This window comes from Myxine glutinosa, chromosome 7 (assembly GCF_964187855.1).
Source record: "Myxine glutinosa chromosome 7, kmMyxGlut1.1, whole genome shotgun sequence".
NCBI lineage: Eukaryota > Metazoa > Chordata > Myxini > Myxiniformes > Myxinidae > Myxine > Myxine glutinosa.
Window position 1 is genome coordinate 120,657,286 of NC_136267.1, and position 72,089 is coordinate 120,729,374.

At 49.5% G+C, this 72,089-nt stretch overlaps 2 protein-coding genes across 2 annotated transcripts; one reads left to right on the top strand and one right to left on the bottom strand.

Annotated features, from left to right (window-relative positions):
• The first annotated feature begins 7,996 nt into the window (after positions 1-7,996).
• Positions 7,997-37,415, top strand: LOC137431500 (KRR1 small subunit processome component homolog). The gene is given in 11 exon segments (XM_078782225.1): positions 7,997-8,261; positions 8,366-8,535; positions 10,286-10,329; positions 10,331-10,418; positions 11,641-11,766; positions 13,500-13,583; positions 14,468-14,524; positions 14,838-15,014; positions 15,143-15,220; positions 15,314-15,404; positions 36,785-37,415. Coding segments are annotated over 11 exon segments (1,110 nt in total). The 5' UTR covers positions 7,997-8,215; the 3' UTR covers positions 36,934-37,415.
• An 8,624-nt stretch (positions 37,416-46,039) lies between these two features.
• On the bottom strand, positions 46,040-51,955 carry LOC137430812 (uncharacterized). Its single transcript, XM_078782730.1, has 7 exons — positions 51,906-51,955; positions 50,702-51,657; positions 50,075-50,572; positions 49,835-49,954; positions 47,984-48,547; positions 46,753-47,289; positions 46,040-46,397 (listed from the first exon to the last, which is right to left on the bottom strand). The coding sequence occupies exons 1-7, from the start codon at positions 51,953-51,955 to the stop codon at positions 46,174-46,176; spliced, it is 2,949 nt and encodes a 982-aa protein (XP_078638856.1). The 3' UTR covers positions 46,040-46,173.
• Between the last annotated feature and the right edge of the window lie 20,134 nt (positions 51,956-72,089).

The following is a 72,089-nucleotide window of genomic DNA, read 5'->3' on the forward strand; positions in this document are numbered from 1 at the left end:
AGAGGTATTAGTGAGTCGACTGGGTGATGAGGTTAGTGTTTTGGCCCCAAAATTAGAGAAAAACAAAATTTGATGATTGGCCAAGGATTGGCAGTAGTGATTGGCAGATGATGGGCAGTGATTGGGCAAATTTTTAATTTGTTGAAATTTGATGTGCAAAATTGGTAGTGAGAGACCCCCGATGTGGTGGGATGGCAAATCCACCATCCCTCACAAGGGGGGCAAAGGAGCAATAGTTTATGGGGTGTATGGCAGTGAAAACTAGCCCGGGTGGGTTAGGATATGGTGTGTAGGGATCTAGCGAAGATGACATTAGGTAACGTTAAGTTTAGTTAGTGACTGATACCTGTAGTGGGGACGCAGGTAGATTAGTATGGATGATAATGACGTGGGAGCGCAATAGTTTAACGGGACGACTGGGAAGCGCAAAGTTCAGAAGGGAGTAGTTAGCTGAGATGATGCCGTGTGTGTGTGAGAATTGAACAGGTGTGATTGCACAGGTGTGCAACGGGACAGGTGTGTGGAGCAGTGTATGAGTAGTGAGTGTGTGGATCAGCGCGAATGCGCTTGGGGAGAGAAGGGTGCAGGTGGCACCAGGTGTGAGAGCACAGGTGTGCAGGTACAGGTGTGTGGAGAGAGTTGGAGTGAGTGGTACGGAGTGGTGTGCATGGTGCGAAGGTGTGGATGGGGGAAGAGTGGACCCCTTTCACGAGCACCCGGGGCGGGTAGTGTAAGTGTTAGGTAGAGGGTGCAGGTAAATTGTGGATGGATATTGGCATTTGTGGTGCGGTTGCAGAATGGTGTTGTGAATGGGTGCATTAGTGTTGTGGAAATGGCTGGGCGTGTAGCCTGTTAGTGTGTGTAGTTGGTTGGGCACTCCACCACTGTGAGGATGTCGGCCAGGTGAGGCCGCAGGTGGGCTCTGGGAGCCGGTAGAGTTGTGGATGGGGCCCGAGGATCCGGAGGACGGACCCGGGTAGCCCAGTGCCAGAGAGGGCACCGAGTGGGGAGAGTGCCAGAGGGCCTGCCCCAGTTAGTTAGGTTAGGGTAAGGAGCAGGTAAGCTCGGAGGCAACTGCAGTGGTGGAGGTGTGCAGGTGGGTAGACCCACTGGGAGAGGTACACGCCGCAGCCCAGAAATTGTGCGAGGGCACCGGGAGATGAATCGGGGGAGTGAGACCCCAAATTGAAAAGCACCACAGTTTGGCCAATGGGAATTGGTTTTTAGAACCCATAGTGTAAGAGGGCCAATGGTTTGGCCGGAGAAAGACCCCGGGTAGTGTAAAGTTGTTAAAGTCATTTAGGAAATAGTTAGGATTGAAGAACCTGTCGCACCATACGCAGCCACTTACCTGTGGTGATGATGATGACTCCACACCTGTGTTTTCTTTGTTTTGTGCAGGAAATGAGAATTGCTGTTGGATTTGTGAGACGCATCACGACGTGGATGAGACATTGGGGTGATTCCATCTCTCCCTCCCTAGGAGGGACTGATGATGAATTGGTGATGGCAAATTTTGATGTTGAGTTGGAGATGGCAAATTTTGATGAGAGTTGAAAATGGCAAATTTGATTGGTTAGGAGGGAGAGAAGACGAATTTGGTATATGGGAGGAACGGGGAAGACAGTAGGGATGTTTGTTGATTTGTAAAGTAGATGTTTATGGGTAGTGTTGTGTTGTGTGGATACAGTAAGGGGTAAGGGAGGGGCCATGTAGGTTACCTGGTGGGGGGGGGGGCGTACGATAGGAACGTACCTGTCTCACCTGGTTCCCATGTGCCCCCAGTGTGCATCACCTTACATTGCGTGCACTTTTGCGCCCTTACCACCTTACTCACTTGTTTCTTCTTTTGTCTCCCACCTCCGAGGATCTGGCTTTGGGGTAGAGAGAGAGGAGAGAGAGGTGCTGGCTACGCAGTTGTGGGCCTGCACTTTCGCTGCTTGCTGCTTGGATCGATACACCATATGGACCGCAATGTTTGTGGCCACCCACCATGGACCGCAGCTCTTTTGCGGCCAAGCACCACCCGGGGATGGACCTATGGGTCAACGTGGCACCTATGCCATACAGGTGAACCACTTTTAATTAACACCACTGAAGGCCACACGAAGAGCAAGAGACACCTGCAGGGTTAGGGGTTGTCGAATTTATTTTTATTCCAATGAACAATGGTGACTGCACCGATTGGTGGTGGGGTGGTGCTTTTGATGCTCGGGAAGGGTGCTCTGCACGTTATTAAAGGCCGTCGGCCACAGAGCACTCGTGGGTTGGTGTATCGATGTTGGCAAGCGCGCTCTCTCTATGCATAACATCTGCATGTGTTCCTCCAAAGACAGGTCCTGGATCGTAGTGTAAATATCAGCGTAGTCTTGTAAATAATGCTCCCTACCGGCTGTATGTTTAGTTTGAGGATTCTTTCCGGATTCGGTTATCCTGTGGGTGTGTTTCTGTGAGGAGAAGGGTGCAACGTCGCAGGGGGACATATTTACTCATTTGTGAATATCTGTAAAACTGTCGCACTCAGGGTAGAGTTAATAGTAGAGGGAACTACATTGCGTGCCACACTAAAGTAGGTAAAAATTTATCGGGTCGGGACGCCCCGAGGGTAGAGAAGGGTGCAATGTTGCGAATATGGAATTTGGCCTCCATATCCGCTTGTAAATATTCCCCTATCTTCTCCGATACTCCCCAACTCTCCCCTTACCCCATTCCCCAGTCCCATTGTCTGTAAACAACACCCATTAGAGCCGATCTTCCCCTTCATTCCCCCATTAAATGTCGTGCCCAGGTCCCCCGCACCACACGTAGACAATTATAGGACATCTTGCTAGTTATTCTTAATCTATGTCAGTTAAGGACTTGTTTCCATTAATTCTGACTCTTCGTTGCACCAGAATGTGATGATATGGCACCAGTAGGAGTTTAGGACCTTCCCATACCTCCCCGCATCTCTTCCCATCATCTCAAGCTCCAACAACAACCACAACAACAGCGGCTTTGCGTCCTCACTCCGGCTCGGTTGGCCGCCATTGAACATGTGCTCGACGGGGTTACCCAGAAGGGGGCTCCCTGTCGGCCCCTCGTCAAGGGCGGAGCCGGTAACCCCCGCACCCAATGAGAAGCCATGGGCCGATGCCATATGGGGCGGAGCTAACGAGCGAGGGCGTGACTCCCCGCCGGATATACGCGGCCCCGCGCCGGACGTGACGTCAGATGCGCCCCGAGCTTGGAAGGAAAAGACGCCACCCTCCCGAGCGCTGAGCGACCTCCCCAGCTTGAGACCAAAGTCGCGACCCACAAGCGCTGTGATACCTTCACGCATCTCTGGACACCACCGTACGTGATTCTGTCCCTGAGCCAGGTGCACCTGAGCCATCGACTGCCGCTTTCCTTGCCATCAAATCCCGTGTGAGTCAGCGTTGTCCCGTTTATCTGTGGTCTGTCTAGGGTTAATATAAGAGTGTGTCTAAGTGCCTGTCTTCCTATGATGTCCCTCTCGTCCCTGTAATCTAACCTTTTTCCGTACGAATATACTTGAAAATCGAAACCCTGGTGTCGTATTGTGTCATTATAGCCCAGCCGGGTGTCTTCTCTTTCCTATTGAGCCAGCGTAGCGCGATTAGTCAACATTCGGGCACAATCGGGTAACTTGTACGGATACGGCGGCCATCCCGCTCGGCCCACCATACCATCAAAGTCGTATCTGTAACAACTACATATCACTACCCCACCGACATAACTATATATATATATATATATATATATATATATATATATATATATACACAGCGTCTTTGGTGTTTCGTTTGAGTACATGCTCAAGATCAGCGGCCATCGGTTCGTATATCATATTGTGTTGATATGTTAAATAAAAATAAAAATCAGTTGCTGTCCATATTAATGTAAAGGTATGCAGGTTTGTCTTAAAACATTTTGGATTGTACCTCATTATTTTTTAATCATTTGTTCCTTTTCTCCTTCAATGATTGCCATATTTTTATATAATTGTATCACAAGAACCATTCTGTCAACAATTCCTGTTTGCCCCTCTCTTTATTATGACCAACCAATGTTTTGTCAAAGACAAGCATTGCTATCAGAATTCCAAGCCCTGTAGGCCATCCTCCACAAATCGCCGGTACGTGGCCATGAAGCGTGCGACTAAAGCTTCAATATACACAATGGCCTTGCTGCCTTGACCAAGGCAGTGTTCAGCATGGGCAGCTGCAGTCACCACCTCCTCATGCAGTTCCACATCGCACAATTGTATTAGTTCTGCTACCAAACCCTGCAGGCAAGCACATGGGGAAAACAGGAAACATGACATTCAGAAAAAATTCTTGGGAATTTCTGCCAATAAACGAAAATAGCAGCTTTGCAGTCACGTGAAATCATTGGATCAAAATCAACCCAAGACCAGTTGGTCAGCGATAATTGAGCAGTGAGTTGACCAGTGCGCTAAGGCAACATGAAAACAACTTTGGTTGCAATCACTGTGACAGAACCATTTATAATAACGACCGACTCATAACTGTCTAGCAAATTATAATTCCACAAGTTGGCCATCTTAGCTTGATTCTCAATAAAATAGGATTATTAAAGAGTCAGCAGCACACGTCCCAAAAAAACATTGCTTTTTAAAAAGGAATTTCTTTTTTCGTATGCAAGATCGAGGCTTGTGTAAGAGCTAACACTAATGACAAAAACACAAACGGACATGTAAGACATAATAAAGGGAGCGGGAGACAAGATGGGGAAGCACACAAGTACAACATTTGAGAGCAGGGACATCGGGAGATCTGTGGGAGGGAGAGGGATTGGGGGGAGGAGGCATGGGAAGGCGGAGGAGAGGGGGGAGGGGTGGGAGAGGTATAAAACACATGGACACTGCTAGAACTTCCAGGATTTGAAGTAACGGGGGTAGAAGAGATCAACGTTTTCGATGGGGGAAGATAAGAGATGGTGGTGAACAGCTGTTTTAAAGACCAGGAGGGAGGAGTGGGATTGAAGAGAGTGAGGGAGTTTGTTCCAGAGGCAGGAGAAAAGAGGAATGAAAGAGTGATGGTGAGCAGAGAGTCTTGATTTTGGCAGTTTCACCAGAAGAGGGTTGCTGGCAGATCTTGTGCGACCTGTAGGAATATTTGGGGGACAGAGCACAGAGAGAGCTGGGGGAGCAAGGCCGGAGAGGAGTCGGTAGAAGACAGAAAGATCACCAACCTGCCTGCAGTGAGTAAGTGAAAGGCCCTCGGCGTGAGCTTCATCGCGGGAGATTCCAATGATTCTGAAAGCTTTGGTTTATACAGCGTGAAGCCGAGCTAGGTGAGGCAGGAGCACCAGCCCATAGGGGAGAACAGTATTTCATTGAGCTGTGGATGAAAGCCTTGTATGTGGTGAGGAGCTCAGGTGTGCCAAGGAAAGTCTTCGCACGATGGAGGATGCCTAGTCGGTGACTGTCTTTGGAGGCCAGCTTGGAAATGTGGTTTTCCCAGGAAAGATCATGGCAGATTGTGAGACCCAAGAGCTTGAGTGACAGAACTTCTTGGAGAGGATAGTTGAGAAAGTAGATGGGAGGGTTTTCCAGTCGGTCTTTTCGGAGAAACATTGTGAGAGTGTGAGATTTGTCAGGATTGAAAGACATGTTCCACTTGTTTGACCAGTCTGTGCTTTTGTCCAGGTCTGCAGAGAGTGAGGAGGCTGCAGACTGCTGATCTGAGGGATGAGGAATGGAGCGGCAGAGAGTGGAGTCATCATCAAGGAGATAGAGAGAATTTTCCAGAGTCGGAGAGATCATTGATGAAGACCAGAAAAAGCACAGGGCCCAGAACACTACATTGGGAAACTCCAGCCTGAACAGGAAGGGGAGATAAGAGAAAACCATTCAGGGCCACACGTTGACTACGACCAGAGAGGAAGTCCGCAAGCCATGCATGGAGATTTCCATGGATACCATAGGAGGAGAGTTTGGTGAGCAGAACGGGGTGCCAGACTGTATCGAAGGCACGTGGTATGTCAAGGGAGACAGCTCTAATTTCCTGTTTGACATTGAGGACCTCCATCCATTATTGAGACAGCAGAAGCAGCATGCCCAGAGTAGAATGACCTGGTCTGAATCCAAATTGATGATCAGAGGTCAAGCCATTGGAGAAGACGAAGGATTTGATATCCGAAGCAATGATGGATTCCATGACCTTGCTGATTATTGGGAGCAGGCTGATTCGGCTGTAGCTGCAAGGATCTGTTTTTGCACCTTTTATGTGTAAAGCGGTAATGTTGGCTGATTTCCAAGCTGATGGCAGATGACCTTTAGCAAAAGAGAGGGTGAGATAGAGCGGCAGAGCAGGATTTTAGGACCCGTGGACTGATGCCGTCTGGTCCAGTTGCAGAATCAGAGTCGACGATTGACAGAAACTTCTCCACCTTGTCAGGAGAGAATCACACAGTGTCCAGGAGCAGCTGGGTACGGTGGGTACAGAGAGAGACGGGTTTGGGACACAAGATTTTGAGGCAAACACAGAGTTGAGGCATTCAGCTTTTTCACGTGTGGAGTCGGCTGTCTCGCCGTTTGAGGTAAGGGAGGGGATGGAGGGGGAACAAACACCAGAAACAGATTTAACAAGACGCCACCAGGATTTGGAAGAGGGAGACAGGTTTGAGAGTGGAGAGATATTGTTTCCTGGCTCTCCTGAGGATGGACACAAACTTGAAAGATTTGGATGTAATTGCTTTTCCATTATATTTGCCATCATTTCAAATATATTAATGTTTCTTTTTCTTTTGAGCAACGCCGGGTACTCCAGCTATAAACGCTTTTGTACTTCACTCGGGGTACAGCTACAAATACAACTTTGTCTGGGGGGTAACATATGCTATGTGGCTGCAGCCTCATGCGGGGGTGCTGGGAACGAGGAGAGGGACATCAACTCTCTATGTAAATGTGGAACATGTAGCGCGGCCTGGTGATGGTGGCAGAGGGTATTACAAGTTTCTTTTTTACCTCTGCAACCCTGAGGTTATGAAGCACTCTTTGCACGGGAAAATTTTGCCTCCTTCCCCTCCCCCCTTCCCCCAAAACGGAGGGGCCTGTCAAAGCCACCCCCACCCCCCCAAAGATGTAAAAGAGTATATCTTTCCCCTCCTTCTCCCCCCTCTCCCTCCTATTTCTCCTCCCCTTTCCCTCCTCCCTCCTCCCATTCCCCTCCCCCTCCCCCTCCCATTTTCTCCTTCCCTACCCCCTCCCAATTCCCCTCCCCCTCCTCCTCCCATTTACCCTCCCCCTTCCATTTCCCCATTCCCTTCCTCACACCTCCCTCTCCGCTTCTTCCTCCCTTCCCTGGCAACCCTGGGTACTCCTGCTCGTTTAGTATAATAAAATAGATCAGTGGTCTCTCCACCCCTGGTGGTTGGGGATCGACAGCATTATTCTGCCCACACCCACATTCTTTTGAATTGACAGTGAAAGGAAAATTTCCATGTTTTTACGTGGACCACAATAAAGAATATTAATATGAAATCACTTGGCAAGCGCTCTCTCTCTACAAGCTCATTGCTGATGGAACACACCCAGATATCAACAAGTATTAGCGTCTGCACATTTTCAGTTCATAATCAAGAAAATAATGGCACACTAATAGATCAAACGTTCTTCCACATCCTCCAAACTGTGCATTCGTGTCGTTTATTGCTGGACAAGATGGCATTTGCCTTTCATTTAAAAATTAACACTTTAGCCAACTCTCGCGAGACTTCACACGCGTTTGAAGGGAGGATGAGAGTGGTAAGATGGTGGTCGCGTGGCATCAAACTGTGACCCGGAAAAGCTATTCAAATTATTTAAATTTAAACGGTGTCGTAGAGATCAGTGATTTCAATACCTAAATTTGTTGTCATAGCTAAATTAATTAGCTATTGATATTTCGGAAAATATTATTGAAAAGAGAAAATAATGTGGGAGCAAGTACCAAAATGGAAAAAAAAACCCCAGGTATATCTCGCGATAGTTGTGCACGCTTCGTGACTTCGTAGTTCGTCTTGTCTTTCGTTTGTGCGTGGTTTTATTTGAAACAAAAGATACAATTCAAAACAAATGATTTACAACCGAGTTTGAAAAATAACAACATTGTGAACGCACCTTCGTGACAACCTTTTTTGAAGTGGAGAGTTGAAGACAAGACGATATTTTGGTGAGACGTGTCTGGGCCTAGCTGTAGCTGACTGGATGGCGAAGGCAGGGACAAGCCTCGCTGAGGGAAAGCAAAATGACGGTGCGTTCATGTACAAACGTCTCCGGTTTACTTTCCCACCTCGGAGACATTCCCATACAATTACAAGGCTTTTGTTGTTTTTTTGATTGGTGTGTTCTTTCTAGAGCCAGAACTGCAGACTGTACCCGATGGCTGGAAAGAGCCGGCATTTACTCGAGAGGACAATCCTTGCGGCCTGCTGGAGAGAAGTTCTTTCGCTACACTTTTCCCAAAGTACCGAGAGCCATATCTGAAGGAATGCTGGCCCCTCGTACAGAAGGCTCTGATGGACCATGTACGTGCTTTTCTCAATGGCCGGCATGAATGGAATCTGCACCGGTTTTGTGTACAGCTTTTGACATGTCGCTCCAATCACCGTCTTCCCTCAAGTCGCCACACCCTCCGTTAACCCCTCCCCATTCCCTCCAGTCACCCCCTTCCCGCCAGTCACCCCCTTCCCTCCAGTCACCCCCTTCCCGCCAGTCACCCCATTCCCTCCGATCACCCCATTCCCTCCGGTCACACATTTCCTCCATTCCCTCCGGTCACCCCATTCCCTCCAGTTACACATTCCCTCCAGTCACCCCCTTCCCTCCAGTCACCCCCTTCCCGCCAGTCACCCCTTCCCGCCAGTCACCCCCTTCCCGCCAGTCACCCCCTTCCCGCCAGTCACCCCCTTCCCGCCAGTCACCCCCTTCCCGCCAGTCACCCCATTCCCGCCAGTCACCCCCTTCCCGCCAGTCACCCCCTTCCCGCCCGTCACACATTCCCTCCCGTCACCTCATTCCCTCCGGTCACCTCATTCCCTCCGATCACCCCATTCCCTCCGATCACCCCATTCCCTCCGATCACCCCATTCCCTCCGATCACCCCATTCCCTCCGGTCACACATTCCCTCCGGTCACCCCATTCCCTCCGGTCACCCCATTCCCTCCAGTTACACATTCCCTCCAGTCACCCCCTTCCCGCCAGTCACCCCCTTCCCGCCAGTCACCCCCTTCCCGCCAGTCACCCCTTCCCGCCAGTCACTCCCTTCCCGCCAGTCACCCCCTTCCCGCCAGTCACCCCCTTCCCGCCAGTCACCCCCTTCCCGCCAGTCACCCCCTTCCCGCCAGTCACACCCTTCCCGCCAGTCACCCCCTTCCCGCCAGTCACCCCCTTCCCGCCAGTCACCCCCTTCCCGCCAGTCACACATTCCTTCCAGTCACCCCCTTCCCGCCAGTCACCACATTCCCTCCAGTCACCCCCTTCCCTCCAGTCACCCCCTTCCCTCCAGTCACCCCCTTCCCTCCAGTCACCCCCTTCCCTCCAGTCTCCCCCTTCCCTCCAGTCCCCCCTCTTCCCTCCAGACCCCCCCCCCTTCCCTCCAGTCCCCCCTCTTCCCTCCAGTCCCCCCCCCTTCCCTCCAGTTACACATTCCCTCCAGTCACCCCCTTCCCTCCAGTCACCCCCTTCCCTCCAGTCACCCCCTTCCCTCCAGTCACCCCCTTCCCTCCAGTCTCCCCCTTCCCTCCAGTCTCCCCCTTCCCTCCAGTCTCCCCCTTCCCTCCAGTCTCCCCCTTCCCTCCAGTCTCCACATTCCCTCCAGTCTCCCCCTTCCCTCCAGTCACACATTCCCTCCAGTCACCCCCTTCCCTCCAGTCTCCCCCTTCCCTCCAGTCACCCCCTTCCCTCCAGTCACCCCCTTCCCTCCAGTCTCCCCCTTCCCTCCAGTCTCCCCCTTCCCTCCAGTCTCCACATTCCCTCCAGTCACCCCTTCCCTCCAGTCTCCCCCTTCCCTCCAGTCACCCATTCCCTCCAGTCTCCCCCTTCCCTCCAGTCTCCCCCTTCCCTCCAGTCTCCCCCTTCCCTCCAGTCTACCCCTTCCCTCCAGTCACCCCCTTCCCTTCAGTCACCCCCAACCCCCTGATGCTGTGGAGGAGTGTTTGTCACATAACAGAAAACTGACTGGATATCCTATCTTGGAAAATCGTAGTGAATTATAAAGGAGGTTCCGACTGTTGTTGCAAGTAGTCAGTTGTAGTTGCTTGCTGTCGGTCATTCAGTGTGTGAAGGCGGAGCTGGACCGCATTGAAGGCAGTATGACTATCGACCACGCGGAAAACCTACGACCCTTACATTATCATCAAGGCGCGAGACCTCATTAAACTACTGGCAAGGAGCATTCCCTTCGAACAGGTATGGTATTAATTTTAAAAAACCCCACCTTTCAGAGGCCATTCTTCCCCGCAAAGCGGGGGTTGCCCTTTTTCGGGGACCGTGGTTGTTGTTGTTTTTTGGTCCCCTTTTTGAAGCAATGAATAAAAACCACCGTTTAGAGGCCATTTTCCCCCGCAAAGCGGGGGTTGGCCTTTTCGGGGACCGTGGTTGTTGTTGTTTTTTGGTCCCCTTTTTGAAGCAATGTTTTACGGCCGGATGCCCTTCCTGCCGCCAACCCTGTTTGTCGCCTTTTATGACGCACAGGGAATTACCAGTGAACTGGTACTCAATTAGCCGACCTCGGAAGGATGACAGGCTGAGTCAACCCCCCTGGCGTTAATTCAGCGATCGACCGGGATTCGAACCCAGGATCCTTGGATCCTAAGCCGGCACCCTAGCCGCTAGCCCAACACCAGGGTTTTGAAGCAATGAATGAAGTAACTTAATCAAAGTGATTGTATTGGTAGAAAAAAGTGACAAAATGAGCCCTTGAAAGGTAAACGGGGGCTATCCCCCATCCAGAGCCAAATTTAATGACGTGTACCAAAGTTACTCTTTCAAGGTCAGTACACCTTTTGGCAGGTGAATGTGATTCAATATGGGAACCTGAGCTTTTATCACGTTGGATAGCCCAGTTTACTTCTCAGTGGCTCATTTGATTTCGTTCTTGTCACGTACACACGTTGTCATATTTGGGTTGTTAATTTGGCATCACCAACCTTCAGGATCGTTGGTGTAACGATAAAGGATGAACCGTGTATTGCTCAGATCATTGCATTTGCTCTACGTTGTCCTCAGTTTTGTTCATTTTACTTCAGTTGCTGATAAAACTTTATTGACGAATCTACACTCTCGCACAAATCTTTAGACTCATTTCCCTCGCGTGTTCATCAGTTCACCAAGATTTCCTCTTGCAAGACAGAATGCCCTTTTATTTAGAGCTGAATGTCAACATGCCCAGAATAATTGACTGACAAGCTGTTACATGTGTCAGTCATTTACTCTTTATAAATAAATAAATAAGGCTTCATCAGCAAAGTGAATGATTGAAGCAAGAGAATGAAAATGCAATTTTCCCCAGAAGTTTATCTCATGCAGCCTGTGATGTTCACTTGTGTACAAAGCACAAGATGTACAACAGGCCCAATACATTAGCTAACCTGGACACATGCCTGCATTTGTTGTGGCTGCTGTGGCAAAGGCCATACGGATTCTTGAAGATGATGTGGCTTGTGATATCATCAAGATTGGAGGCCTCTTGGGAAAACGTGAGCGCTTTGTGAACCGTCGCCAGCGCCTGGTTGGACCGAAAGGCTCCACACTTAAGGTCAGTGTACTTTACTCCATTCACACACACAGGAGGGTTGGTGCGGACACTGACCTGACGGTGGTTTTCTTGCCCTCGGTAACGCTAAACTATGCCTTAGTAGGGCCGAGGCCATGTGAATCCGGCCTGACTGAGTGTATTCCACTTGAGGGGGCGGGGGGGGGGGGGCATCCATGGCATTAAGGTCGAACATTGTTGCATTATTTTTGCTTCTTTGAGAAGACAGATTTGTACATTTATGGTGAAAGGTAACTTATTGGCATGGTGAAGAGGCCAAAGCCAAGAATATGGACATGTATGCAACTGGAGCCATTCGTGAAAAACGAGAAAATTTACACTGAAATTGCTGGATAGTTGGGGTTTGGGAAGGTGAATGCATGGTTGTGCTGGGATAATATAGCGATGTATGAAATAAATTTGTGCTAAACGTGGATTAATTCTCCAAAAAGCACAAAAACAAACGTATTTAGACATTGTAGGATATTGACGTTGGTGCAGTGCAAATTATTAATTTTGTCTTTCAACTTGAGGTGTGAGTTTGTGTTGTTGTTATAGATTTGTCCTCTCCCACATGTCCATCACACTTGGCATTGGCTAGGTATGAAAATGCTGGGCGCACACCACATGGAGGTAGTGAGGGGAGATAGGGAGAGATTGAGAGAGAGGGAGAGATTGAGAGAGAGAGGGGAGAGATTGTGAGGGGGAGAGATTGAGAGGGGGAGAGATTGAGAGGGGGAGAGATTGAGAGGGGGAGAGATTGAGAGGGGGAGAGATTGAGAGGGGGAGAGATTGAGAGGGGGAGAGATTGAGAGGGCGAGAGATTGAGAGGTGGGGAGAGATTGAGAGGGCGAGAGATTGAGAGGTGGGGAGAGATTGAGAGGGCGAGAGATTGAGAGGTGGGGAGAGATTGAGAGGGCGAGAGATTGAGAGGGCGGGAGATTGAGAGGGGGAGAGATTGAGAGGGGGAGAGATTGAGAGGGCGAGAGATTGAGAGGGCGAGAGATTGAGAGGGCGAGAGATTGAGAGGGCGAGAGATTGAGAGGGCGAGAGATTGAGAGGGCGAGAGATTGAGAGGGCGAGAGATTGAGAGGGCGAGAGATTGAGAGGGCGAGAGATTGAGAGGGCGAGAGATTGAGAGGGCGAGAGATTGAGAGGGCGGGAGATTGAGAGGGCGGGAGATTGAGAGGGCGAGAGATTGAGAGGTGGGAGAGATTGAGAGGTGGGAGAGATTGAGAGGTGGGAGAGATTGAGAGGGGGAGAGATTGAGAGAGGGAGAGATTGAGAGGGGGGGGAGATTTAGAAAGGGTGAGAGATTTAGAAAGGGGGAGAGATTGAGAGAGATTGTGAGATTGAAGCAGAAAGAGGCAGTGAGAGACATACAGAAACACAGATGAGGGGGAGAGACATACAGAAACACAGATGCCCTTTGGGATGGAACTACTTTTAGGTGTGAACGAGGTATTATATGGGGTCAGAGAGGAACAATGATTATGGTAATACATTGATGGGAGCTGGCTGTTTGGTCGAGTGGTCAAATACTTTTCTTTCTCCACCGGCAAATGTGGGTTAGATTCCCACCTAGCAAGCGTGGCGTATGCTCAAACACCCCTCAATGCAGTTGATTGAAGCCCTTGTCTTGTAGTGACCTGCAATTGGCTGGTGTACAGTAAGATAGAGGGAAAGAGCATCAAGACTATGGAATTTTGACAAGAACCATCATGTTTCTTTTCCAGGCATTGGAGCTGCTTACAAAATGCTACATCTTGGTGCAGGGAAACACGGTGTCTGCACTCGGGCCCCATTCTGGCCTTCAAGAGGTTTGTCGACGGATTTCCCCCTCATATTCCTCAGTTTTTTGTCCCCCGTCGCACCGCGGAGCGAAAGTGGGACTATGGTTTTCCCGTCCGTGCGTACGTGCGTGCGTGCGTAAGCGAAGGACCACATTCGAATTTGGTGTGTGGGTGCAACCCACGTCAAAATCCAAGATGGCCGCCACCATATATATGTCTGAACCTTGTGAGTGAAATATCTTGAAAAATAAACGAACTACTAACTTCTAATCTGGTGTGTGGGTGTATCTACGCATAAGGGAGAACGCTATTGACAATTGGGTCGCCACGTCAAAATCCAAGATGGCCGCCTTGCGTCTTCCACTGTCAACTCAGATCACTTCACCGACGGGGGACCGAGGCGTAACGCTTGTTTCCTCCAGCCCCTCTCCCATCCCCCTCTTCTGTCTGTGCAATTTATTTGAACTTTTAATACTGGCTTCCACCAGGTGATGTTGTACGATCTGTATTTACGTAGAGATAACTGGGTATTCTCCCCACCAGCCCCAAGACTATGAACTTTTATGCCTTCACAAATGAAGGCCCGGAGGCATTATGCTTTTGGGTTGTCCCTCTGACAATCTGTGTCCGTCCGTCGTTTGTTTTTGTTACGACGATAACTTGTGAGCGATTGAAGGGATTCACATCAAATTCTATTTTCTAGTTTATACCCCCTAAACACACACTTTTTGAACTATATAAAGTGTTATTAACCAAATGTTCTGTCCTTGTTATTGACCTGCCTTCTCATCCATATTGCAAAGCTGCTTTTTGGTTTACGTGTGCACGTGTCGTACTCTTGCTTACACCTGTGCAGCAATTCTGCACTTACCAAAATACCCTCTTGTATTGATTTTATTTTATCTCTGAAGGTACGAAAGGTGGTTTTGGACACAATGAAAAATATACATCCCATTTACAACATCAAGGTGAGCGGCATGGTCCTTATGCAATTTCATTTGTGTCGTTTTTTGATTTTGCTTTCCTTCTTTGATCTGCAAGTCAAAGCTCATTGAACTGTTAGAGTGAGTTTTGCAAAGAGGTGATTGTTGGAAGCTGAGAAATGCATCATTAGCCAGATTGTTCATAATTGTGATTGTGAAAGGTTTTTATTATTTTTACTTTTTTTTCTACATCTTAATTTCTCTGCTTATTGCTGTTTTACCCATCATGTGCACGTGCCTTCGGAATTTAAAAAAAAAAGTTTATCATATTGATTCGTTCAAGTTGCGTGGCGCGCAGTCGTTGATGATCAAGCAGGAACTCGCCCGTAACCCAGAACTCCGCAATGAGGACTGGGATCGGTTCCTGCCCAAGTTCAAGCATAAGAACCTGACACGGCAGAAGAAGATTGTGAAGAAGACGAAGAAGCCCAAGAAGGAATACACTCCGTTCCCTCCTCCACAGCTGGAGAGAAAGGTGTGCCAAACGGCCTTGCAATTTACTCTCCAAATCGTGGTTTAAATGGATTGAAAAGTGTTCTTTTTAAGTTTTGGTTTCTATACGTTAGATTGTTGCTCAACAAAGAACCTATTTGTGTGTTCCAGGTGGATAAGCAGCTTGCTTCTGGGGAATACTTCTTGGATCAACGGCAGAGATGGAGGAAAGTGATGCAGGAGAGAAGGGTATGCTGACCTGGACGCAAACGTTTGTGTAGTTGCATTGCTTGATCTTTGTACCCCGCAATCCAATGGCTGAAAATTTGCTGCTGTGCACAGGAACGACAAGCAGAAATGTGTGTGAAACGAGAAGAGGAGAGAAATAAACTTTTCATTCCTCCTGTGGAGAAACCCAAAAAGGCTGTGAAAGGTGAGGCCTCCGTTGTGATTGCATTTTATCTTTGTAAAACGACATTTGGGGTGCGTATTATCCACGAGAACAAAGTGAAAGCTGTATTTTTTCAGCTTTATCGCACAGACATAAGACCGACATTTGTTACTGGGTGCAGTCATCTTAAAAAATGCTGTGCATTGTGGGATACCTCATACAACATTTAACGCATCTTTTTTGTTCTGAATAACAACTATTTTGATTGAAGAATTAAAATTGTTCGGTTATAACACATTACTTTGCTTTTAAAACCTTTTATCGAAACTTTAAAAAAATGTACATCACCATAGCAACAAAATAAGCTTGAGGATTAACATGTGAATTACAGTACAATAGACTGCTTTGGAATTACTATAGGCAATGGCTCGTTGGAAGAGGAGAGTTATAGACTTCAGAGTTACTAACGAGCTCTTATTGTGCTAATCTGATAAATGTCACATATCACTCAGTAACAGTTGTTTGGTACATTCAATATGCCACATTATTAATCATATTGTGTTTTGTACAAGTTCGAAGTCATCCATTATACTGAATTAAACACGATCTAAAATGGCTCCCTCCATAGATTGGCAAAACACTGATTTTACTAAATTTCCATTCCTGCGCTCGAGTTAATTTTTGTGGTGCAGGTTTTACATTTAAACGGGTATTTTCCTGAAAATAATATCTGAAAAGTGCCCTGCATATCAAGGGAGGCGAAAAGCACCCCTCCCTTTATATGGGACAGTTTCTCTGTATGCAACTTTAACATAGGGACTGAAAATACGTTTCTCGGCTTCTACTGGACAAAATCGGCTGCAAATCTCAGAAGAAAATGCTTCGTACGTCGAGGTAATATGTTCGAAATTTCAGCAACGTCTTTTTCCGCATTCTTGAATTTTATGACGAAAACCCTCAAATCCATGTTGGTGTCTGTCTGTCAGTCCGTCCACCCACCCACCCACCCACCCAAAATGTGTTGGCTCTCATATCTCAAAGGCTATACATTGAAACTAGCTGAAACTTGGAATACACATCGGACAAAAAGTCTAATCAATGGCTTTCAAAACAAATTCCACCTAAGTGCCATTGTTTTTGCTTAAAATTAAATATATACATAATCTTCCAATATACATGAAAAGTTTTTGTTTGTTTGTTTGTTTGTCTGCACACGCTAATCTCCTGAACGGTGAAAGATAGGAGGAAACCTCTGAAACAAAAAATGTCGGGACGGGCCCCGGGAAGGTTATCGGCGAGGTGGCAAGGCCGGTGGAGGCCGCCTCGGCCGGGCTGGGCCCATTTCGCAATTAAAAGCTGAGCTGAATTATAGTAGTCAATCTTCTACGGCCGCGAGTAAAAGCTGAATTCTGGTAGTAAATTCATTCAAAAACAACCCGGGCAACGCCGGGTGCATTCGGTTTTCTTTTTGTTTTTTTTGTATACAGGATCGAGGCTCGTGAAAGAGCAAACATTTATCGCACAAAAAATCAAACAGACACACAAAGTATATAATAAGGGGAGCGGTAGACAAGATGGTGGAGAGAAGGGGAAGCACACAAACACAACATTTGAGAGCAGGGACATCGGGAGATATGTGGGAGGGAGAGGGCTTGTGGGGAGGAGGTGTGGGAAGGGGGGGGGGGAGGGGTGGGAGAAGTATAAAACACAAGCACACTGCAAGGACTTCCAGAAAGGAAGGTGGTATTTGAAAAAAGTGAATCTGGGGTGAAATTAGCAGGGGTATTGAAGATCTAGGTTTTGGATGGGGGGAGATAAGAGATGGTGGTGAACAGTTGTTTTAAAGACCAGGAGGGAGGAGTGGGATTGAAGAGAGTGAGGGAGTTTGTTAGGATCAACAGATCCTTGCAACGACAGACCAATCAGCCTGCTCCAAATTATCAGCAAAGTCATGGAATCCATCATTGCTTCGGATATCAAATCCTTCCTCTTCTCCAATGGCTTGATCTCCGATCATCAATTTGGATTCAGACCGTTTGATTTGGATTTGTTTTTGCACCTTTTTTGTGTGAAGCGGTAATGTTTGCTGATTTCCAGGATGCTGGCAGATGACCTTGAGCAAAAGAGAGGGTGAAAAGAACAGAGAGAGCGTGAGATAGAGCGGCAGAGCAGAAATTTAGGACCCGTGGGCTGATGCCGTCTGGTCCAGTTGCAGAATCAGAGTCGAGGTTTGACAAAAACTCCTCCACCTTGTCAGGAGAGAAGGACACAGAGTCCAGGAGCAGTTGCGTTCGACTGGGTAAGGTGGGAACAGAGAGAGATGGGTTTGGGACACAAGATTGTGAGGCAAACACAGAGTTGAGGCATTCGGCTTTGTCACGTGCGGTGTCAACTGTGTCGCCATTTGAGGTAAGGGAGGGGGTGGACGGGGAACAAACACCAGAAACGGATTTGACCAGACGCCACCAGGATTTGGAGGAAGGAGACAGGTTTGAGAGTTCATTCTTGAGTGTGGAGAGATAGTGCTTCCTGGCACTCCTGAGGGTAGACACACACTTGTTCCGAGCTTGTTGGAAGGAACTGAGATTGCCTTCAGTTGGATTAGCCTTCCAAGAGGCAAAGGCAAGTTGTTTCAGGGCAACTGCCTCACCACAATATTCAGTGTACCATGGACGGGAGGAAGGGGAAGACAACTGAAGACGAGATGGGATAAATCTGTGCATGGGAGAGAGCAGTTTGCTTTGGAAGAATTCCCAGGAAGAATTGATGTCAGAGGCGGTAGAGATGGGAGACCAGTCCAGATGATTGATGGCTGCTTGAAGATCGTGCCAGTTGGCCTGAGTGAAATGCCAGATTCGTCGACGCTGAGGAGGCTCTCTAAGAATGGTCAGAGAGATGTCCACTTTAACAAGCACATGACAAGATGAGCCAATTGGAGCAGAAGAAGAGCAGCAGACATTTGCAGGGAAATTAGTCATAATCAAGTCTAGAAGAGAAGATGCTCTGTTGACTGAGATCCGGGTCGGGAAAATGACAGATTGTGTCAGTCCCAGTGAGTCGCAGAAGTCCTTTGTTGAGGAGCCATGGCTGGTGGGAGAGGTACCCGCACCCAGCCAACTGGCATGGTGACAATTGAAATCACCACATATGAGGAAGAGAGAGTTGGGATGAGTAGATAGAAGTTGGTCCATGTTATCAGACAGCGAGATGTGGATGGAGTCATCACTCTTTGGTGGACGGTACAACACACATATGAACAAAAGGTGGGAGTGAAGGGGAAGCCGTAGCCAGAGGTACTCCTGGGGGTGAGGTGGAGAGAGGGCAGTGCAGGGCGAGTGAGGAAGAGTTTTTGATAAAGATAGCAACCCCACCTCCAGGACGAGGCTCAGGTCTGTCATACAGGAGGAGGGAGTAACCCGGGAGAGATATTAAGGAATCAGAGACGTCATGAAGGAGGAAAGTTTCTGTTGAGCAGATCAAGTCTGCTTTGTCAGAAGCAACCTGTATGGAGAGATCATTCAAGTTTGAGCAAAGGCCCTGGATGTTTGAGGTCCAGCTCGTCTACTATGCAAGAGAGCTGTTGGTCTGTCTGCCTGTCTGTCACCATTTCTCTCAGAGATGGCTGAACGGATCTTAGTCAAACTTTCAGAGGTTCATCAATGAGTGCCCGTCAGTGTTTTAAGCAAAAAAAAAAAAAACATTTTTGAAGAAAAAAAAGTTCGCTTTTGTGGATTAAAAAAAATTGCTCTATAGTGTCTAAGCCTCTTTGATGAATGACAGTTATATACAAGTACACATTCGCATAAATAAATACAAAACAATCATCAGACATTTTAACACAAGTAGATCTCGCGAGATCTTGATCGGGGCGGTCACGAATTTTCGAAGCTGTTCCACGATCTTCACGCACGCTCGAAGCTAAGTCATTGTCACATTTGTATTCTTGTCTAAACTGTTTATCTTACGTGTGTGTACCTTTTAAGTGTCCCTCGGAAGTTTTATCGGGGTTAATCTTTCATACCTGTAAAAAATAGTCGAGTATCTCGTGCCGCGCGCGGCCACGCGGCCTAGTTGTTGAAGCTTCCGACCTGGAGGCTTGGTTTCTCTCCGGGCATCCAAAGTGGTTATTTTTTCATTCGTGTGTTTGTCAAATTTCAACTCGTTACTTTATCGTCCATGCTTTATTGTTTGTTTATAGTTAGTTTTGGTTTGAATTTCCTGTAACTCGTAATTAATTAATCCTGATCTGCGCCTCGTGTGCGGCCTTGTACCCCTGTCGGTGTTTGTTAACTTAAGTCCCCTACATCGTGTTTTGCTTGGCTCTCAGTTTTTCCCTTCTACACCGAACGTAATACTCTCTGTCTGACGTTTTAAATCCCCACCCCACCCCACCGCCCCCCCCCCCCCAAAAAAAAAAAAACATTTATTTTTCCTTTCTCCACGTGTGCCGTTGTCTCATCCTGTACTTTCTGTCCAGGTGTATTGCGGTGCTTTTCGCCCCGCCCCCATTATCTCCTTGCCATCCACCTTTTGCCCTGTTCACGTGACTCGTGGTGGTCCCTCTCGGCCCTCCCCCCGTTGGTATTTTGTGCATATAAGATTGTTCACAGTTCTGTTTAAATATTATTTAAAATATGTTTAACCTTTCCCCTTCAGTGGTTTATTCAGTGGTATATTACAACACGCTGTTTTTCTTCCTATTTAAAAGGCTTTTCTCAATTTCCTCTCCAACTCATTCCACGTCAAAAAAAAGAAATTCAATATCTTATACGTCTCCCTCACTACATGGTCTAAATTCACATTCATTCCATCCCTCCTCCATCGTTCTGAATCGGATTGCTAACTTGAAAATCACAACAAACCCAATTTGTTATCAATGTTCGTCTTTCATTAATCATCGACTTTCTAAACTCCCCTCTTGCCCCTCCCCTCCAAATCCCCCCCTTGCACCTACACTCCTAAACTCCCCCCTTTCCCCTCCACTCTTAAACTCCCCCCATGCCCCTCCACTCCTGAACTCCCCCCCTGCCCTTCCCCTCCTAAAGTCCCCCCTTGCCCCTCCCCTCCAAATCCCCCCCCCTTGCCCCTCCACTCCTGAACTCCCCCCTTGCCCTTCCCCTCATAAACTCCTCCCTTGCCCCTCCCCTCCAAATCCCCCCCCCTTGCCCCTACACTCCTAAACTCCCCCCTTGCCCCTCCACTACTAGACTCCCCCATTGCCCCTCCCCTCCTAAACTCCCCCATTGCCCCTCCCCTCCTAAACTCCCCCCTTGCCCCTCCCCTCCTAAACTCCCCCCTTGCCCCTCCCCTCCTAAACTCCCGCCTCACTCCCCTTCAAAACTCCCCCCCAACTCCTCCCATTCAAATCTCCCCCCATACCATTCCTCTCAAATTCTCCCTCCCCCCTCCTCAAAGTTGCCTCCTCCCCACCTCGTCTCCCTTCTATCTCATGCCTCCACCCCCCCCAACCTTCGACTGTCCCATGCCCCCCCTCAAACAACCCCTCACTCTGCCTCATCCCTTCACCACCAAACCTTTCATCCTCCTCATCCTTCCCTTTCTTGGAACTCTTCTGTAATCTCTGACACACTATCAACTGCTCTCCCTACCTCCCCCTCTCATCCTTCATCTTACCCTACTCCTCCTGTACCCGATGCTCCCCCTCTCTCTTCTTTAACGGTATGGACCTCAAACATCCGGGGCCTTCGCTCAAACCTGACTGATCTCTCCATACAGGTTGCTTCTGACAATCCAGACTTGATCTGCTTAACAGAGGCTTTCCTCCTTCAAGATGTCTCTGATTCCTCAATATCTCTTCCTGGTTACTCCCTCTTCCGGTATGATAGACCGGAGCCTCGTCCTGGTGGTGGGGTGCTATCTTTATCAAAAACTCTCTTCCTCATTCTTCTTGCACTGCCCTCTCTCCTCCTCACCCCCAGGAGTACCTCTGGCTACGGCTTCCTCTCCGCTCCCACCTTTTGTTCATATGTGTTCTGTACCGTCCCCCAAACAGTGATGACTCAATTTACATTTCACTCTCCGACAACATGGACCAACTTCTATCCACTCATCCCAACTCTCTCTTCCTCATATGTGGTGACTTCAACTGTCATCATGCCACCTGGTTGGGTGTGGGTTCCTCTCTCACCAGTCATGGCACCTCAGCAAAGGACTTCTGTGACTCACTGGGATTGACACAATCTGTCAATTTCCCGACCCGGATCTCAGCCAATGGAGTTTCTTCTCTTCTAGACTTGGTTATGACAAACTTCCCTGCTAATGTCTGCTGCTCTTCTGCTCCAATCGGTTCTTCTGATCATGTGCTTGTCAAAGTGGACATCTCTCTGGCCATTCTCAGAGAGCCTCCTCAGCGTCGAAGAGTCTGGCATTTCACTCAGGCCGACTGGGACGGGCTTCAAGCAGCCATCAATCGTCTGGATTGGTCTCCCATCTCCACTGCCTCTGACATCAATTCTTCCTGGGAATTCTTCCAAAGCAAAATGATCTCTCTCATGCACAGATTTATCCCATCTCGTCTTCAGTTGTCTTACCCTTCCTCCCGTCCATGGTACACCGAATCTTGTGGTGAGGCAGTTGCCCTGAAACAACTTGCCTTTGCCTCTTGGAAGGCTAATCCAACTGAAGGCAATCTCAGTTCCTTCCACCAAGCTCGGAACAAGTGTGTGTCTACCCTCAGGAGTGCCAGGAAGCACTATCTCTCCTCACTCAAGAACGAACTCTCAAACCAGTCTCCTTCCTCCAAATCCTGGTGGTGTCTGGTCAAATCCGTTTCTGGTGTTTGTTCCCCCTCCATCCCCTCCCTTACCTCAAATGGCCACACAGTTGACATCGCACGTGACAAAGCCGAATGCCTCAACTCTGTGTTTGCCTCAAAATCTTTAGTCCCAAACCCATCTCTCTCTGTTCCCACCTTTCCCAGTCGAACCCAACTGCTCCTGGACTCTGTGTCCTTCTCTCCTGACAAGGTGGAGGAGTTTTTGTCTAACCTCGACTCTGATTCTGCAACTGGACCAGACGGCATCAGCCCACGGGTCCTAAAATCCTGCTCTGCCGCTCTATCTCACCCTCTCTCTGTACTTTTCACCCTATCTTTTGCTCAAGGTCATCTGCCAGCATCCTGGAAATCAGCAAACATTACCGCTTTACACAAAAAAGGTGCAAAAACAGATCCTTTTAACTACAGACCAATCAGCCTGCTCCCAATTATCAGCAAAGTCATGGAATCCATCATTGCTTCGGATATGAAATCTTTCCTCTTCTCCAATGGCTTGATCTCTGATCATCAATTTGGATTCAGACCAGGTCACTCTACTCTGGCCATGCTGCTTCTCCTGTCTCAACAATGGATGGAGGTCCTCAATGCCAAACAGGAAATCAGAGCTGTCTCCCTCGACATATCACGTGCCTTCGATACGGTCTGGCACCCAGCTCTGCTCACCAAACTCTACTCCTATGGTATCCATGTAAATCTCCATGCATGGCTTGCGGACTTCCTCTCTGGTCGTAGTCAACGTGTGGCCCTGAATGGATTTCTCTCATCTCCCCTTCCTGTTCAGGCTGGAGTTCCCCAAGGCAGTGTGCTGGGCCCTGTGCTTTTTCTGGTCTTTATCAATGATCTCTCCGACTCTCTGGAAAATCCTCTCTATCTCTTTGCTGATGACTCTACTCTCTGCCGCTCCATTCCTCTTCCCTCAGATCGGCAGTCTGCAGCCTCCTCACTCTCTGAAGACCTGGACAAAATCACAGACTGGTCAAACAAGTGGAACATGTCTTTCAATCCTGACAAATCTCACACTCTTACTATGTCTCTCCGAAAAGATCGACTGGACAACCCTCCCATCTACTTTCTCAACAATCCTCTCCAAGAAGTTCTGTCGCTCAAGCTTTTGGGTCTCACCATCTGCCATGATCTTTCTTGGGAAAACCACATTTCCAAGCTGGCCTCCAAAGCCAGTCGCCGACTGGGCATCCTCCGTCGTGTGAAGTCCTTCCTAGGCACACCTGAGCTCCTCACCACATACAAGGCTTTCATCCGCAGCTCAATGGAATACTGTTCTCCCCTATGGGCTGGTGCTCCTGCCTCACACCTGGCTCGGCTTCACGCTGTTGAATCCAAAGCTTTCAGAATCATTGGAATCTCCCGCGATGAAGCTATCTCTGAGGGCCTTTCACTCACTCACCGCAGGCAGGTAGGTGGTCTTTCTGTCTTCTACCGACTCCTCTCCGGCCTTGCTCCCCCAGCTCTCTCTGTGCTCTGTCCCCCAAATATTCCTACAGGTCGCACAAGATCTGCCAGCCACCCTCTGATGGTTAAACTGCCGAAATCTCGGCTCTCTGCTCACCTTCACTCTTTCATTCCTCTTTTCTCTCGCCTCTGGAACAAACTCCCACACTCACTTCAATCACACTCCTCCCTCCAGGTCTTCAAAACAGCTGTTCACCACCATCTCTTATCTTCCCCCATCCAAAACCTTGATCTTTTCTACCCCCACTAATTCACCCCAGATCCACCTTGTTTGAAATTCCAACTTCTTTCCTGGAAGTCTTGGCAGTGTCCATATGTTTTATACCTCTCCCACCCCCCCCCCCCTTCCCATGCCTCCCCCCCAAAGCCCTCTCCCTCCCACAGTTCTCTCGATGTCTCCATGTCTCTCGGTCCCTGCTCTCAAATGTTGTGTTTGTGTCCTTCCCCCTCTCTCCCCATCTTGTCTACCGCTCCCGATGTTATTTGTTTTGTGTGTCTGTTTGTCTTTCTGTGTGATTAATGTTCGCTCTTTCACGAGCCTCGATCTTGTATACAAAAAAAAAAAAAAAAAAAAAAATCCTCTCCAAGAAGTTCTGTCGCTCAAGCTTTTGGGTCTCACTATCTGCCATGATCTTTCTTGGGAAAACCACATTTCCAAGCTGGCCTGCAAAGCCAGTCGCCGACTGGGCATCCTCCGTCGTGCGAGGTCATTTCTAGGCACACCTGAGCTCCTCACCACATACAAGGCTTTCATCCGCAGCTCAATGGAATACTGTTCTCCCCTATGGGCTGGTGCTCCTGCCTCACACCTCGCTCAGCTTCACGCTGTTGAAACCAAAGCTTTGAGAATCATTGGAATCTCCCGCGATGAAGCTATCTCTGAGGGCCTTTCACTCACTCACCGCAGGCAGGTAGGTGGTCTTTCTGTCTTCTACCGACTCCTCTCCGGCCTTGCTCCCCCAGCTCTCTCTCTGTGCTCTGTCCCCCAAATATTCCTACAGGTCGCACAAGATCTGCCAGCAAGCCTCTGATGGTTAAACTGCCAAAATCTCGGCTCTCTGCTCACCTTCACTCCTTCATTCCTCTTTTCTCCCGCCTCTGGAACAAACTCCCACACTCCCTTCAATCCCACTTCTCCCTCCAGGTCTTTAAAACAGCTGTTCACCACCATCTCATATGTTCCCCCATCCAAAACCTTGATCTTTTCTACCCCCACTAATTCACCCCAGATCCACCTTGTTTGGAATTCCAACTTCTTTCCTGGTAGTCCTGGCAGTGTCCATATGTTTTATGCCTCTCCCACCCCCTTTCCCATGCCTCCCTCCCACAGATCTCTCGATGTCTCCATGTCTCTCGGTTCCTGCTCTCAAATGTTGTGTTTGTGTCCTTCCCCCTCTCTCCCCATCTTGTCTACCGCTCCCGATGCTTTTTGTTTTATGTGTTGGTTATGTGTCGGTTTGTCGGTTTGTCTTTCTGTGTGATAAATGTTCGCTCCTTCACGAGCCTCGATCTTGTATACAAAAAAAAGAAAAGAAAAAAAGTAATAAAACAATTCCGGAAGCGGTCGAAGTTGGTGGAAAGGCTTCTTCTTCTTCCTGAACGTCATCATACTTAACTCAGAAACGTGATCAACGTCAGATTCACCAGCAGATATTCAACAAAAAGGTAAAACGATGATTTGACATTTGTGATGGATTCTGATTTGGATGTAATTGCTTCTCCATTATATTTGCCCTCATTTCAAATATGTTAATGTTTCTTTTTCGCTTGAGCAATGCCGGGTACTCCAGCTATAAATGCTTTTGGACTTTACTCGGGATACAAATACAACTTTGTCTGGGAGGGTAACATAGGCTATGTGGCCGTGGCCTCATTCGAGGGTGTGGGGGACCGGGACAGGGGCGTAAATTCTCCATGTAAATGTGTACCGTGTCGCGCCACCTGTTGATTGTGGCAGAGGATATTACAATTTCCTTTTTTTCCTGTGCAACTCCTGCAACCACAAAAAAAGGTTATGAAGCACTCTTTGCATGGGAAAAATTTTGTTGAAGCTGTTGAAGTTGAACTTCAAAATGTGCAGGACATAGCAAGGTCATAGGTCAACTGTAATGGTCACAATCACAAGTATAGCAGTGGAGAATAAATAATCAATTCCAAACATTTATGCAAGCCAAATATGTGAAATTACAAACTCTGTGGGCAACCCCTAAATTTAGTCGAAATGGCTTCAAATTTCACCACAAGGGTTTTTTCATACATACAAAAACATTTGTTCTTGTTAGGAGCATGACTTTTCTAACTTTTATTTTTAAGAACCAGCATTACATATATATATACTGTTACGCAACCGTGATTAACACCACAGTTACGGATGACCGATTTGCGAGACTTTAACTCCCGAGGCGAAAACTCAATGGCGGATTCAAGTTCAACACAAAGTTAAACGCGCGGAATGGCGCACGCAGCAAAGCTCCGCCCGCCGCCTTATCTACTAAAATCAAACACCCAGGAAAACTGCGTTCAGATATATATACAGAAAATAATATAAGGATTTATTATCGAATAGTAATACAGTGAAAAAGCCGCGCCGGTAAATCTAATAACTCTAAATCGGGACGTCCCCACACGACTGACAGCAAACACGATACGAGGGAGATTATGAATACAAAAATAACACGTCACGTCGTTCAAATGTACGCGGATGCGGCTTATCTGTCTTTTGGTTGTCTTGGTGGCGGCCGTCCACCCCGCTCCTTTTGGCCCGATCGCACACCACCAGGTCCTTCGCTCCAAGCTCCACGAGGCCCCGCTCCAAGCACCACGCGTCCGACGCGTGGCCAGCAGCTTCACACGAGGACGATCTCCACAAGGCCCGTGCACCAATGGTTCAACGGAGGGCTCGACTTGCAACGAACTGCTGCGAACTGCCGCGTGCTCTGTGGGCTTGGTGTGCTCGGTGTGTGAACGAACTCTCCACCAACTGCCTTCGGGGAGCTTTTCCACCAACTGCCTTCGGGGAGCTTTTCCACCAACTGTGTCTCTGCGTCGACTGTGTGCTCCAACGAACTCCCTGTGTACTCTCTGGACTGCCACGAACTCAACTAAAATGGCGTCCGACCGTCGCATATATTGGCGGCCGATGACGTCACATTGGCGCACTCCTCAGCCAATCATAGCCTCCCAACTCGCCCAGGTCACGCCCTCTGCGGCATGCGACTCCTGACATCTCCCGTCCGCGACCCCCCCGCGGTCGTTTTGTAACACGTGCCAGCGAGGTTGGTAGGCCTTTGAGGTGCGAACGGCGGCGGCCAACCGTGGCGGTGTTTTTGGCCTGGTTTCCTGTCTATTTATTACGAAGTCAATGTCAGGGAAAGGGAATTATTTAATGTTGCGCTAAGGACCTAACTAATGTTTATGTGGTTTGCAGTGCCATAATGGACAGAGGTTTGACTACCAGGTGAGACTCACAGGGGCGTTACCTTTAATCCCTCACTATTTAACACTCGGACCTCCAGGTAGATCCACAATCATACATCTTACCCCGACAACCGCCTAAACATCAAGAACTTATTACATGTAGAGTCCCTGTCACGACAGCCGAATACCTACCTATTCAGATCTACCTAGCTCTAGATATTGCTCTACCAAATTCATAACACAGCCCCCCCCCTGGAACCGTAGCTCCTGCAAGGTTCACCGCAGGCGCTACCATTCCAGCCTTAACACTTACTGTCACACACTTAATTAACCTATGAAACAAATCAGGAAGGGCTGTGGGAAGTGAGTCGGACTACCTACCTACACTTCCTTAACATGCTGAACCCCTTAACCATCATGCAAGTATGTACATTTTCTTCGTTGTTCCTGTGGAGGGAGGAAACAACAACACACAACACTAACTTAACCACAAAACTTAACCATCTTTCCAAAACTCAAAACTCTAACCTTTGTACATACCCCGGTCTACAGACCGCGTCCCCCGGTGGATGCCACAAGACACAACCTTACCTGCGGGGCCATCCCCAATGCATCCCCCTAAATTTTCCACGGCCCTGTCCAGATGTTACAGGTGAGTGACACGGCTCGGTGCATTTCGCCCACATTCATGCAACACAGACCCCTTAACCACTCATTCTCATTCCATAGGTCATCAAGGCATTTCAAAAATCAACAAAGCACTTATTTCAATACACCCCCTGCAGGACCATGGCATTGATGTCATTCACGTGGGTGTGCATTCCTCAACTAGGCAGCGGGGAGGTACCGCACAAAAAGATGGTGGGGGCGCATCAGGCTGTGGTGCCCGCAGTCCCAAAAACAAGTCAACCGACTTACAAGTTCATTGCCCCCCCCCCCCCCCCTTTACCTCTTGGCCCCGTGACAGCCCAACAGCCCCTTTCCGCCGTTACCTCGCCGGTGAGGGTCTCCACACACACCAGGCTCCTTTGCCTCCTGCTTTCGCGCAGCAACACGGGTCACCGGGGGACTTCCTCCCCCCCCGCGGCGCCCAACCAGACCCTCCACCGACGAGCTCCAATTTCCAGTTACCACCGGCTGCCAGGGGTAATTGCCGCAGAGGGGGGCCCGCAGGCATCGCTCCTCAGAGCTTGCTCTGTACCTGCAGACACACACACCTTCCCCACCCACAAGACCCCAAAACACACTTCCTCCCCCGCTGCCATTCAATTCTCCACACAACTCAGCACAATTCAGTACAATTCATAGATGGTGTAAAAGGTGTTACAAGGCTTGCCATGGCCTGCCAATGTGAAATCCCATTCACAGTTCGAATCATTGAATCCTTACACATTTCCATTAGCACATTTCCAAAAAGCACAATTATCGCCCCTCATTATCTCCAATAATCATCACTCACTCTCCAGGTTCCACTCTCACGACCACATCAAAACACCTAACCACAACACAAAACATACGCCACCCACAAGACACTGTGGCTCCCATTCCATCCCCTCACCGGCCATGTCATCACTCTCACCCGCCTCCCAACTCCAAATTACATGTCCCCAATTTCCCAAAGCAAATCCTGAAGCCTGGGACAGTACTCCTTAAAACACTCACCTCAAGTGCAGGTAGTTGCAGGTTGGTCAAGTCCAAAGGTGCCATCCACCCATACAATTCCCAAAATTTCACATTGGGCCTACCAAATACTTCCAAATTTCTCTTTTGTCCCCACTACACTGGCAGGTATGTGGATCCGCATCCAACGGTGATCATCGCTACACAACTACCTGTGGCCACGACAGCTCTGCACCTCTACCGTGCAAGGGTCACCGGGAGAAGGTGAGCAGTCAAAACGCCAACATGGCCCATGAGTGTCCATAAGGGTGCGACCCACCATCCATCCTTCGGCCCCCCCTGCGAGGAACACAGCTGCAGCAGCCCCAGCTGGCCAATGTGGTGAGCACTTGCTGCCACAACACACACTACCGCACACACCTCGGCCCTGGGGGGCACGGTCGCAGTGCGTGGCATCCCTACAGCCACGTCCCCTGCACCTCCCCATCATCCCCCAGTCCAACTACAGAACTGCAGTCCCCCAGTGCTCACCCACATTTGACCACACCAAGGTCCAGTCAACAGCCATGCTCCACCAGGAGACCCACCCAGAAGACATGGTCCACACACCTCGGACACGCACAGCACCACGTTGACCCTCAGGCTACACAACTACATCCCCATCATCCCGCGTCCCAAATATCAGCACAGTTGCCCCCGCAACCAGTTGAAAGCTGTGTCTTACCACCCTATTAATTTCATCACAGCCTCCAACACTTTGGTCTACACACCTGGATCAATAATGGCGTCACTGTACAGTGTCCACCATGGCATTTCAAACTCCACCCTTAAATTTCCATCTAACCCATAGATTACCCATGCCAACCATTTGTCACATTTCACTAACCTCACCAAAGAAGGATGCTTTGCCATACACATGCCAGCCGAGCATGGCCCATATGCTCGGCTCGTTACACATCTCCCGATTCACATCCCCATGGCTCTCTTCCCAACCCGAGAGTCCATAAATCATAACGGAGCATCTGTGGAAGGTCACTCACACCATCACGTTCCACAGATGCCCCAATGGTTGTCCGGCAGGCTATCTCCATCCCTGTCCATTCGGTTTGACCCGCGTCCATAGACCAACCACCATGCCAGGTCGCCACATGCTGGTTGTCCCAGAGTCCCTGGAGGAGAGTGCCAGGCCGCATGCCCGGGTGGTCACCACATCAGTCCCAAGTTGGCCGTCCGCAGTGCCACCACCAAAGCGCGACCCACAACACCTCCCCCTAGTGGTCCTCAATATTTGCCATCCCAGGCTTGAGAAACCACCTCGGACCCCTCGGGAGGTCTTAACCCCCACCAGGGTCCGGTGACCCTGCCGGCCCGAGCCGCCGGCTCGGATGGCGCCCTGACGGACAAGGGACGCCACACTCCACCAGACCCCCCGTGGGACCCAGGTCGTACCTCGACACCCAAGGCTGGACCCCACGTCCAAATCTCGCCATCACAGCCCCCCAGCTGGCCGGCATACCCAAATTTTGAAAGGGGCAACTTTTGCCCGAGGCCATCACCCATGACCTCTCCATGTCCAAATCCCGCAGCCCGGGGACCAATCCCCACCATGGCTGCTCCAAATCAATTTCCCATTGTAATTTTATTTTAAATTTTCTTTTACAAATTTTCATTCCCACTGCCAAACCGCAGCTGCAGGGAACAACCTCTACCACCGGTTGTTCTGCCCCTCCCTGCAGTTGATCCAAATTCCCTACAGGGACCAAATCTCCAGAAGCTCTATCTCCCGATCCTCCAAGATCCAAATCCAGCCCGGAGCCAACACACTCCCCCAACTGGTTGTCCAATTTTGGAGCCTCTGTTTCCAAATAGCAGTGTACAGTGAGCGTCCCCTCGGTCATTCCAACCACCTCCTCGGACCAACTCACCTCATCACCCAGGCTCCTTTGGGCCTGAACAAGCTCTACCTCCATGGGACTGTCACAGGTCTCCAGCCGCTGGATCAAATCATCCTCATCACAAATCATTCCTGGCCCCGCCAGGCTTTGATCAATATCCCCAATAAATACCCGGTCCGGCTCTATCGCATGGACCCCCAAAAACTCTACCCCCTCTTGCTCCGCACCACCGCCCTGGTGCTGCACAATTCCAAATTCATCCCCCGGTTGGGGTGTTGTGACATCCACACGGTCCCGATAAACAACCAGGCCAGAATGTGGGAAACATTCCTCATTACAACTCTCACATTCCAAATTTCCTTCCCCGCTCACCTGTGGACACTCCACGTTTACCTGCAGGCATTCCCCATCTACCTGTACACATTCCCCATCCACCTGTGGACATTCCCCATCCACCTGTGCACCTGCGGTCTCCCCATCATCCCCCATTTTGTTTGCCAGCCCATCAATTTTTATACTCCATTTCCGCCATTCCCTCCCCTGCGACTCCATTATATTTTCCATCCTTTCCATTATTCGAAACAATTGACCCAACATCTGGTCGGTTGTCGGGGCCGTTCCTACTACTCCCGACTCCCCGGTGGGGGAGGGGGATAAGTTGGTGCTCGGGACGGGGGAGGTTCCAAGGCTCACCTCGACATTTAATTCCCCTATTTCCGGCTCACTCCCGACGCTGACGGAGGCCTCGCTGCGTACTTCCATTTCGTCGACCTCCGACATCCGCTTTTCGGAAGGTCGTTCCCCGCGCGCGTATTTATTTTAATAATTCCTGAAACAATTTAAATTTGACGAAGACGCGATATCGCGCTCCGTTTGCCCAATTGATTATCAAATTTCTCCGCCTCAACTATAAAAATTTTGCGTTCGAACGTCGGGCGCAATGTACGCCCGACCGTGTCGATGTCGCCCCGCGGACAAAAAAAATTGTCCGACCGTGTCGATGTCTCGCCGCGGACAAAAAAAATTTGTCCGACGGGTTCAAATCCTACACTCTTGACACCACTTGTTACGCAACCGTGATTAACACCACAGTTACGGATGACCGATTTGCGAGACTTTAACTCCCGAGGCGAAAACTCAATGGCGGATTCAAGTTCAACACAAAGTTAAACGCGCGGAATGGCGCACGCAGCAAAGCTCCGCCCGCCGCCTTATCTACTAAAATCAAACACCCAGGAAAACTGCGTTCAGATATATATACAGAAAATAATATAAGGATTTATTATCGAATAGTAATACAGTGAAAAAGCCGCGCCGGTAAATCTAATAACTCTAAATCGGGACGTCCCCACACGACTGACAGCAAACACGATACGAGGGAGATTATGAATACAAAAATAACACGTCACGTCGTTCAAATGTACGCGGATGCGGCTTATCTGTCTTTTGGTTGTCTTGGTGGCGGCCGTCCACCCCGCTCCTTTTGGCCCGATCGCACACCACCAGGTCCTTCGCTCCAAGCTCCACGAGGCCCCGCTCCAAGCACCACGCGTCCGACGCGTGGCCAGCAGCTTCACACGAGGACGATCTCCACAAGGCCCGTGCACCAATGGTTCAACGGAGGGCTCGACTTGCAACGAACTGCTGCGAACTGCCGCGTGCTCTGTGGGCTTGGTGTGCTCGGTGTGTGAACGAACTCTCCACCAACTGCCTTCGGGGAGCTTTTCCACCAACTGCCTTCGGGGATCTTTTCCACCAACTGTGTCTCTGCGTCGACTGTGTGCTCCAACGAACTCCCTGTGTACTCTCTGGACTGCCACGAACTCAACTAAAATGGCGTCCGACCGTCGCATATATTGGTGGCCGATGACGTCACATTGGCGCACTCCTCAGCCAATCATAGCCTCCCAACTCGCCCAGGTCACGCCCTCTGCGGCATGCGACTCCTGACATCTCCCGTCCGCGACCCCCCCGCGGTCGTTTTGTAACACGTGCCAGCGAGGTTGGTAGGCCTTTGAGGTGCGAACGGCGGCGGCCAACCGTGGCGGTGTTTTTGGCCTGGTTTCCTGTCTATTTATTACGAAGTCAATGTCAGGGAAAGGGAATTATTTAATGTTGCGCTAAGGACCTAACTAATGTTTATGTGGTTTGCAGTGCCATAATGGACAGAGGTTTGACTACCAGGTGAGACTCACAGGGGCGTTACCTTTAATCCCTCACTATTTAACACTCGGACCTCCAGGTAGATCCACAATCATACATCTTACCCCGACAACCGCCTAAACATCAAGAACTTATTACATGTAGAGTCCCTGTCACGACAGCCGAATACCTACCTATTCAGATCTACCTAGCTCTAGATATTGCTCTACCAAATTCATAACAATACATATACATATGCACGAGGGGCAGTCAATAAGTGACCTTAAAATATTTTTCACAACTTGTTTATTGCATGTACAGTGTACACGACTGGTCAAAAGTTTTAGAACACCTCAATTTTTCCAGTTTTTATTTAAATTTAAGCAATTCAAGTCCAGTGAATAACCTGAAATGATACAAAGGTAAGCAGTAAACTTCTCGAGGTTAAAAAAAAAGCTTAGGTTAGCAAAAACGGGAAAAGAATACAAATTGCACAGTTATATTGTAAAAAAAAAAAAAGGCCTTCTTCAGGAAACAAGTAATGGGTGAACAACTTACAGCTGTTCTGCAGCAATGTAAGTAAATTAAGCCTTGAAAGTTGATGCAAACAATTCCTACAGGTGTCCCAACCTCTGCTGATTACTTGATTACAAACCCCCTGTCTGTATAAAAGCAGTATTGGAACAGACTGTTATTACACCCTCTGAAGCATTATTTGGACAATATTGCACTGCAGGAAGTAGTTTATTGCAATCATAATGGTGAGAACAACAACACCAGGAATTTTAAGGCCATTTTTCGTACTAGAGTGGGGGTTAGCCTTGTGGTCCCCATGACAATCTTCTCCATATTCCCCTATTTTCTGCATCGACCCTTGTTAACCCCCTTGCCCGCATTTCTTCTTCCACCATCTTTAGCCAAGTCTTTCTCGGTCTTCCCCGTCCTCTACTTCCTTCTACATTCATTTCCATCACTCTTCTCAACCAGTCACTTTCATCCTTCCTCAACACATGACCAAACCATCTCAACCTGTTTCTCTTCACAGCATCCATCACAGGCTCTATTCCCATCATCTTTCGCAATTCATCATTTGTCTTCCTCTCTCTCAACAATACGACACACATCCACCAAACCATTCGCATTTCCACCCTTTCCAGCCTTCGTTGCTGCTCTACGTTTATTATCCAAGTCTCGCTCCCATAAATCATGACACTTCTCACACATGCAGCATACACCTTTCCCTTCAGCTTCAACGACACTCCCCTCCTCGTCAGCACGCCACTCAGTTCCGGAACTTCTTCCATGCACATCTCACTCCAGGAACCGTTGCCGAGTCTGATCCACCTTCTCCATTCAGCATGTCTCCTTGGTAGCAAAATGTTTTCACACCTTCCAGCTTCACACCGTCTCCAAGATCGAACTCAACATTTCCTCCATCTGCAGCTCCCTCTGTGCACACCTTCCACTTGAATGTAGCTGCCACACTGGTTAGTGACCCTCTCAAACCACTACATTTTTGATGAACTCACTCAACGCACATTGTACATTGAATTTAGTTCACTCCGACACCCTTCCTGCACACAGCACACGGCCACTTCCCAGTTCTTTCCACCTCACCATATGCTTTACCACTTGCCATCACCTATGGCCTTTCCGATATTCACCTTTAGACCTTTTGGCTCCATATATTCCTTCCACTTGTTCATCTTCTCCTTCAAGTCCATCCATACTTTCTGCAATCAACACCAGATTATCTGCAAACAACAACTCCCATGGTAAACCCTCCTTTACATTCTGAGCCAGCACCTCCATCACAGCTGCAAATAGTAGTGGACTTAGTACCGACCCCTGATGCACTCCGACCTTCATCTCAAACTCACAACTGTTCCCGTCCTTCGTCCTTACAGCTGTGCGCGCTCTTTTGTACATTGCCATCACGCATCTGATCAACCATTCCTCCACTCCTAACTTCCTCAATGCCCGTGTCAATACTTCGCATGGAACCCTATCGAATGCTTTCTCCAGATCAACAAACCCAAGAAACAACTCCCTCTTTTCCATGTACTTCTGCAACTGCCTCACAATAAAGAGCACATCTGTCGTTCCTCTTCCTGGCATAAATCCAAACTGCATTTCGTCGATCTTCACCTTCTTCCTTATCCTCCTCTCCAACACCCTTTCCAATACCTTCATTTCATGCTCCAATAACTTTATCGCTCGGTACGAGCCACACTCCAGAGGGTCACCTTTCCCCTTGTATAGAGGGACGAGGGACCTCGGTTCCCAATCCACTGGAATGCGGCCTTCTTTCACCACTAGATTACAGATCTCTGTCATTCTCTTCACACCCCATCTTCCTGCTGCCTTCAACATATCTCCCACAACTCCCGTCGGCCCTCCCGCTATTCTACTCTTCATTGCTTTTATCACTTCCTCAACTTCCTTCTCAGTTATCTTCTCTGCCGGTCCTAAAACTGGGTTACTCTCTATGTTGCCATCCCATTCATTCTCTGTATTCAACAGCATTTCCATATATCTTTCCCATCTTCCTTTAATTCCATCTGGGTCCACAACGATTTGTCCCACTTCATCCTTCAAGCAACTCACCCCCATCACATCACACCTCTCTTTCGCTATCTGCTTTGCAATCCTGAATACCGCTCTCTGGCCCTCTTCCGAATCCAAGCGTTCTCCGAACATTTTCCTACATGCCTCCTGCGCCTTTGCTACCTCTTTCTTTGCAGCCTTCTTGGCTGCCCTATAACTTTCCTGCTCTGCTTTTTCTGCTGCCGTACCCTTTGCCTTCTGCCACTCCTTGAACTTCTTGCTCTTCTCGTCAATCCTCTTTCCAACTTCATCATCCCACCACCATGCTCCGAGTGCCTCGGTGGTCCTTTTGTCCATCCACATACCTCACCAACGGCTCCCAACAGACTATCTTTCATTGACATCCAACCACTTTCAAGCTCAACCACATCATCCTCTGCCCGACTCAGCCTCTCTTTTAATGCCTCCCTTACAGTCACCTCTTTCAACCTCCACACCTTCATTCTCGGTTGGTACTTCACCCGCCGAGCTCTCCTCGCACCTTTCACCCTTATGTCGCAGACAACCAAGTGGTGCTGTGAAACAGCCTCCTCACCCGGGATCACCTTTGTATCCCGGAGGTGCCCCCTATCTCGCCTCCGCACCATCAGGTAGTCAACGGTTGTCGTCGACCCACCTGACGTGTATGTAACAAGCTTATTATCCTCTTTCTGGAACTGAGTATTACAAATCAGCTCCATCAGCAAACTCCAAAATCCTTTCACCTTCTCCATTTCTCACACCATATCCGTAACCCCCATGAACTCCCTCAAAACCATCCATACTCCTTCCCACATGTCCATTTAGGTCTCCTCCGACCACAACAACTTCCTCATCTTTCACGTTTTCCATCAGCTTCTATATCGCACACCAGAACTTGTCCTTCTCTTCATCGCTCCGACCAACCTGCAGAGCATATCCCGAGATGACGTTCACCAAGAGCTTTCCAATCATCATTTTCACCATCATCAACCTATCACTCACTCTAGTCACACTCACCACACTGTCTCCAAACTCCTCAGAAAACAGGACACCAACAACATTCACGCCCTCCGGGCACCCTTGCCACACAAACTTGTATTTCTGTCCCTGCCTACCCTTCACCATTCTCACACCACTTCCCTTCCATCTTGTCTCTTGCACACAACATATGTCCACTCTTCTTCTGACCAATACGTCCACCACTTCTCCTGAACTCCCTGTCATTGTCCCTACATTCCATGTCCAAAACCTCAACCTCTTCGGCACTATAGAGCAATAAATAAAAAAATCCAACTTCTTTTCAAAATATTTTTTTGCCTAAAACACTCCGTGGCACTCACCGATGAATCTGAAAATTTGATGAAGATCTATTTGGCCATCTCTGAGAACAATAGTGACATACACTCATACAGATAGACAAACATCTCTCTTGTAGTATAGAGCATCGTAAGTTCTTATTTGGTTTTGGAGATGACAGTTTACTTTCCATTCTCATAATGCTGTACCTTTTGCAGTCTCTGTAGATAAGCCAGTCGATGTGGAGAAGCTCAAGGACAAGGTGAAGACTGCTGGGAAGCGAAAGCTCGGAGCGCCCCCACAACAAGAGATCACGCTGAAACTTACGGAGAAAGAGAAAAGGGGAAAGAAAAAGAAATGCCATTGACGCATTAACCTTTCGTCAGAGCTCTTTTTCTTCAATGATGGGTTAACACCTGAGACATCAGATTCTTGCTCCCCACGGCGGGTAGCATACCTCAATCAACGCCCTGTTGATTTCATTCATCTATTGTTCCACGATACAGATCAACAACAGCCTTCACCTCCTGCAAGACTGGTTTTTAAATCTACATCAGGTGTGGAGATTGGTTTGGGAAAGAGCCAACCCACTGCCCTGCATTGGCATTGGAGGATGACTCGGTGACGACCCACTCCCCTGCAGTTTGTTTTTGTGACAAAGCTATGTTGCAAAAGAGAGGCAAACTGGAGTAACGTTGCAGGTAGTACATGTCACTGCCTGTGGCATGACTGCAGTCATTTTTGTATTCTTCTTTGCCAAATTATTGATGCCACCCTTTTATGAGTTAAATCAAAAACATTCAATTGCTTGATTGAAATCCAATAAAGTTTATGGCCTGTACAGTTTAATATCATCAGAGAGTTTCGCTTTTTGCAGAGTTGTGACAGAAACACCTACCAAACCATGGCCTTTACGTGGAAAAATGCAAATGGCTGTGGAGTTTTAGGACTTTAATTAATTTACTCTTCACTTTGCTGTTTTTAGGAAAAGGCTGTGGTACCCTATTGATCTTGCTATGTTTGTTATTAATCTTCAGCCGGGATTTTACGGGTTTATTCCCATTAAAATCCATTTTATCTGCAACCATTGGTGTTTGATACGAATTTTCCACCAACTGAGGGGCTCCTCCTTTATAATTTTTAATGCTAATTATGACGTCGTTGGTCACGTTGTATGGGCACCATCTTGGAAAGCCCGAAAAACAGTGCCCCTCTATATCTCCGAAACCTCTCCATGGAAAAAATTGAAACATGGCTCCTTACTCCACATGGGGAATAACATGTTAATGATATATGTCATAAGCTCCTCCATTATGATGTCATAATTCGATCAATAATATGCTTGATCCGATCATTATAAATGTTGAGTGTCGTCATCGCAAAAATTGTATGGGAGAATTAAATTGATGACATCATCGGTCACAGGGGTCAACACTAACAGCCATATTGGATTAAAAATGCAAATCTTCAAAAATCTTCAGAACAGCTTATTAGATCGATGTGAAATGTCACCCATGATGGACTAACCTTGGGGAATATATTGTCATGTCACCAGTGATTAAGACTGCCGGATGACGAATAGCCGAACGTTTTTTTTTTTTTTACTCCCGAGGCAACCTTCCAGATTTTTGGCGGTTATGACGCTCGCGAGATGGAGGCTGTGACATGTTTACCTGAACGCGACGAAAGCAACACGCGTTTAATCCTGAACCCATGTACAAAGAAACACGGCAGTAAATTCAACGAATAATTTTGACAGTCATCAAGGGGTAAAAATGTCGAAATAAATGTTGAGGTAAATTAAACTCTGAAGTGAGGTACCTCCACAATGGACTCAAATACAATCGCACAGGGGAAAATGAAATAAAATAAAACCCCATTCAGCCGGCACTTCGCTTGGCCGCAATTAATTATTTTAGGAGCTTGGCGGCTGTTGAAGCTGGTGTCGCCACTCGCACGGGAAGCGCTCCAAAATGGTGACATCGAACACCGCACGTCGAAGGCACTACAAGCGTGAGGCGAGCAGACTGGACGGCCTCCTTTCTCCTCCACCGTCTGGGCGGCCTTCAGCCACACGTGGCCCTCAGCTTTCTTGTGAGCCAACAATAAGCGAAGCTCCTTTGCAATCGCCACAGCAGAAACCCTCTCCTCACAGCCCGCACAAAATGGCCAAGCCTTCTTGTCCGTGCCAAAAACCAGCGTCTTTCGAAACTTCTCGATGATGTCACACCGACCAATGGTGAAGCTCTTTCCAAATCACCTCATGATCGGCCCACGTCTACTGGGCCAATCGTGACCTTGAGGAGCGTGGCCTGCCGCCTCTTTCTCCACCTCCTGATCACACCATTCCGGGGGCGTGGCCTTTTTCCTTATTAGGCCCATTGGTGGGGGGGCTGGAGCTTGCCCCGACAGGCTCTGCTTGGGTTCTTGCCAGCGTGGTAAATTCTGTTTAAAGGAGGTTTTCTTGGCTGGCTTTGTCAGCAAAATGTAAAGGGAAAGTTACAGAGGGAAAATCACATGCTGTGGAAAACTAACCTTAATCCCTACTGATAATTAGCACAACACCATCCACCCCTCTCCCCTCTCCCCTCTCCCCTCTCCCCGGTGTGATGTACACCTAAACAACCTTTTGTTACAGTTTCCCTACTTATTACGTTGAGATTTTTCCTCCGCGTCCACTTCCCTACGGTATCCTTTCACCTACCCCCATAAACATCACCATATTTGGAAACGATTATGTTGAGGCCACATGGTCTGGAAGCCAAATTGGATTTTATGCAAAAATTAAGAAATCTTTTCTCTGAAAGTGCTGAAGGGATTGATGCGAAATTTTAACCATATGTTCAACTAACTACCCATGAGGATATAACGTCAGAAAAACAAGATGGAAAGTCTAACAGCGGCGTAGCCAGGCTTGTAAAATATTATAAACCACAAGCACACATGATTAGCTTTTTAAACAGTCGCTAATGCTGTTTATAACAAACAAAGAAATTTGGAGAAATCCCAACATCCGTGAGGTAAGTTTTACTTATAGAACGGAGGGAAGATCTGCTGTAATCTAGATTATACCCCACAGGGTTGGGTACGTACCTTTTTTTGGAAGACCCGTAACGCTGATACTTTCGATATTTGATGGTCATTTTAACAATCGGTTTATTTGTGTTTCACTCTGAATGAAAAACGTAGAGGTAGATCATGGCGATTGTGATATATGACAGATTCGACAATATGTTCGGCCTGAACAAAATTGGAATCAAAATGCCAGAGTGTGGAGAGTCAGCCGCCATACCACCCTAATGACATCAGATGTAATCACATCACACTTGTCATGTGACCAGATCCTCAGCTCTGATTGGTATACATTTGAGGGGACGTACATACATGCAGACTGACAAACACTGTTCTGGAAGGCTAAGCCGTAAAAAGGCATTGGTCACATGGTTTAGCAACCATATTGGATTTAAGGAAAATATTTAAAAAATGATTTCTCTAAAATCGCTTACCGATCGTATGAAATTTTACAAATATCATCTCACACAATTGCTGCATATAGTGTGGAAATTATGACATCCTAGGTCACGTGGGTTGGCAGCCATCTTGGATGGAAAAATGAACCATATCTAATCACCATAATACTTCACACACGTGATCCCCTTCCCAATCATAGGTGGAGTTTAAGTTTATGATGTCATAGGTCATGTGGTTGGGCAGCCATATTTGATCAGTCAAATGAATAACTATTCCTCTGAAACTGCTTTAGCTTTTGAAGTCAAACTTTATATCTATATTATCGTCGTCAACGGGAATACATGTTCCAAATTTCGATGCGATCGGATGCACAGTCTGGCAGCCGAAATGGTTTCCTTATTTGAAGAAGAAGAAACCTTACAATATCATCTCCTCCAGAACAGCTGGCTTTTAAGATCGACGTAAACTTCACGCACATGATCAACGAGTGTTTTGGGAATATAGTTTGATAATTTAAACGTCATCAATTGCATTGTCTGGCAGCCATTTCTAATTTATTTTGAATTCGAGTATTTTTTAATTCCCTTGAAAAATTTAAAATCCACTTCTGAATCCGGTTTATTTTAAAGAGGACGTCATAGGATATGTGTCTGATCAAAGCGGACGTCATAGATTTATTATTAATTTTGAGATATCCTGCTATGTATCGTTTTTGGCCCTATCTCCCAATGGTGAAGAATCACTTTAAAATTAAATAATTCTCATATCTGAATCCATATTCAGATCTTCACCAAAATCGAATCTATTTGTCCTTGTCAGACACCCAACCGGTCCACCAAGTTTCATCCAAATCCGTCCTCAACTTTTTGAGATATCCTGCTATGTATAGTTTTTGGCCCCGTCTCCCAATGGTGAAGAATCACTTAAAAATTCTAGTCGCCGGATCAGAATCCGGATCTTCACCAAAATCTAATAATTTCGACCTTGTCACATTCGCTACACCTCTGCCTAATTTCGTCCGAAGCCGTCCACAACTTTTTGAGACATTTGTTCACAGACAGGGGTGAAAACATAACCTCCATCCACCTTTGGTTGCGGAGGGAATAAAACTAATTTTGAGATGACAATACAATCAAGGTGTAATATATATTTGTAATATTTTATATTGATACCAGCAAAACTACCCATCCCCGTGGAAAAGCTAGCCATGGTGGTGGCGAGAATAAGCACACAAGACAGCATCCAGGCAGGTGTCGGGAAATGTAAGCCAACCTGTAGTGCTCAACTTCACCAAAGGTGGCGCTATTCAGCCAAATTGCAACAGCGATTAAGTATACCCTGAAGTGCGCGGTGCTACGCGCGCGACTTGCTACCAAGGAGGAAGCGGACAACGCGGTAAGTTTAATGTTCTTTATTAAAAGAGGTCACTGTAGCACTGGCGCGCTCCGGGCTGTGCGCCCGGTGTATATCCTGAGGCCACGCCTACCCCTCGGCGTGGCCGCCGCCCACTTGGTGCGTGGAATGATGTCACCATGCCAGTGAGCTTCCGTGTCCGCCACACGCGCCCCCCCCCCCAGAATTCCCGCGCACCTGGAGGGCCAGTTTGCGGGGCAAACGGATGACCCGGCCGAAGCGCCCTCTGGCGACCGGCGGCGTCCGGGGTGCAGAGATGCCAGGTGGGATGCCCCCGGCTGTACCCGGGATGGGTACTGGACCGGGGGGTGGCGTGCCTGCGGTGCTGGGCGGTGCCGGGGGTCCGCCCGCAGGGGCGACGCCAGGGCGGAGCCACCGGCGGTGGGTGGTCCACGTCGAGGTGGGCCGGCTTGAGGCGGTCTATGGAGACCCGGTCAGGAGTGCCGCCGATGTCCAGGGTGAAATGTTTCACCCCGGTCTCCAGCACCTGGAAAGGCCCGTCGTATGGGGGCAGCAGTGGTGTCCGGTGGGCGTCGTGCCGGACGAAGACGTACTCCGCGGTGCGAAGCTCCGGGGCGACATGTGTGGGAGGGTGCCCGTGGTGCGCCGTCGGCACCGGGGCGAACCTCCGGGCGGTCTCCTGCAGCGCAGAACGCTCCTGCGATGATCCGGATTGGTGCTGTGGTGCTGTGGGGTCGGGGAGGAACTCGCCCGGCTCCCGCAGCGGTTGTCCAAAAACCAACTCCGCCGCGGAGGCGCGCAGGTCGTCCTTGGGCGCCGTCCGGAGGCCCAGCAGGACCCAGGGGAGCCTGTCGACCCAGCCGCCGTCGCGGAGGGTGGCCCGGAGCGCGGCCTTCAAGGAGTGGTGGAAGCGCTCGCACAGGCCGTTGGCCTGGGGGTGGTAGGCCGTGGTTCGGTGCAGCTGGACCCCGAGCCCCTGCGCGACCTCCCCCCAGAGCTCCGAGGTGAACTGGGGGCCGCGGTCGGATGAGAAGTCCGAGGGGGCGCCGAACCGGGCGACCCAGGTGGCGATGAACGCCTGTGCGACGTCCGCCGCCGTCGTCGTCGCCAAAGGCACGGCCTGCGGCCATCGGGTGGTGCGGTCCACCATGGTGAGGACATGGGTGAAACCCCGCGAGGGGGGCAGAGGTCCCACCAGGTCCACGTGAACGTGGTCGAACCGACGTTCCGGCACCGTAAACGGGGCCAAGGGGGCCTGGGTGTGTCGGTGCACCTTTGCGCGCTGGCACGCGAGGCACATCCTGGTCCAGCCGCGGACGGCCTTCTGGAGGCCATGCCAGACAAACTTGTCGGCGACCAACCTCTGGGAGGCCTTCGTGCCCGGGTGGGACAGGCCGTGGATGGTGTCAAAAACCTGGCGCTGCCAGCCTGCGGGCACGATGGGGCGAGGCCGCCCGAGGGAGACGTCGCAAACGAGGGCCATGCCCACACCGTCGAAGGGCACCTCGGTGACGCGGAGGCCCGTGACGGCGGTCCGCAGGGCCTGGACCCCGGGGTCGGCGGCCTGGTCCGCCGCCATCCGGGCATAGTCGATGCCAAGGTGGACTGCGTGGGCGACGGCCCAGGAAAGGCATTCGGCCACCGGGTTGTCCTTTCCCGCGACGTGCCGGATGTCCGTCGTGTACTCGGACACGGCCGCGAGGTGACGCTGTTGCCGGGCCGACCACGGCTCAGCGACCTTGCCCATCGCGAAAACCAGCGGCTTGTGGTCGACGAAGGCCGTGAACGCACGGCCCTCGAGTAGATGGCGGAAGTGCCCGACCGCCAGGTGAAGCCCAAGCAACTCGCGGTCGAAGGTACTGTACCGGCGTTCGGGCGGGCGAAGCTGCCGGCTGAAGAACGCCAGCGGTTGCCAGGCACCACGCACCCATTGCTCGTACACCGTGCCCACCGCGTAGTCCGAGGCGTCGGAGGTGAGGGTGATCGGGCGCCGGGGGCGCGAGCGTGGTGGCGTTGGCCAAGGCGAGCTTCGCGCCCGAGAACGCCGCGTCCATCTGCCCGGTCCAGGTAACGTCACCTTTGCCCGGCTTCCCTTGAAGGGCCTCGTGTAAGGGGCGCAGGAGCTGGGCGATGCGGGGCAGGAACCGATGGTAAAGGTTTACCATGCCCAGGATCTCCTGGAGACCCTTGATCGTGCGGGGGCGCGGAAACCCCTTCACCGCCTCCACCTTGGCCGGTAGGGGGACGGCCCCGTGCCTGGTGACGCCGAACCGGCACTTGGCGGGGTTCACGATGAGGCCATGCTGGCCCAGGCGTTCGAAGAGCGTGCGGAGGTGATGAAGGTGCTCTTCGCGGGACGCGCTGGCGACGAGGATGTCGTCCAGGTAGACGTACAAAAAATCCAAGCCGCGCAAGACGCTGTCCATTAGGCGCTGGAACGCCTGAGCCGCATTTTTCAAACCGAAGGGCATCCAAAGAAATTCGAAAAGCCCGAACGGCGTGATGACAGCCGTCTTCGGGATGTCCTCCGGCCTGACAGGAACCTGATGGTAGCCGCGCACGAGGTCCACCTTTGAAAAGAAGGACATGCCCGCCAACCGGGCGGAGAAGTCCTGTATGTGGGGGACGGGGTAGCGGTCGGGGGTGGTGGCGTCGTTGAGGCGCCGGTAGTCCCCGCACGGTCGCCATCCCCCGCCGGGCTTGGGCACGATGTGGAGCGGCGACGCCCACGTGCTCTCGGAGCGCCGCACAATGCGAGCCCCTCCAGCGTGGCGAAATCCGCTTTCGCTACCGCGAGCTTCGTCAGCTCGAGGCGGCGTGCCCGGGCGTAGACCGGTGGCCCGGCGGTGGGGATGTGGTGTTCCACCCCGTGCTTGATGGTCCCCGCCAAGAAGGTCGGCCACGTGAGGGCCAGGAAACCCGCGAGGAGGCGGGTGAATTCGTCCGCTGCCGGAAGCGTACAGATCAACCTAGCCGGAACCGAACCGCTCAGCAAGCCGCTCGGCGAGCCGCTCTGTGAGCTGCTCAACGGGCCGGGCAGCGCGCACGCGAGCGAGCTGAGCGTCTCAGCCTGGACAAGCCTTCTGCGCTTTACATCGACCAGTAATCCATTAGCACATAAGAAGTCCGCGCCGAGCAGTGCCATGGGCACGTCGGCCGTAACGAACGACCAACGGAAAACCTGCCCTCCGAACCGCAGGGAGAGACAGCGTTTTCCGTACGTGCGTATAGACGTACCATTGGCCGCCAGCAACGCGGGACCTCGGCCCGCGGTTTGCTTGTCGGACGTACCAGCAGGAACGACACTCACCTGCGCTCCCGTGTCGCACAGGTAACGGCGCCCGGACAAGGTGTCCGTTATGTACAGAAGGCTGTTTGAATTGCCGACGCTCACAGTTGCCACCGAGCGTCGGCTCGCCCGTTTCCCGACCTGCCGAATGAGCACGGCGGGCGACACTGCCGAGCCTCGTGGCCGAACTTGGCGTGGAAGAAACACCAGGTGGGCGGCTGCGGCGTCGGAGGCCGCGGTTTTCTTCGCGGTGGCGGCGGTGGTGGTGGGTGTGGCGTGGCGGCGGCCACGAGGTGCGGTGCATCAGGGAAAGCCTCGGGAGCGGCGACCGCGCCAAGACTCGCCTGCGTGTCCAAAGCCGCGTAGTATTTGTCGGCCTCGGCAGCGAGCGCACGGGGTTCCGTTAACGCGGAACCGGCCAAAGCGAGGCGGACTCATGCTGGCAGCTGGCGTCGAAATAACGCCCGGAATAGAGCGTTCGGGGTTTCGTCGCCCATGAGCACCAGCATATGATCCATATGGACCGACGGTCGCGTGTCCCCGATATCGGGGAGGTCCAAGAGGCGATCGGCCCGTGCGTCCACCGTAAGGCCGAACGTGGCGAGGAGGAGACGCTTGACCACCTCGTACTTGCCGTCGGAAGGTGGATCCCTTAGGACCGATACGACGTGGGTGGCCGTGCCGGGCCCGAGGGCGGCGACCACGTGGCAGTACATGGTCTCGTCCACCGTGATGCCTCGAAGTCAGAACTGGGCTTCTGCCTGCAGGAACCAAACTTCGGCTTGTGACTCCCAGAATTCGGGGAGCTTGATGGAGACCGCGTTGGTAGCCATTGTTGCGGCGGTTTCGGGTGGTCAGCGACGGCTGACTCGAATGTCGTAGGTCACCAATGAAGTGCGCGGTGCTACGCACGCGACTTGCTACCAAGGAGGAAGCGGACAACACGGTAAGTTTAATGTTCTTTATTAAAAGAGGTCACTGTAGCACTGGCGCGCTCCGGGCTGCGCGCCCGGTGTATATCCTGAGGCCACGCCTACCCCTCAGCGTGGCCGCCGCCCACTTGGTGCGCGGAATGATGTCACCACGCCAGTGAGCTTCCGTGTCCGCCACAACCCCATCATTTTTCCCGGGAGCCACTAACCCCACTAAAACCTGCCGGGTACAACCTTTTACCTCTAACAAATTTAGTTCAAATCCATCCAGAGGTGTAGGTGTGTATAGGTAACACACAGACAGACAGACACTTATGGTTATAGATTACAGATTAACATTCCTGAGACTTGCAATGAAGTGCTTCATGATGTTTCATAGTTTGAAATCAAACAGATGAAAGCAGAGGGCTTGCGGAATGCTTTATATTCTGCATGAAAATGACAATAATAAAAACAATATGGAGAAATTGTCCATTGTATTAAAAAGAGACGTCACCTTGTTGATTTGAAACCACAGCGATTATAACAAACTCGGTCGGGTTCAAGAGGGCCCAACCATTGGGTGCAGGGGCTTCACACGAGCCCGGCGTGACAAACCAAGCCGAAGACTCCCTCCGGGAGAACGTGCCCCTGGTCCACAGGTGGAGGTGAGCTTTTGGGTCCGAGCCGTGGGGGAGCGGCACTCTGGCCTTCTGGTCCCACCAAGCCTTTCACTTCTATCGAGTGTGCCCGTCACTCCTTCAAGGTGCTCCACGTTCCTCGCACCTTTCAGAGGTCGGACATTAAGGTGGCAATTAGGTAAGGTAAGGTATTTATTTTTATCAGGTTAGAACTGTGATATTATTTAAAATGCGGCACTACTCTCCCCATCTCTGAGGTACCATACTCTTCACAGAGTGTGGGTGCTGCCGAAGTAACTTCTTGAGAGTTCTACTCGGTGGTTTAACATCACCTTCCCAGCAGTAGTTAGGGTAGACATTTATTATTTGTTCAGGATGCCGGCGATAGGTCGCCTACTCTTCAAGAAGGACACCGTGGGGATCTTTATCGTCCAGCAAATAATGCCGGAAAGACGGGACACACATTTAACGCCCATCCGAGGGACGGGACTTTGTCTCACCTGGACTTTGTGGGCTTGGTAGTCCCAAGGTCTGAGTGGATTGGAGGTTCTCGACGATGATGGGACCATCTTGGACTTCACTGCTTGTTCTTCCTTTCTCCTTGATTGTCATCTTTTTACTCCTCTTCCTCTCGGTACCCTCTCCATCCTTTCCTTTCTCCTTACGTTTCCTATTTTTACCTTTTCCTTTTTTTTCAGAATTATCATTGTTATTTCCACTTACTGATCTATTTTCATTTGTTTCACTGCCAACCAACTCCACAGCATTCCCAACTCCCTTTCCATCCACCTTAGCCGTATCACATTCCTTCTCGTGTCCTTGCACTGCGGATGCATTCTCTTCCTTGCTCTGGTCTTTCTTCTGATCCACAAAATCTTCCTCGTTTTGACTTTTTTTCCTGTTCTCATTTTCTCCTTCAAATGCAATAAGCAGCTCCTTTTTGACATTCCCAAACTTCCCATTTGTTCTGCCATTCCCTCCTTTCTGCATTTTCTCCGTATTGTCTCTTTGTCCGACGGTACAACAGCTTTGCTTTCCTGTGAGAAGGGCAAGAATATACACCAACAGGTTAGTTTATGCACTGCTGTTATTGTACCATATCCCATGAAATATTGTAATGGGCCATCTGTTTATGACGTACACAAATATGGCGAGTTTTTGCCCCCGACCTATCACACCCCTTCCTCCCCATACTGCCCCCTTCCACAATGCTCTATACATGTGCTCTTCCATCATTTTATTCTCATCCCCTCCCATTTCTGTTCTCTCCCCACTCCACACTTCCTTAACCTGCACTCTTACTCTCTCTCTCTCTCTCTCTCTCTCTCTGATCATTCAACTCTTCCTTTTCTCAATTTAAGCTCCACATCCACGACCCCACCACACACCTTTTTGTGTAATTAATAAATAGATGGCTTTTAATATATAATTATATCATTAATAATACTATTAAACAATTTTAAATGTGACTGTCTCACCAACACTGTGAAATTGATGGCTTTTAATATATAATTATATCATTAATAATACCATTAAACAATTTTAAATGTGACTTTGTCTCACCAAGACTGTGAAATTGATGGCTTTTAATATATAATTATATCATTAATAATACCATTAAACAATTTTAAATGTGAGTTTGTCTCACCAACACTGAAATTGATGGCTTTTAATATATAATTTTATCATTAATAATACCATTAAACAATTTCCAATCTGACTTTGTCTCACCAGGGCTCTGCGAGCTTGGTAGTCCCAAGGTCTGAGTGGATTGGAGGTTCTCGATGACGATGGGACTCTCTTGGACTTCGCTGCTTGTTATCCCTTTCTCCTCGATTGTCATCTTTTTACTCCTCTTCCTCTCGGTACCGTCTCCATCTTTTCCTTTCTTCTTACGTTTACTGTTCTTGCCTTTTCCTTTGTTTTCAGAATTATCATTATTTCCACTTCCTGATCTATTTTCATTTGTTTCCTTCCCAACCAGCTCTACACCACTCCCAACTCTGTTTCCATCCACCTTACCCTCATCACATTCCTTCCTGCCTCCTTGTACTGCGGATGCATTCTCTTCCTTGCTCTGATCTTTCTTCTTTTCCACAAAATCTTCCTCGTATTGACTTTTTCCCCTGTTCTCATTTTCTCCATCAAATCCAACAAGCGGGTCCTTTTTCACATTCACAGGCTTCCCATTTGATCTGCCCTTCCATGTTTTTTCATTTCCCTTGTTTGTATCTTTTCCATCCCCTCCTTTCTCTATGTTCTTTCTTTGTCTGACAGCACCACAGCTTCGATTTCCTGTAACAAGAGGAAGGATATACAGCAACAAGTTATGCTGTCATTGTGACTGTTAGTGTAATGCTAATTATTGTATCATTTATATGAAGCAATTTTATAGTCGCAACCATTTTTGAAACTTGTCATCTGGAATTTGTTCATTACCTCTGCCACGAAGGTGGATGGAGGTTATGTTTTCACTCCTGGTTTTCTGTCTGTCTGCAGGATATCTCAAATACTTGTGGACGAATTCGGCCGAAATTTTCTGGACAGGTTGGGTGTCCGACAAGGAAGAATTGATTAGATTTTGCTGATGATCCGGATCTGGATATGATAATTATTTGTATTTTTAAGTGATTCTTCACCATGGAGAGATGGGGCCAAAAACGATATATATGTAGTATGATATTTCAAAAAGTTGTGGATGGGTTATGACAAAACTAGGTGATGAGTTAGGTGCGTGACAATAACAAGCAATTCGATTTTGGTTAAGGTTCGGATCCAGATCCGGCCTGTCAGTGATGTACAAAACGTAAACTGTTCAGGATGGCGGAGGTATGCACTCTCCTAAGTGCGCATACCTCCACCAGCTAGTTCTGTCTTATACCAATTTGGATTAAAGCAATAACATTTTCATTGTCCTTTTCTTAAAGTAGTTATAGCTTTTACACGTAGCAGGTTTGATGACCACTCCTTTTGCATCTTCAGATGCATCGGGCTGCGAAAAGTTTTTTTGGCGATTGGGTAGAATCCTGGACGGGTCGCCACTCCAGCACAGGATACTCGAATGGCTCATTCATCCCAATAAGCTGGTTCTCAATTTTCCGACCTCGTAAGGTATGACAGGCTGAGTCAACCCACCTGGTGTTAATTCAACGGATGATAGGGGCTTGAACTCAGGACCCTGGGATCTCAAGCCAACCACCATAACCATCAAGCCAGCACCAGGCACAGCATGTGTGATACCATGTCATTAATGACTGCCATACCAAATTGCAATATGGCATGAAACATGTATCAAGCCAGCGTGAACCCTTGTGTCATGGAGCCGGAACTCGTGCCACACAAGGACTTGCTGAAAATGTCCTGATCAACAAGGAGTGCCTGCTACGCATTCAACCTGCGTAGACATCCATTACACGGTTAATGAGATTTCCGACTTGTATCTGGGTAAGGAGCCATTGGAAATCAATGTGCATGTGGTTATAAACACACCAACCCCTCTGTTCGTCCTATTCACAGTACATGGATAAATAAACAACCTTTATTCTCAACCAACATGCCGGAACTTGGGCCTAACAATATTACCAGTGGGAACTTTCCTTGTCGTTGAGCCTCTCCGGGGAGGCCTGCCCCTGCGGCGTGGAATACAAAAGTCTTTGAGCATTTCCTCTTCATCTGTGGCAGCTCCAGCCTTTGATTCACCTTCTAGAGTGTGTAACAGTCAGAGATTAATGTATTTGACTGAAATGATGATAATTATATTGATGATGATTTATTTTCCTTAATTGGAAATGTAGTTACATTCTTATTCAGAATGAAGCTTACCTGTAGTCTTCACCTTAGGTCTTGTTTGTTTAGGAGATTGACTTTCTGTAAGCTTTACAGCAGAGTTAGGACATATCATCATCTCATACACCTCTTCTCTTTCATCGCTCTCCACATCTTTATTTTGTTGATTATTTACATTTTCTTGAACCTCATTCTTGGTTTTCACTTCTGCATCCTTTGACTTCAATTCATATTTTTCAAGTTTATGTTTCACAATATTAGCATGGTCCTCCTCTGGCACAGCAGTGCCATGTCCAATTTGCAGTTCACATGGATCCTCACTGCCTTTGTATTCATTTATCACCACAAGATGGTCACCATCATCTTTCTTGCTCCTATTTCCATTTTGTGATTCTTTTTCCTCAAACACAGCCTTATCGAGGTCCTCTAAAATGTGTCCAAACCTGCTTCTTCTCGAAGTATCATATGGAGGCCTCTTCTGGCCGTTGTCAGTTCCAAGCTGGAAAACTGGCTGGAGTAAGCTTTCTTTGTTAACTGGGAGAACCGAACACAAACAGGTTATAAGACAAAGACGACAAAGTAATATAGGGAGATGATATGTTTTGGGTGAAAAATTAACAGCAATGCATAAAACTTAACTGAAGGTGTGAGAATTTAACCTACATTGTATGCAATTGGATATTCTTCCTTCTTGAAACTGAGATGCCTCCACACTCTGCGACTGCTGCTCCTTCATGCTCTGCGAACTCTGCTCCTCCATGTTCTGTGGATGCAAATCCTCCATGCTCGGCATCCGCTGCTCCTCCACGCTCTGCAGTCGCTGCTCCTCTGTACTCTGCGACCTCTGCTCCTCCGTGCTCTGCAGCCTCTGCTCCTCCAGCCTCTGCAGCCTCTGTTCCTCCAGCCTCTGCCCCTCTGTGCTCTGTGGCCTCTGCTCCTCTGTGCTCTGCAGCCTCTGCTTCTCCAGCCTCTGCTCCTCTGTGCTCTGTGGCCTCTGCTCCTCCAGCCACTGCCCCTCTGTGATCTGTGGCCTCTGCTCCTCTGTGCTCTGCGACGGCTGCTCCTCAGGGCTCTGCGGCCGCTGCTCCTCCGGGCTCTGCGGCCGCTGCTCCTCCGGGCTCTGCGGCCGCTGCTCCCCCGGGCTCTGCGGCCGCTGCTCCCCCGGGCTCTGCGACCGCTGCTCCCCCGGGCTCTGCGGCCGCTGCTCCCCCGGGCTCTGCGGCCGCTGCTCCTCCGGGCTCTGCGGCCCCTGCTCCTCCGGGCTCTGCGGCCCCTGCTCCTCTGGGCTCTGCGGCCCCTGCTCCTCTGGGCTCTGCGGCCCCTGCTCCTCTGGGCTCTGCGGCCCCTGCTCCTCTGGGCTCTGCGGCTCCTGCTCCTCTGGGCTCTGCAACCGCTGATCCTTTGGGCATTGCGGCCGCTGCTCCTGTTGCCTCTGCTCCTTCAGCGTCTGTGGCTTCTGCTCCTCCGGGCTCTGCAGCCGTTGCTCCAGCGGGCTCTGCGGACACTGATCCTCAAGGCTCTGCAGCCGCTGCTCTTCCGCGCTCTCTGGTCGCTGTCCACGTAGGCTCAGAATAAGAGCAGCTGCAAGCTGACTGTCATACGTGCTCTGCACAGGTTGTCTGCAGACAATAGATAACCAGACATTTACCCATGTGTTAGTCATATGATCATGCTGGATGTCTTGCCACAAAAAGCTGTAAAACTTGGTTTAAATTGTATAATTTTCTGGCTCAAGTTTTATGGTTAATGCTTCAAAATCCAATGATGACCACTTTATCTATTGTAAAATGTGATGATTTTACAATATACAGCAAGGAGGAGCTACCTGCAACCATAAGGGAGAGTGAAGAATCACCCCCACACTCACCCGCCTCTTGCTCCTCTTTCTGTGAAAACTAGTTTCAGAGCCAAATCCATGTCTTCTCTTCCAATAGCATCTGGAAAATCATTAACTGCTTGGAAGAAAATGTGACACTGGCCGGAAAGTTCATTGAAAAGGACTACCGTCTGTAGGAAAACCTTTCGACTCCCTCATCTATAACTTGAAGCACAGTGATTTTGAAGAGGACATTTGAAAGTACTAAAAAATAAAGAAAGAATACGAGGAAGAAAATCGAAAGTAAAGTTAATAAGTCATGGTACATTATCACTCCATAGCAATAGAAGTTGGTGAAGTTGCACTTACTGATTGGCGGTGCAGTTTGTTTTTCATTTTAGGATGTGAAGTGAACAATTCTTCAATCATCAGATTTAGAATCATGTGGTTTAGACCCCGAGCACCTTGATCATGGATTCTGAAATTGGAATTTTATTGTTTCACTTAGACGGGCTGGCAGGATGGTCCAGAGGTAGACGCACTCTCCTCTCAGCTGTCTCCCCTGGGTTTGAGTCTCGGAGGAATTCAAAAGAAACCAAGGAGGAGGAAGGATAATAAAATAAAGGCAGAAAGAGGGACGGACCAGAAGGACACAGTGCAACACTAGCTTAACTAAACGGTCTTACTTCACCCCAGGACAAGACAAAAGACAGACTACAAGCACACTTACATGGGGGTTGAGGGCAGGAACGAAGGACTGGAAGGAGAGGCAGGTTCAGCTGGAGCAGAGGAATGGCTGGACGGACGAGGCGGGATCACAAGGCGGGGAGGATGCGGGTGGTTGGTATGATCGCGGCCCGAGTTGAGCAGCCGCCGACTCTCCTCAACCGTCTCTCGTACGGCGACGTTGCTTTTGGCTGCAGTTGCCGTCACCGCTCAAGCTGCTGTGGTCAAAACGGCGATGGTCTCCAAGCTCGTTGGTTCGTGGGGGCTCCCTTGGTCATCCACTTCCTCAATCGTCTCAGGTGGGGGTGCGTCGCGTGCTTCCCAAAGGCTCATCTGCCGCATCCCTCAAAAGGCTCGCGCGGGCGCTTTTATATCGCGCCTCACGATCAACCCGCGCCACGCCCGTGCTGGTATCTCACCAGTCCTGATTGGCGGGTGGGGGCTCGCTGGCTCCACCTTCCGATGACGATGGTGGAGACACACCTTTCTTCTCCGAAATTACCTCGTGGCTAATGGTGGAGTGCAGTTGGCAATTGCTGACAAATGGGGAATTGGAAGGGAATCTACCTTATTTCAATTCGGTGCAATGCAGTGTCCATTAATGGAAGACAGAGCCTTAAACTAATACACATAATAAGGAGATAACTACTGAAAAGGGAAATCTATGATTTGCTACGTGATTGTATATGGACTAACTAAGGGACGACCTTTGACCTTTACACACAACACGGAGGGTGATATTTACACACAAAAAAACACAATTCTCAAATCCACAACAATATATATACTGTATATACAACAACAACAACATGCATTTTAAAGGCCATTTTCCCTACTAGAGCAAGGGTTAGCCTTGCGGTCCCCATGACAATCTTCTCCATTTTGCCCTATTTTCTGCATCTCTCCTTGTTAACCTCCTTGCCCACATTTCTTCTTCCACCATCTTTAGCCAAGTCTTTCTCGGTCTTCCCCGTCCTCTACTTCCTTCTACATTCATTTCCGTCACTCTTCTCAACCAGTCACTTTCATCCTTCCTCAACACATAACCAAACCATCTCAACCTGTTCCTCTTCACAGCATCAATCACAGGCTATATTCCCATCATCTTTCGCAATTCATCATTTGTCTTCCTCTCTCTCAACGATACTCCGCACATCCGTCGAACTATTCGCATTTCCACCCTTTCCAACCTTCGTTGCTGCTCTACGTTCATTACCCATGTCTCGCTCCCATAAATCATAACACTTCTCACACATGCAGCATACACCTTTCCCTTCAGCTTCAACGACACCCCTCATCATCAGCACGCCACTCAGTTCCCGAAACTTCTTCCATGCACATCTCACTCTAGCAACCGTTGCTGAGTCTGATCCACCTTCTCCATTCAGCATGTCTCCGAGGTAGCAAAGTGTTTTCACACCTTCCAGCTTCACGCCGTCTCCAAGATCCAACTCAACATTTCCTCCATCTGCAGCTCCCTCTGTGCACACCTTACATTTGAATGTAGCTGCCACACTGGTTAATGACCCTCTCAGACCACTACATTTTTGATGAACCCACTCAGCGCACATTGTACATTGAATGGAGTTCACTCCGGCACCCTTCCTACACACAGCACAGGGCCACTTCCCAGTTCTTTCCACCTCACCACATGCTTTACCACTTGCCATCACCTTCGTCTTTCCGATATTCACCTTCAGACCTTTTGTCTCCATACATTCCTTCCACTTGTTCATCTTTTCCTTCAGTCCATCCATACTTTCCGCAATCAACACCAGATCATCTGCATACAACAACTCCCACGGTAAACCCTCCTTTACGTTCTGAGCCAGCACCTCCATCACAGCTACAAATAGTAGTGGACTTAGTACCGACCCCTGATGCACTCCCACCTTCACCTCAAACTCACCACTGTTCCCGTCCTTCGTCCTTACAGCTGTGCGCGCTCTTTTGTACATTGCCATCACTACTCTGATCAACCATTCCTCCACTCCTAACTTCCTCAATGCCCATGTCAATACTTTGCGTGGAACCCTATCGAATGCTTTCTCCAGATCAACAAACCCAAGAAACAACTTCTTCCTCTTCTCCATGTACTGCTCCTGCAACTGCCTCACAATGAAAAGCGCATCTGTTGTTCCTCTTCCTGGCATAAATCCAAACTGCATTTCGTCGATCTTCACTTTCTTCCTTATCCTCCTCTCCACACCCTTTCCAACACGTTCATTACATGCTCCAATAACTTTATCACTCGGTATGAGCTACACTCCAGAGGGTCACCTTTCCCCTTGGAAAGAGGGACGAGGGTACTCGGTTCCCAATCCACTGGAATGCGGCCTTCTTTCACCACCAGATTACAGATCTCTGTCATTCTCTTCACACCCCAACTTCCTGCTGCCTTCAACATATCTCCCACAACTCCCGTCGGCCCTCCCGATTTTCCACTCTTCATTGCTTTTATCGCTTCCTCAACTTCCTTCTCAGTTATCCTCTCTGCCGGTCCTAAAAGTGGGTAACTCTCTATGTTGCCATCCCATTCATTCTCTGTATTCAACAGCATTTCCATATATCTTTTCCATCTTCCTTTAATTCCATCTGGGTCGACAACGATTTGTCCCATTTCATCCTTCAAGCAACTCACCCCCATCACATCACACCTCTCTTTCGCTATCTGCTTTGCAATCCTGAATACTGCTTTCTGACCCTCTTCCGAATCCAAGCGTTCTCCGAACATTTTCCTCCATGCCTCCTGCGCCTTTGCTACCTCTTTCTTTGCAGCCTTCTTGGCTGCCTTGTAACTTTCATGCTCTGCTTTTTCTGCTCCTGTACCCTTCGCTTTCTGCGACTCCTTGAACTTCTTCCTCTTCTCGTCAATCCTCTTTCCAACTTCATCATCCCACCACCATGTTTCCGAGTGCCTCGGTGGTCCTTTTGTCCATCCACATACCTCACCAACGGCTCCCAACAGACTAGCTTTCATTGACATCCAACCACTTTCAAGCTCAACCACATCATCCTCTACCCGACTCAGCCTCTCTTTTAATGCCTCCCTTACTGTCACCTCTTTCAACCTCCACACCTTCATTCTCGGTTGGTACTTCACCGCCGAGCTCTCCTCGCACCTTTCACCCTCATGTCGCAGACAACCAAGTGGTGCTGTGAAACAGCCTCCTCCCCCGGGATCACCTTTGTGTCCCGGAGGTGCCCCCTATCTCGCCTACACACCATCAGGTAGTCAACGGTTGTCGTCGACCCACCTGACGTGTATGTAACAAGCTTATTATCCTCTTTCTGGAACTGAGTATAACAAATCAGCTCCATCAGCATACTCCAAAATCCTTTCACCTTCTCCATTTCTCACACCATATCCGTAACCCCCATGAACTCCCTCAAAACCATCCATACTCCTTCCCACATGTCCATTTAGGTCTCCTCCCACCACAACAACTTCCTCATCTTTCACGTTTTCCATCAGCTTCTCTATCGCACACCAGAACTTGTCCTCTTCATCGCTTCGACCAACCTGCGGAGCATATCCCGAGATGACGTTCACCAAGAGCTTTCCAATCATCATTTTCACCATCATCAACCTATCACTCACTCTAGTCACACTCACCACACTGTCTACAAACTCCTCAGAAAACAGGACACCAACACCATTCACGCCCTCCAGGCACCCTTGCCACACAAACTTGTATTTCCGTCCCTGCCTACCCTTCACCATTCTCACACCACTTCCCTTCCATCTCGTCTCTTGCACACAACATATGTCCACTCTTCTTCTGACCAATACTTCCACCACTTCTCCTGATCTCCCTGTCATTGTCCCTACATTCCATGTCCCAAACCTCAGGAACCGATCTCCACTTCGGGCTGTACCCTGCTCATATGTACTTGTAATTGTCATGGTTCTCTTTTTTGAGGCAATGTTTTTATGGCCGGATGCCCTTCCTGACGCCAACCCTCTTAGTCGTCTCTTACGACACGCAGGGATACGGTGTACCTATTCTAACCAGGGTACACACTGGGAAACGTTTAAAACATGGACATTCTGGGGGGGGGAGGGGGGCGGCGTCCATCACGGCTGCGGCTTAAACATATTCCAACAATATCCAAACAGAACCATGAAAACCATGAAAAACAATCTGGGAAAAGTCTCCAAGCGAGAACGTGGATTTGAGAAAGAAGGAGCAGAGGCGGAGGAAAAACGAGATACAGGGGGCGGGGCACAAGTCGAGACGAGGAGGAGAACGAACAAGCACGTGTCCGGCAGGAGAGAAGAAATCGACATAGAATTCTTTGTCTATCCGTTTGTCCTGTTTTTAAAAACGCTGGACAAAGGGTAAGATGCCCGCGAGAGGCAGGGGGGAGAAAAGAAAATCAAAGAAACAAGCAAATACGATGAAGGAAAGAATTTACACTCACAAAACACCGACGGGGGGGAAGGGAGCCCGGAAAGACCAGGCCGCGCACGAGGCGCGAATAAAAAACGACCAATCACACACAAATCCGCAACAACCACAAAACCAAAACTAAACAGAAACACACAACAACACACACACAACAAAACAACCAGCAGAAACCCAACAAAGACACGAATGGGAAAACACTCAAACTTCCATGCCGTGGAGAGATCGAAGCAAGCCTCTTCGCCCGAGGGACCGGAAGTGCCCGGTCTTCTTCTGCTTCTTATATCTTCTTCTATATATATATAAAAGAAAGTGTTTGTTTGTTTGTCTGCACGCGCTAATCTCCTGAACGGTGAAAAATAGGAGGAAACCTCTAAAACCAAAAATGTCGGGACGGGCCCCGGGAAGGTTATAGGCTAGGTGGCGAGGCCGGTCGAGGCCCATCTCGGCAGGGCTGGGCCCATTTTGCAATTAAAAGCTGAGCTGAATTATAATAGTCAATCTTCTATGGCCGCGAGTAATTCATTGAAAAAGAACCCGGGCAACGCTGGGTGCTTTCGGCTGGTGCATGTATGTATGTATGTATGTATATATATACAGACTTGGCATTTAATATGGAATATTTTTTTATGGGGGTGAACTTACTTTTCGAGATGTCTTAGAACCAAAAGTTCATTGGAATTATGTTGAAATTATTCTAGATTTTGTTAATGTGACCTTTAAAAGAAACAAAAACCACATTTGACATTTCGAAACAAATAAATTGATCCTTGAAAGTGATGTAAACTGATATCGAACTCAATTCATGGACAGTACTGTGTTAAACTTCTGTACGTTTTCCAGAAGTATCTCTTTATTTTGCACATTAGCCAAAAAATTTTTTAACAAAAACAAATTTAAATTACGACTGGGATTACGGACAGTAAAACTACAGTTCAGTACTTCGTGTAACCCCCACGAGCATTCAGGAGAGCACTTACACGTTGAGGCATGCTGTTCACGAGATTTGCCAAGGTTTGGACAGGAATCGCTTGCCATGCAGTGACAATAGCCTGCTGCAATTCACACACAGAGGTCGGCTGCTGGTCCAAGTGGTCGATTTGACGCGTTAATTCTGCCCACAAGTTCTCTATCAGATTTATATCCGGGGACATGGCAGGCCACTCCATATGCTCTACACCACGGTCAGCAAGAAAGTGTTGGATCATGCGAGCACGATGAGGCCGTGCATTGTCATCTTGGAAGACAAAGTTTCCTCGAAAGGCTGCACGAGCAAATGGAAGCAATGTTTCTTCCAGAATGGCCCTGTACTTGAACTGGTTCAGGTTTCCATTCAGAACAACCAGGTCAGTTTTGCCCCCTGCATGAAAAGCAGCCCAAACGGTCACTCCACCACCTCCAGCTTGGACTCTTGGCACTATACAATCTTAGTTGTAGGCTTCATGCACTTGTCTGTGCACTCTGACGCGGCCATCTTGATGATAGACCAGAAATCTAGACTCGTCACTGAAGATCACGTGATTCCAGTGTCCTGGCTGCCATTGACGGTGCTCTCTGGCCCACTGCAATCGGCGCTGGCGGTGTTGTCTGGTCAGGCGTGGCTTTCTCAGGGGACGCCTGGCACGATAGCCTGCTTGAACCAGTCATTGGTTGACGCCTTCTGGATACAGGCACATTTGTCAGTTGCTGCCACTCAGCCCTGAGCCGATTAGCTGACTTGGTACATTGCGGTCTAACCGGTGCAGCTGGCGATCATCCCACCTTGTGGTTCTGCGGGGACGTCCTGGGCTCGGTATTGGAATAGTGACACCCCTCTGAGCATTTCGTTTCAGGATCTTTGACACCTGACCTTGAGTGATGCCGTACTGCCGAGCAATAGCACGCTGTTTCATGCCGTAATTTCGTAAAGCCACCACTCCATGACAAACAGCATTGTCGAGTTGACGGACCATCTCCAGAGGAAGCGGCAATAACTTTTGGAGATGTGCAGCAGTTGTTTTCCACTAATACAGAACGCAACAACCCTTATATACCCGATTGTGAAGCCAATCGTCAAATTTTTTTTGTTTTTTTTTTTGTTTGTTTTTTGTATACAAGATCGAGGCTCGTGAAAGAGCGAACATTAATCACACAGAAAGACAAACCGACACATAAAACATATAACATAGGGAGCGGTAGACAAGATGGGGAGAGAGGGGGAAGGACACAAACACAACATTTGAGAGCAGGGACCGAGAGACATGGAGACATCGAGAGATCTGAGAGAGGGCGAGGGCTTTGGGGGGGGGGGGCGTGGGAAGGGGTCGGTGGGAGAGGTATAAAACATATGGACACTGCCAGGACTTCCAGGAAAGAAGTTGGAATTTCAAACAAGGTGGATCTGGGGTTAATTAGCGGGGGTAGAAAAGATCAAGGTTTTGGATGGGGGAAGATAAGAGATGGTGGTGAACAGCTGTTTTAAAGACCTGGAGGGAGGAGTGGGATTGAAGGGAGTGAGGGAGTTTGTTCCAGAGGCGGGAGAAAAGAGGAATGAAAGAGTGAAGGTGAGCAGAGAGCCGAGATTTCGGCAGTTTAACCATCAGAGGGTTGCTGGCAGATCTTGTGCGACCTGTAGGAATATTTGGGGGACAGAGCACAGAGAGAGCTGGGGGTGCAAGGCCGGAGAGGAGTCGGTAGAAGACAGAAAGACCACCTACCTGCCTGCGGTGAGCGAGTGAAAGGCCCTCAGAGATAGCTTCATCGCGGGAGATTCCAATAATTCTGAAAGCTTTGGTTTCAACAGCGTGAAGCCGAGCTAGGTGTGAGGCAGGAGCACCGGCCCATAGGGGAGAACAGTATTCCATTGAGCTGCGGATGAAAGCCTTGTATGTGGTGAGGAGCTCAGGTGTGCCGAGGAAGGACTTCGCACGACGGAGGATGCCCAGTCGGCGACTGGTTTTGGAGGCCAGCTTGGAAATGTGGTTTTCCCAAGAAAGATCATGGCAGATAGTGAGACCCAAAATCTTGAGCGACAGAACTTCTTGGAGAGGATTGTTGAGAAAGTAGATGGGAGGGTTGTCCAGTCGATCTTTTCGGAGAGACATAGTAAGAGTGTGAGATTTGTCAGGATTGAAAGACATGTTCCACTTGTTTGACCAGTCTGTGATTTTGTCCAGGTCTTCAGAGAGTGAGGAGGCAGCAGACTGCCGATCTGAGGGAAGAGGAATGGAGCGGCAGAGAGTGGAGTCATCAGCAAAGAGATAGAGAGGATTTTCGAGAGAGTCAGAGAGATCATTGATGAAGACCAGAAAAAGCACGGGGCCCAGAACACTGCCTTGGGGAACTCCAGCCTGAACAGGAAGAGGAGATGAGAGAAACCCATTCAGGGCCACACGTTGACGACGACTAGAGAGGAAGTCCGCCAGCCATGCGTGGAGATTTCCATGGATACCAAAGGAGGAGAGTTTGGTGAGCAGAGCGGGGTGCCAGACCGTGTCGAAGGCACGTGATATGTCGAGGGAGACAGCTCTAATTTCCTGTTTGGCATTGAGGACCTCCATCCATTGTTGAGACAGCAGAAGCAGCATGTCCAGAGTAGAGTGACCTGGTCTGAAACCAAATTGATGATCAGAGATCAAGCCATTGGAGAAGAGAAGATTTCATATCCGAAGCAATGATGGATTCCATGACTTTGCTGATAATTGGGAGAAGGCTGATTGGTCTGTAGTTGCTAGGATCTGTTTTTGCACCTTTTTTGTGCAAAGCGGTGATGTTGGCTGATTTCCAAGCAGATGGCAGTTGACCTTGAGCAAAAGAGAGGGTGAAGAGAACAGAGAGAGGGTGAGATAGAGCAGCAGAGCAGGATTTTAGGACCCGTGGGCTGATGCCGTCGGGTCCAGTTGCAGAATCAGAGTCGAGGGTTGACAGAAACTTTTCCACCTTGTCAGGAGGAAAGGACACGGAGTCCAGGAGCAGCAGGGTACGACTGGGTATGGTGGGTACAGAGAGGGATGGGTTTGGGACACAAGATTTAGAGGCAAACACAGAGTTGAGGCATTCAGCTTTTTCACGTGCGGAGTCAGCTGTGTAGCCGTTTGAGGTAAGGGAGGGGATGGAGGGGGAACAAACACCAGAAACGGATTTGACCAGACGCCACCAGGATTTGGAAGAGGGAGACAGATAAGAGAGTTCGGTCTTGAGAACGGAGAGATATTGTTTCATGGCTCTCCTGAGGGTGGACACACACTTGTTTCGGGCTTTGTGAAAGGAAATGAGATTTCCTTCCGTTGGATTTGCTTTCCAGGAGACGAAGGCAAGTTGTTTCTGGGCAACAGCCTCACCACAAGATTCCGTGTACCATGGACGGGAGGAAGGGTATGACAACTGAAGACGAGATGGGATAAATCTGTGCATGAGAGAGAGCAATTTACTTTGGAAGAATTCCCAGGATGAGTTGATGTCAGAGGTGGTAGAGATGGGAGACCAGTCCAGATGATTGATGGCTGCTTGAATGTACCTGTCCTTACATTTTGTCACGCCACCTGTGATATCATCCTGTTATTGACTTCTTGCTGCGAAAGACAATCAATGACATGGTTCTTTCAACAAAGACATCACCGAAGGGTAAAAGAAACTCACCAGATTGATATACTGAGTTCAGAAAGTAAATCCAAGTCAGGAAAAAATATATATTCCATATTAAATGCCAAGTCTGTATATACATTATATATATATATATATATATATATATATATATATATATATATAGATATATATATATATATATATATATATATATTGTTACGGGGTCAACCTCGAGGGGAGCCCCGGCAGAAAGATGTATGGTCCTTGGGTGAAGATAAGTCAATCAATAACGAGTCCACACCAAGGGTTACGAACAAACCCCAATATATTCCCAAATCCCGCACAGGAATCACAATGCGTTTACAGCACTTCCATACAATCCTTATCTATAGTATAGGTGGCGCCACCTTAACCCACAACAGTGTTGGCAACACTCACGGCCCTTGCCCTCAATGTCTCTGCACGCCTCCCAGGTGACGTCGAGTCGATCCAGCGATCGGGGAATCTAGGTCCGATTCCAATCTGGGGCTGGGAGTGAGGATACTCGACAACCTCCGTGAGGATACCCGACTTCGCAGGTTCCGCAGTAATCCGGAGCTCTCCTGATGCGCGGACTTCGGTTCACAGAGGCATGGTTCCCTTGTCCTTCACGTTCGGCGGCTCGGTCTCGAGCTGCAGTCTCAACTCTCAACCATCTCCTTCCAATCTATTTCGTGCGCCAGGCCCAAGGTGCGACCCGTACACGCCCTTGTAGGCGTCGAGGCGAACAGCGCCGGGTGCTTGGTTCCTTCCAGGACCACACGGCACCTTGACACGTAACCGGCAATCAATCACCCCGCGCAGGTAACTCCTCTCGCCAGACGGGCTTTTCCAACTCCGTTCCAAAGTAGGTAACGATCGCCTCCGCTCGCGTCGGAGCTCTCCAAGCTTAAGATGGCCGCCCTTTCTTTTCCTCCTCCTCTTCTTCACGATCCCGTTTCCGGTCTCCTTTTCCCAGAAGGGCTCCTGACCCTTTAATCACAACAACCTTTAATAGAATATACATTAATCAGAAATGACCTGAATTGTAACCCCCTTAAACCCGGAATTCGTAACAATATGTATATATATTGTTGCGAATATGGAATTTGGCCTCCATATCCGCTTGTAAATATTCCCCTATTTCCCCAATACTCCCCAACTATCCCCAATCCCCCATTCCCTAGTCCCATTGTCTGTAAACAACAATCAGTAGAGCCGACCTTCCCCTTTTTCCCCCATTAAATGTCGTGCCCAGGTCCACCGCATCTCACGTAGACAACTTTCGGACATCTTGCTAGTTATTCTTAGTCTATGTCAGTTAAGGACTCCTTTCCATTAATTCTGACTCTTCGTTGCACCAGAATGTGATTATATGGCACCAGTAGTGAGTTTAGGACCTTCCCTTACCTACTCCCATCTTCTTCCCCAAACAACAACAACAACAACAACTACAACAACAACAACAACTACAGCAACAACAACAACTACAGCTACAACAATAACTACAACAACGGCGCGCGGGGGGGAGTGTGCGTCCTCACACCGGCTCGGTTCGCCGCCATGACCATGCGCTCCACGGGGTTACCACGAAGGGGCTCCCTGTCAGCCCCTCGTCAAGGGGCGGAGCCGGTAACCCCCCCGCACGCACCCAATGAGAAGCAACGAGCCGATTCCATCTGGGGCGGAGCTAACGAGCCGAGGGCGTGTCACTCCCCGCCGGATATACGAAGCGACTCACCGGACGTGACGTCAGATGCGCCCCCAGCTTGAAGAAGAGCAAGTCACTACCTCCGAGCGCTGCGACCTCCCTGCATGCTGCATCTCTGGACCGGACCGAGCCGATTCTGTCCCTGAGCCCAGGTGCACCTGGAGCCATCGATCCTGCCTTTCCTAACCATCAATCCCCGTGTGAGTCAGCCTTTTGTCCCGTTTATCTGTCGTCTGTTGGGGTTAATATAAGATTGTGTCTAAGTGCCTATCTTCCTTTGCTGTCCCTCTTGTAGTTGTAATCTAACCTTCCGAACGAATATAATCTCCTCCGGAGGTCTTGAGAACCGTATCCCTGGTGTCGAGTCATTTTAATCCCAGCCGTGTGTCTTTTCCTTCATTGATCTAGCGTAGCGCGATTAGTCAACGTTCGGGTATAATCGGGTAACTTGTGCAGACGTGGTCATACCAAACCGCTCGGTAAATAACATCCACCACCACGTCTGTAACAATTGGTGTCGAGGAGTGGAATTCGAACCCGGGACTAAATTATTAGGCCCAAATTTGTAGTAGAATCAATTCGGTGCGCGTTTCCCGCGCGAAATTATAACGGCGAAATTTGAATTTGTTTTACAAAAATAAAAACCCGAATTTTGAAAGTCGCGCTATGGCAGACCAAGACAGCTGGGGTCCGGTAGGGGAGAGTGAGGCAGGGTCGGTCCAGGACCAAATTGAGGGACGCGAGGAGAGCGAAGCAGCGAGGGTAGCAGACGCACAAAATAGCGTCGTTGTGCCCGACATTGCGGGAGCGCAAAATGGCGCCTCGCTGGTCACCGCGCCCGCGACCGTGGCAGCGCCCCTGGTGGATCCGAACCTTTTTATGTTGCAAATGGGGGCCCTTATGGAGAGGCTAGAAGCAAAAATGGGGGTAATGAATAACGAAATGGGGGTAATGAGGGACGAAGCGAGGGGTACTGGTGAGGGATTAGACAATAATTTTAGGGGATTAGACAACAATTTTAAGGGATTAGACGAGAAATTTGGGAAATTAGACAATAGATTAGGGGAAATACAGGAGGGGTTAATGGGGGTAGAAAACAGAATGGCCGCTCAAGAGAATCAAATGGAAGGGATGCAAAAGGGGTTAGAGGGGGTAGAAAACAGAATGGCCGCTCAAGAGAATCAAATGGAAGGGATGCAAAAGGGGTTAGAGGGGGTAGAAAATAGAATGGCTGCCCAGGAGAATCAGATAGAGGGAGTGAAAAATGGGTTAGAGGGGTTAGAAAACAGTATGGAAGGCAAATTGAGGGACATGAGGGACCAAGCGGAAAGGGAAGTTAACCAAATGGGGCAGCAGATAGAGGGGGTCAGAATGGGGGTAGAAGCCAAACTGGATGCTCACAGGGAGGAAATGGAGCAGATGAGGGTGGCATCTGGGCAGGAGATGCAAGTGATGGGAGAGGAGATCAGAAGAGGAGTGAGTGAGGAGGTCGGAGGAGTGCGCGAGGAGGTGAGGCACTGTAAGGAGCACATGGAGAAGGAGGTGAGAAAGGGGACTGTAAAGTTACAAGGGGGCATAGAGGTCCTGACGCAGGAGGTGGAACAGCTGACGGAGGGACAAAAAGAAGTAACGGAGCAGGTTCAAAGGAACACTGCGGTATTAGGAGGGTTAAAGGCGACACAGAAAGAACTAAAAGATGACTTGATAGCGACGAAGAGGGAATGTCAGATGGTACGTGAGGGACTGACAACGAGGTTGGACGAGGTGGTAGAGGTAATGGAGACGAAGGACCGGCAGGTGAGGACGCACATGGAAACGGTCAAGGTAGCCTTAGAGGATGAGCTTGAGGAGACGTACCGGGGAATGAAGGAGGTGAAGCAGAAATTAGAAGAAGTGGAAGAAGGGGTGAGCGAAATTAAGAAGCGACGGAGAGAGGATAAGAAAGAGATAAAGGAGGAAGTAAAAGAATTGGTCCAAAGTCTGTGTCTGGATCGTGATGAGGTGCTCATTAACCGGATGAGGGATTCGCAGGTGATGGAGGAGAAGCGAAGAGGAAGAGGACCTGGTGTAAGTGGTGACCAATATGGTCGTGCGTATGATGCGCCAGGGGATTTAAGAAGCTTGGGGGTTGCTATGGACCCGGGTGTTCGTGAGAGGCCGTTGGTGAAGTGTGCGACAGGTCTGGTGCGCGAAAGAGGAGGTGTGCGAGAAAGTCCGACTCTGGGGTGTGTGAGGAAAAAGGGCGTGCCAAGGAGTGAAGGTGCTGGCGAGAGTGAGTCGGTCGTAGCGCGTGTGCGAGGGGGCACATGGAAGCGCGGTGTGGTAAGTGTTACAGAGGGTGTGACGGGAGAGTGTGCGCGAGAAAGGTGTGTGACGGACAGGTGCATGGGGAAAGAGTGCGCTGTCAAAGGCAAGGAAGAATGCACACCTGTGGTGAGTGTTACGGAGGGTGTAACGGGAGAGTGTGTGCGAGAAAGGTGTGTAACGGACGGGTGCATGAGGAAAGAGTGCGCTGTCAAGAGTAAGGGTGAGTGCGCTGTCAAGAATGGAGGTGAGAGTATTGAGAGTGACAAGGAGAGTGAGTTGGTTGTGACAGGTGAGCGAGGATGTACACCTGGGATGGAAGGATGCGCACCTGGAATGGTAGAGCGTGAGTGGGAATGCACGCTGGAGTTGGTGGTGAGGCACGTGGTTGGGTGTGCGAATGAGAGCACACCTGTGATTGTCACAGAGGAGGTGACAGAGGAGGGGGCGCGAAGAGGTGTATTGGTGAGGTGTGCGAGCGACGAATGTGTGCCAAGGTGTTCGGTGGTCAGGTGTGTGACCAAGGCTGTGAGTGCAATGAGGGTACCTGGGTGTGTAAGGAAAGGTACGAGGAGCATGGGCACGGCTGGATGTGTGAGCAAGGAACGGGCTGCGGGGTGTAAGCGTCCAGGTGAAGCATCGACGTTAGACGGGGTAGAGTTTAGAACGACTTATAGCCGAATCGGGCCCTCGGTGCGTGCTGGGCCTCGCTTTGAACGGCCGCGTCCGTGCTCCACTAGGCGGAGCTGGCAGCCCAATAGAAAGGGTCGTCATGGCGACCACGTTTTGTTGAGACGTGCCGGCAGGTCGAGATCGGGACATTGGATGGCTCCACGCCGAGGTGGTGCGTGGGATCTCGGCCCGGGTAAGCCCCCGTCCCTGCCCCGAATGTCGGACGCATCCAGCCGCCGGCACAAAACAACCAGCATCCATTGCTTGGCTTTACGAAGCCGGGCTTTGGACGGGAATTGGCGCACCGAGAGGCAGTAGTGAGTAGACTGGGTGATGAGGTTAGTGTTTTGGACCCAAAATTAGAGAAAAACAAAATTTGATGATTGGCAAGGGATTGGCAGTAGTGATTGGCAGATGATGGGTAGTGATTGGCAAATTTTTGATTTGTGGAAATTTGATGTGCAAGATTGGTAGTGAGCGATGGGCCCGGTGGGTAAGGCTGGCATCTCTGCCACCCTTCCCATGTGGGGGCAAAGGAGCAATAGCTTATGGGGTGTATGGCAGTGAAAACTAGCCCGGGTGGGTTAGGTTATATTGATAGGGCCCTAGAAGATGACATTAGGTGACGTTAAGTTTAGTTAGTGACTGATACCTGTAGTGGGGACGCAGGTAGATTAGTGTGGATGATAATGACGTGGGAGCGCAATAGTTTAAAGGGACGACTGGGAAGCGCAAGTTTCAGAAGGGAGTAGTTAGCTGAGATGATGCCGTGTGTGTGGGAATTGAACAGGTGTGATTGCACAGGTGTGCAACTGGACAGGTGTGTGGAGCCGTGTATGAGTAGTGAGTGTTGTGGATCAGCGCGAATGCGCTTGGGGAGAGAAGGGTGCAGGTGGCACCAGGTGTGAGAGCACAGGTGTGCAAGTACAGGTGTGTGGAGAGAGTTGGAGTAAGTGGTACGGAGTGGTGTGCATGGTGCGAAGGTGTGGATGGGGGAAGAGTGGACCCTTTTCACGAGTACCCGGGGCGGGTAGTGTAAGTGTTAGGTAGAGGGTACAGGTAAATTGTGGTTGGATATTGGCATCTGTGGTGCGGGTGACAGAATGGTATTGTGAATGGGTGCATTAGTGTTGTGGAAATGGCTGGGCGTGTAGCCTGTTAGTGTGTGTAGTTGGTTGGGCACTCCACCACTGTGAGGATGTCGGCCAGGTGAGGCCGCAGGTGGGCTCTGGGAGCCGGTAGTTGTGAGTGGGTGCCTGAGGATCCCGGGTGTGGATCGGGCAGCCCAGTGCCAGAGAGGGCACCGAGTGGGGAGAGCGCCAGAGGGCCTTCCCCAGGTAGTTAGGTTAGGGTGAGGAGCAGGTAAGCTCGGAGGCAACTGCAGTGGTGGAGGTGTGCAGGTGGGTAGACCCGCTGGGAGAGGTACACGTCGCGGCCCAGAAATTGTGCGAGGGCACCGGGAGATGAATCGGGGGAGTGAGACCCCAAATTGAAAAGCACCACAGTTTGGCCAATGGGAATTGGTTTTTAGAACCCATAAGTGTAAGAGGGCCAATGGTTTGGCCGGAGAAAGACCCCGGGTAGTGTAAAGTTGTTAAAGTCATTTAGGAAATAGTTAGGATTGATGAACCTGTCGCACCATACGCAGCCACTTACCTGTGGTGATGATGATGACTCCACACCTGTGTTTTCTTTGTTCTGTGTGCAGGAAATGAGAATTGCTGTGAGGATTTGTGAGACGCATCACGACGTGGATGAGACATTGGGGTGATTCCATCTCTCCCTCCCTAGGAGGGACTGATGATGAATTGGTAATGGCAAATTTTGATGTTGAGTTGGAGATGGCAAATTTTGATGAAAGTTGAAAATAGCAAATTTGATTGGTTAGGAGGGAGAGAAGACGAATTTGGTTTATGGGAGGAACGGGGAAGACAGTAGGGACGTTTGTGGATTTGTAAAGTAGATGTTTATGGGTAGTGTTGTGTTTTGTGGATACAGTAAGGGGTAAGGGAGGGGCCATGTAGGTTACCTGGTGGGGGGGGGGGGGCGTACGGTAGGAACGTACCTGTCTCACCTGGTTCCCATGTGCCCCCAGTGTGCATTACCTTACATTGCGTGCACTTTTGCGCCCTTACCACCTTACTCACTTGTCTTTTCTTTTGTCTCCCACCTCCGAGGATCTGGCTTTGGGGTAGAGAGAGAGGAGAGAGAGGTGCTGGCTTCGCAGTTGTGGGCCTGCACTTTCGCTGCTTGCTGCTTGGATCGATACACCATATGGACCGCAATGTTTGTGGCCACCCACCATGGACCGCAGTTCTTATCCGGCCAAGCACCACCCATGGATGGACCTATGGGTCAACGTGGCACCTATGCCATACAAGGTGAACCACTAACAGTTGGCCCACTGACGGCCACAATAGAGAAATGGACGCGGTTGGCGCCTTTCTTTATTTTTGAAAGAAGTAAGAAGGCCAAGTGCACCACACGAAGGCAAGACCAGCGGCAGAACATCGGCCGGCTGCGACACCACACAATGATTCATAAACACTTTATTGGTGCACCGGATGGTGCTCACTGTGTGATGGGGTGGTGCTTTTGGTGCTTGGAAGGGGTGCTCTGCACATTATTAAAGGCCGTAGGCCACAGAGCACTCGTGGGTTGGTGTATCGATGCTGGCATGCGTGCTCTCTCTCTATGCATAACATCTGCATGTGTTCCTCCAAAAACAGGTCCTGGATCGTAGTGTAAATATCAGCGTAGTCTTGTGTAAATAATGCTCCCTACCGGCTGTATGTTTAGTTTGAGGATTCTTTCCGGATTCGGTTATCCTGTGGGTGTGTTTCTGTGAGGAGAAGGGTGCAACGTCGCAGGGGGACATATTTACTCATTTGTGAATATCTGTAAAACTGTCGCACTCAGGGTAGAGTTAATAGTAGAGGGAACTACATTGCGTGCCACACTAAAGTAGGTAAAAATTTATCGGGTCGGGACGCCCCGAGGGTAGAGAAGGGTGCAATGTTGCAAATATGGAATTTGGCCTCCATATCCGCTTGTAAATATTCCCCTATTTCCCCAATACTCCCCAACTATCCCCAATCCCCCATTCCCTAGTCCCATTGTCTGTAAACAACAATCAGTAGAGCCGACCTTCCCCTTTTTCCCCCATTAAATGTCGTGCCCAGGTCCACCGCATCTCACGTAGACAACTTTCGGACATCTTGCTAGTTATTCTTAGTCTATGTCAGTTAAGGACTCCTTTCCATTAATTCTGACTCTTCGTTGCACCAGAATGTGATTATATGGCACCAGTAGTGAGTTTAGGACCTTCCCTTACCTACTCCCATCTTCTTCCCCAAACAACAACAACAACAACAACTACAACAACAACAACAACTACAGCAACAACAACAACTACAGCTACAACAACAACTACAACAACGGCGCGCGGGGGGAGTGTGCGTCCTCACACCGGCTCGGTTCGCCGCCATGACCATGCGCTCCACGGGGTTACCACGAAGGGGCTCCCTGTCAGCCCCTCGTCAAGGGGCGGAGCCGGTAACCCCCCCGCACGCACCCAATGAGAAGCAACGAGCCGATTCCATCTGGGGCGGAGCTAACGAGCCGAGGGCGTGTCACTCCCCGCCGGATATACGAAGCGACTCACCGGACGTGACGTCAGATGCGCCCCCAGCTTGAAGAAGAGCAAGTCACTACCTCCGAGCGCTGCGACCTCCCTGCATGCTGCATCTCTGGACCGGACCGAGCCGATTCTGTCCCTGAGCCCAGGTGCACCTGGAGCCATCGATCCTGCCTTTCCTAGCCATCAATCCCCGTGTGAGTCAGCCTTTTGTCCCGTTTATCTGTCGTCTGTTGGGGTTAATATAAGATTGTGTCTAAGTGCCTATCTTCCTTTGCTGTCCCTCTTGTAGTTGTAATCTAACCTTCCGAACGAATATAATCTCCTCCGGAGGTCTTGAGAACCGTATCCCTGGTGTCGAGTCATTTTAATCCCAGCCGTGTGTCTTTTCCTTCATTGATCTAGCGTAGCGCGATTAGTCAACGTTCGGGTATAATCGGGTAACTTGTGCAGACGTGGTCATACCAAACCGCTCGGTAAATAACATCCACCACCACGTCTGTAACAATTGGTGTCGAGGAGTGGAATTCGAACCCGGGACTAAATTTATTAGGCCCAAATTTGTAGTAGAATCAATTCGGAGCGCGTTTCCCGCGCGAAATTATAACGGCGAAATTTGAATTTGTTTTTCAAAAATAAAAACCCGAATTTTGAAAGTCGCGCTATGGCAGACCAAGACAGCTGGGGTCCGGTAGGGGAGAGTGAGGCAGGGTCGGTCCAGGACCAAATTGAGGGACGCGAGGAGAGCGAAGCAGCGAGGGTAGCAGACGCACAAAATAGCGTCGTTGTGCCCGACATTGCGGGAGCGCAAAATGGCGCCTCGCTGGTCACCGCGCCGGCGACCGTGGCAGCGCCCCTGGTGGATCCGAACCTTTTTATGTTGCAAATGGGGGCCCTTATGGAGAGGCTAGAAGCAAAAATGGGGGTAATGAATAACGAAATGGGGGTAATGAGGGACGAAGCGAGGGGTACTGGTGAGGGATTAGACAATAATTTTAGGGGATTAGACAACAATTTTAAGGGATTAGACGAGAAATTTGGGAAATTAGACAATAGATTAGGGGAAATACAGGAGGGGTTAATGGGGGTAGAAAACAGAATGGCCGCTCAAGAGAATCAAATGGAAGGGATGCAAAAGGGGTTAGAGGGGGTAGAAAACAGAATGGCCGCTCAAGAGAATCAAATGGAAGGGATGCAAAAGGGGTTAGAGGGGGTAGAAAATAGAATGGCTGCCCAGGAGAATCAGATAGAGGGAGTGAAAAATGGGTTAGAGGGGTTAGAAAACAGTATGGAAGGCAAATTGAGGGACATGAGGGACCAAGCGGAAAGGGAAGTTAACCAAATGGGGCAGCAGATAGAGGGGGTCAGAATGGGGGTAGAAGCCAAACTGGATGCTCACAGGGAGGAAATGGAGCAGATGAGGGTGGCATCTGGGCAGGAGATGCAAGTGATGGGAGAGGAGATCAGAAGAGGAGTGAGTGAGGAGGTCGGAGGGGTGCGCGAGGAGGTGAGGCACTGTAAGGAGCACATGGAGAAGGAGGTGAGAAAGGGGACTGTAAAGTTACAAGGGGGCATAGAGGTCCTGACGCAGGAGGTGGAACAGCTGACGGAGGGACAAAAAGAAGTAACGGAGCAGGTTCAAAGGAACACTGCGGTATTAGGAGGGTTAAAGGCGACACAGAAAGAACTAAAAGATGACTTGATAGCGACGAAGAGGGAATGTCAGATGGTACGTGAGGGACTGACAACGAGGTTGGACGAGGTGGTAGAGGTAATGGAGACGAAGGACCGGCAGGTGAGGACGCACATGGAAACGGTCAAGGTAGCCTTAGAGGATGAGCTTGAGGAGACGTACCAGGGAATGAAGGAGGTGAAGCAGAAATTAGAAGAAGTGGAAGAAGGGGTGAGCGAAATTAAGAAGCGACGGAGAGAGGATAAGAAAGAGATAAAGGAGGAAGTAAAAGAATTGGTCCAAAGTCTGTGTCTGGATCGTGATGAGGTGCTCATTAACCGGATGAGGGATTCGCAGGTGATGGAGGAGAAGCGAAGAGGAAGAGGACCTGGTGTAAGTGGTGACCAATATGGTCGTGCGTATGATGCGCCAGGGGATTTAAGAAGCTTGGGGGTTGCTATGGACCCGGGTGTTCGTGAGAGGCCGTTGGTGAAGTGTGCGACAGGTCTGGTGCGCGAAAGAG

Coding starts and splice junctions, on each gene's coding strand:
- LOC137430812 (XM_078782730.1), bottom strand. CDS start 51,955: ATGGATTTGGCTCTGAAACTAGTTTTCACAGAAAGAGGAGCAAGAGGC. Junction 49,955..50,074: donor ACCTAAGGTGAAGACTACAG/GTAAGCTTCATT, acceptor TACACACTCTAG/AAGGTGAATCAAAGGCTGGA. Junction 47,290..47,983: donor ACCAAGCTCGCAGAGCCCTG/GTGAGACAAAGT, acceptor CCCTTCTCACAG/GAAAGCAAAGCTGTTGTACC.